At 41.8% G+C, this 72,089-nt stretch overlaps 1 protein-coding gene across 1 annotated transcript; it reads left to right on the top strand.

The window, feature by feature from the left end:
* The first annotated feature begins 35,332 nt into the window (after positions 1–35,332).
* c24h20orf27 (chromosome 24 C20orf27 homolog) lies at positions 35,333–63,389 on the top strand. The gene is made up of 6 exons (XM_048236826.1): positions 35,333–35,890; positions 41,351–41,451; positions 51,911–52,041; positions 55,757–55,895; positions 57,007–57,132; positions 59,921–63,389. Exons 2-6 carry the CDS (start codon positions 41,433–41,435, stop codon positions 60,019–60,021), a joined length of 516 nt encoding a protein of 171 aa, XP_048092783.1. The 5' UTR covers positions 35,333–35,890; positions 41,351–41,432; the 3' UTR covers positions 60,022–63,389.
* Positions 63,390–72,089: the final 8,700 nt, after the last annotated feature.

The following is a 72,089-nucleotide window of genomic DNA, read 5'->3' as shown; positions in this document are numbered from 1 at the left end:
CTATATTTGATTGACAGATTGTGTGAACAAATAATGAGTGCGTGCGATACATTTTTATCCAATCGCACGTCTTCTCTTGTTAAGGCCCGCATCAGGCCTTCATAAGGAATCACTGCGTTTTCGGTACCTAAGCAACCATTAGAAATCATATGTTTGGATTCGGCTTGATTGATGGCTACATCTGACTGATTAGCCAATCAAATCGACCTGTTATGGCAAGGTAGGCAGGTCTGACTGCAGTTGGGCCTGCAATGTTCCAAAAGAATACCCGGAACCGTTCATCACGAATTTTGACGCTGTCTGTTTTACGTGATGAACTCCGTTAAACTCCTGTCAGTCAGACAGACAAACATTCACTGGAAAAGTACATGTCACACTGACATGACTATGGTTATAGTTATGAACAGTAAATTGACCGTTTTTGTTTAAAAAATATATATTGATACGCCTTCATTAAGCAAAATAATTAGAGATGCACCGATATGGAATTTTAGGGCCGATAACGATAACCGATATTTATTGGTTTGTTGTGGCCGATACCGATGCGATAACCGATAATATTACTCTTGAAAAAAAATTGTGAAAAGTGATTTGGGGAAAGCATTTAATAAGCATAATTTTATTGCAGTAATTTTACCTACCACCAAATGATAGGACAGAACTCATAATAGTCCTCAATAGCGCGGCAGTCAACAACATAACAGTAGCCTAGCCCTACAGTATGTGTGGCTCCTTTAAGTGAACCTGACGTCAGTGAATTGCGAGTGAGTGGCTAGAGAGTATGAATCGTTTTAATTTAGGACTAAACGCTCATAAACGGCTCAGCTGGAAATAAGCTACAGTATAGTGACCAAATCAGAGTTTGTGAGGGAAACTCCTCAGACTGTATCTTATGTCCGTCTACTCTGTTGCGCACAACCTGCTGCAGCAGAAATGAAAGGGGTTAGCCCCGAAGGTTTTAATAACTTATTATGATGACCTGTTTGGAACTGAAGCAGGAATGGTTAGCATATTTCTAGGTAGTAATACACAACCCAAGCTAACGTAAAGGAAATATAATACTAAAACACAACTTAGAACAAGGCCTACGTATGTACTCGTCCCACTAACGAGTTTGCTTATTTGTTTCCCCGATCAGCACGGTAAAGTGCAAACACACCAGCACAAGATGGCTTTAGATAGGGCTGAGCTCCGCTCTGGTAAGGTTAAATGGCGGATCATTCACGAGACGATTTTGAGATGCACAGATTCCCAAATGAACGCATATCCACAGATTTGGTAAGAGTGGTGAAATACATTCACACCGCTGACATTATATTGAGGAAAAAGTATAGCCAACCAAGCTCAAGTAGCTCAGTGTAGCCAGACGGACCTTACGCAGGCCTAAATTAAGACTTTAAAAAATATCGGCGCAAATTATCAGCCAGAATTCTGTTATCGGGCCGATAATAATATTTAAATTTTTTCACTTATCGGCCAATAATAAATCGGCCGCCGATATATATCGTGCATCCCTAAAAATAATATAGGCTAATGTAACGTTACAGTGTCAGCTGGACTACATGTTAGCAAGATGCACATAACGTCAGCTAGCTCTGCACGTAGCTGGTAACCTATGCAGGAATTGGTAAGTTTTGTTTCATGTTTATTTGATAACACAGACTTGTAGTACAGTAGTACTATAGATGCTTGTTATCTGGCCCTTTTCTATATAAAAACTGTTTTTGTGCTGCTTGCAGACTGCAGTGTCTGCTTGGTTACTCTACTGTATGCTAGCTTGAAGTTGTGTTGGAGTTGGTGGCTTTGGTGAAGATGTCTGGATCGGCATCTATGTGAAAACTGTCATTTGTCTTTGGTTCCTACAGAGCCCCGGATATGTCATGGGGGAAAAAAAGAATAAGTTGTGGCCACGAAATAGCAATTCGTTCCCACAAAATAATAAGTTGTGGCCACGAAATAGCTATTAGTTCCCACAAAGTACTAATTTGTGGCCACGAAATATTAATTAGTTCCCACGAAATAGTAATTTGTGGCCACGAAATAGGTAGGCCTAGGCTGTGCACTGGACAGCTGGATGAGCAAATCAAGCGCAACTCCTCAAACAGGAACAGTCGCTGTCACACAATGGACAGGGGTAGTATGGTAGAGTGCTATTTTAGGCTGGGAATGAAATACAAAGACATTTTGAAAAGCCTGGCATTGGATGGATTCATTATTAGCGAGAGGCATCTCCACAGACTATTAAGAGCCAGGTCGCTGCAATCGGCGTGAGGGTAATGAATTTGAACGCGGTCTCTCTCGCTTATGCCTCACTCTCACTTTTTCCCCATCCTCATCTCATCTCACGCCTTCTACCCACACACCCATCACTGTTCCATTTCTTTGTTATTATTTGCATACGCTGCACGCTGATGAAATCATATCTCGGCACTTCTATCTTTTGTAAAATGTCGTAAGTCGCGGAGAGGTGCTGCTGGACCCGAGGACCTGTGCCGAGATAGATGGATCGTCAGGAGCAACGCCGAGGCTGATGGAGAGCCGGACAAATGAAACACTTTTAATGAAACGTAATTTACAAAGACATTGTAAAACACTGAAAGTTAATATTTTGTCACTAGCAACCTACATCTGTCCTCTGTCAAATACAGTTGCATTTACAGCTCTGAACAAAACCGTTCAAGAGTTATTTAAGGAGAAGTCGAACGTGCGTTATGTTTCATTCATCCCTCCTGGCTGGGACAAATGAAACAGCATGGGGGACGAATGAAACATACAGCTTAAATTATGTAAACTTCCCACTTCAATATTTGACAACATACCATGAATGGTACATGCACTTTTCCAACTGCACTGATTACGTATGATGGCGTTACACTCAGAAACATCGGAAATGAATTGCCTTTTTTGTTTCGGGATGTTTTAATCGACGATTCTACCTGGCCGACTGAGATTCTCCGAGATGCATCAGGGAACCATGGAGATGCATGTCGGCGCAGAAGAAAAAAAAACACTGAGGAAAAAAAAAAAGAGCCGGGCCCGTAACAGATTGAGGAATAGAGCTCATAGGCCTCCACTGCCTAGCATTCTCCTAGCCAATGTCCAGTCTCTTGTGAACAAGATGGATGAACTAAGAGCGAGGATACAGTTTCAAAGAGACATCAGGGACTGTAACATTCTATGCTTTACTGAGACATGGCTAACTGAACTTGTACCGACTGTGCCATCACTCCGTGGAGAGTTTTTCTCTGCTGCTCGCTCTGACAGGACTGAGGAATAATGGAAAATCGAAAAGGTGGCGGTGTTTGCATCATGATGAACAGCAAGTGGTGTGATCCTAGAAATGTCACCGCTCTCTCAAAGTCCTGCTCGCCTTCATCTAGAACATCTAGCGATCGCCTGTCGCCATCCTTGTACCTGCCCCCCGAGTTTACTTCAGTAATATTCGACGCTGTCTACATTCCTTCACAAGCCAACACAGATGCTGCGGTTTCAGAATTGCAAGAAGTGTTAAATAGACAACAACACACGCACCCTGAATCTGGCGCTTTTTTTATAGTGGCCGGTGATTTCAATCAAGTACATCTGAACCGTCCATGCCTGAATTTATTCAACACATTCACTTCCCTACACGCAGACAACACACTGGATCACTGCTACACACAGTTCAAGAACAGTTACAAAGCTAAGTCTCTACCAGCTTTCGAAAATCAGATCATGCCGCTGTTTTCCTACTGCCTATGTACAAACAGAGAAGTTAGACGGACCCCCAGTGACGAAGGAGGTCAAGCTGGACTGACCAATCGAAGCCAGGCTACAGGACGCCTCTTAGCAACGCTTGACTGGGAAGACGAACTCTGCTGACATAAATGAGTTTACGAAGTATCATTGAGTTACATCAATATGCTAACGGATTCCATCATCCCAACTGTAAAGATCCTAAGCTTCCCTAACCAGAAGCCATGGGTGGATAGAGAAGTGAGAACGGCATTAAAGACACGCACCATGACTTATAATGCTGGGCTTATTTCTGGGGATATGACGGATTACAAAGCAGCATCTTACAGTTTACGAGAGCTATTAAAGATGCTAAGCGGCTTATAGAGACAAAGTTGAAGCTGATTTCTTGAGGGTGATCCAGCATGAGTGTGGAAAGGACTCAACCATCACTGGCTTTGAAAGAAAGTCCCTCCTATGATGAATGTGAGTAAAGCCCTCCCTGATGAACTTAATGCTTTTATGCTCGCTTTGACATGAAAAACACAGACTATCTTGCACTAGCTGCAGCATGTGAAGCAAATGAGGATGCACCTTTCTGTGTCTCTGAGGTCGATGTGAGCAATGCCTTTAGGAGGGTTAATTGTAGAAAAGCTGCTGGACCGATGGAATTTCTAACAGGGTTTTGAAATCCCGCGCTGCTCAGTTAGCTCCTGTGTTCACTTATATCTTTAACACATCATTGGCTCAAGAGACAGTTCCTACTTGCCTCAAGCAGTCTGTTATTGTTCCAGTACCGAAAAACAAAAGTCCATCATGTCTGAATGACTACCAGTAGCCCTGACGCCTACAGTGATGAAGTGTTTTGAGAAGCTTGTGAAAACATTATCTGCTCATCTCTCCCTGCCTCCTTCTCGACCCTCCAATTTGCTTACAGAGCCAACAGGTCTACAGAGGATGCCATCTCAAACCTCATGCACACCACCTTAACTCACCTGGAGGAGGGGAATGGGAATTATGTGAGGAAGCTGTTCATTGACTTTAGTTCAGCATTCAACACGATAGTACCTCTCACCTTGGTCACAAAAATGAAGGCCTTAGGACTGAACACCACTCTGTGTCACTGGATATTTGACTTCCTCACCAACCGTTCACAAGTGGTTAGAGTGGGGGGTCTGACATCTGACTCATTAACCATCAGCCCAAGGCTGTGCTTTGAGTCCACTGCTGTACAACATCTACACACATGATTGCAAAGCCAACAGTAGTCATACCTCCATCATCATTGCAGATGACACAGTGATCTTGGGCCTGATTAGTAACAACAATGAACAGCTCTACTTGGATCAGGTTGATGAGGTGGCACAGTGGTGTCAATCTAACATCTTGACACTGAATATCAATAAAACCAAGGAAATGGTAGTGGATTACAGAAGGAAGCAGCAGAACTACAGTTACACCCCACTAATGATCAGTGGGCAACCTGTAGAGAGAGTCACAAGTTTTAAATACCTTGGTGTCCACATTACTGAAGACTTAACATGGACTGTTAAAACTCAATATGTTCTGAAGAAGTCCAGACAATCCACTTCTACTTCCTTCGGCCAGCTAAGGAAATTCAAAGTTTCTACATCCATCATGAAGGCCTTCTACACTTAAGCGGTAGAGAGTGTTCTAACTGGTAGCATAATCACCTGGTATGGGAACTCCACAGTTAGAGATTGTAGTACTCTGCAGAGAGTAGTGCGCTCAGCTGAACGTACTATAAGAACTCAACTCCCTGCTCTACAAGACATCTATTCCAGAAGAGCGAACTCTGAACTCACACTATACTGACTTTGCACACATTCACTCCTCAGCACTCTCAAACATTTACCAGCACTCATGACCCCCCCACACACACACCTATATGACTTTCAGCACTTTTACATCCCTCTCCCTATGCTACAGACCTTTTATTTATTTTCTTATTTCATCACACGTCAAAACACACACACACACATCTGACTTTCTCCAACTTTTGCACATCTCCATAGAACTTTTTATTTATTATTTTTGATTTCTCCTCCATCTATCTACCCATGTCCTTGATTGCCTAGCCTTTCTGCCCCCCCCCCCCCCACCCATCCCCAACACACACACTTACATCATCACTGTCATCACCTCACATACTGCTAGCTACAGTAAGTCTCCTCCACATACTTGCTGCACACTGCCCCCCCTCCCTACATACACAGCACATTGTCTTCAGGATCTTCTCCAACACACATCCTCTACATACTTACAGCACACTTCCCCCACCTACCCACACACACACTACACACACACACAGTCACTGCTCCACTCCCCTCCTGCCCACACACACATCTTCACTGTCATCACTCAAATACAGCATACATACAGTACTCTGCTTGCAATAGTAAGTCCCTTCACCGTACTTGCAGTACACTTGCCCTCCCCTACCTACAGAGCACATTATTTCATCAGGAAGCTTCTCCAACACACATATTGCACACTGCCCTCTCCCCACATACACAGCACACTATCCCATCTCCCCTGTCATCCCCCTAACACACACACCAAGACCCCTGGCAGTTGGGTTAGCCCCTTGAGCCGTGGATCTGCCCAAGGTTTCTTCCTTGGTAAGGGAGTTTTTCCTTGCCCCTGTTGCTCTTGTGTGCCCTTGTTGGTGCCCCCAATCCCAATCCTCCCCCACCTTTCTTATGCAGCCCTTGCCACTTAGGGCCTGTCCACACGGAGACGCTTTTTAGGTTAAACGCAGAGGTTTTGCTTCGTCTTGGCCGAGCGTCCAAACGAATCCTGTAAACGCACTGCCCGAAACCGCACTTTTCTGAAACCTGGTCCCAGAGTGGAGAAATCTGAAACCGTAGCCCGCTTGAATTCGCCGACAGAGAAACCGCGACATCCTGCTTTATGTGTCGATGATGTCATCGCCACACCTCAGCTGCCCTGGACTTGCACTTATAGTATTGCCTAACAATACTAGTTTCATATACATGACATTACCTACGATTACACTCCGTGAAGATAAAGATCACAACTGGTGCTGTGCAGCCCGATAGCTTATGACTTGGTGGACTGAACACTGTTTTTTCCCGGTGTTTTTAATGCATTCTAGCTACTGCCAGTGACGCCGAGAACTTAAGTTATTAGGAAAGTGCGGTGTAAGTTTAGGCTACATTAATTTGTGCGTAGTGCCAGTGTCATTAATTTATTTTACATGTCTTACAACATATATACATGCATTCACAGTCGAAAGTGAAATCAGATATAAGCATAAAAGACGCTTTTTTAGAACTCACGCGTCGATGGTAGCACACTGAATGCAAATGCGCCGATTTGATTTGATGCAGGCAAACGTATTGACTGTTACTAACGAAGGTTTTATAGCAATATTATAAATGTGGCGACAGAATAGCTTAGAACTTGGGTAAGCCTTGCGTTTAGTAGCCTAATTGCGGTGATAGCCAAAACTAATGTGAATCACGGACTATCCTACAACCAAAGAAAGTAAAGGTGATTAGTAGGCCTACCTGCTTAGCCAAATAAAGGACGGACTGCACCCTTCACAAACCGTAAAATAAAGTTTATTAGTTTTACGGTTGACTACAGTTGACAGTTCACCATCAGTCCACACAAACAATTCTGGTTTCCTTGCACTAGCCATTTTGTCATTGCCTATTCTGTCTGTTTGTAAAGCACAAACTTTGGTCAATTTCTGTAAAGAAACAGTGCCACCTATAGGCCTGGGGTATGAAGTAACGTGTTGAGATGGATCCGTTTGGACGCAAATATTCTTGATGCGGTTTTAGGGAAGACGGAGGAAAAAAAGATCGGTTTCGTACGTGTGGAACAAATAAATGCACAAATAGGCTGACACCAGACATAATTTCACTGCATTTCTTACTTCGAGTAACTATATGCATGTGACAATAAACTTCCTTGTATCCTTGTATTAATATAGCTAGAATAATGCATGTTTCGAATTATATAATGTTTCTATAGTACAAAATGTTATTTCACTCTGTTTTTATGTGGTTAAAGCCACCACACATCCAAATAAGTGCCCTTCATGACCCACAGGCCGTCAGTCTCCATAGGGTCACATGGCAAAACTCGACCCCCTGCCTGATAGCCCCAAATATATTTGCATCTTTCTAAAACTGCTTTTCCATGTCTCACCTGCATAAAATATAGTATTAAACACAGATACGTGTGCATTGACTTAAAAATGGGGTTTACTGCCTGGTCGGGACAAATGAAATAGGTGTTTCAATCGTCCCCCCATGGACATTTAGCATTATAGGCTGTTTTGCATCCATTACAAACAAACATGCAATGTGAACGTCTGGGATTGGGGAGATCACTAAATGCTCTACTGAATAAGCATGAAGTCAAACCTTTAAATGAAAAACACTCTTCACTCTTTAATAATCAAATAAAAATAAACCGCTAATGAAGTAAACTTGTGACCATCAGAAATCGTTTATAGCCTATAACTCCGATAACAGGGGCGTAACAGGATGGCATTTGGCTGAGCAACGGAGGTTAATATGCTCTATGTTTTGTCCAAATGATGTCTGTCTATCATCGTTGCACTCGGAGAAAACCGGAATGATTCATTCGTCCCCCGTTTCAATCGTCCCGGTTGTACCCTACTGCAAACCAGAGAATTGAGAGCTGGTGGGGAGTGATGAGAAAAGACACGACAGGCTTCTACTGGCGCTCGATTTGCTCACCTATCTGTCCAGTGCACGTTAGACTATACATATTTTGTGGCCACAAATTACTATTTCGTGGGAACAAATTAATATTTCGTGGCCACAAATTACCTATTTCGTGGGAACGAATTAATATTTCGTGGAATGAATTAATATTTTAAGTGGCCACAAATTAGTACTTTGTGGGGAACGAATTGCTATTTTGTGGCCACAACTTATTATTTTGTGGGAACGAATTGCTATTTCGTGGCCACAACTTATTATTTTTTTTCCCCATGACATATCCGGGGCTCCGTAGGTTCCCTGAGCCACAGAGAGCCACAGTCTGAAGCAAGTTTGCTGATGTCCGATTAAACTACTAAATGGTTTGGACACATCATTGTAGACCGGTGGCAGTGCTATATGTGCGTGCGAGTCATGAACATAAATTAGTCAACCGATAGCCTAAATATTTCAAAGTAGTCTGCACAAACCCATACTTGAGTACACTTGGTGTTCTCTTTCAATATGACATGGACGAAATTGCACGTCTTTACTGGACAGCAGCAGGCAGCAGTTTATAATGTACTTGTGAATATGGGTGGTAAATAAATAGCCTAGCAGCCTATTTTGCTGCTGAGGGTGATCTGTTAACCAATAAGCAATCGGAGCATTAATTGTTTGTGTAACGAAGATTCTAGTGCTACAGACTCGCGTAAGAGAGAGAAAACTATTCCCCCCACCATGAAATGCTGGGAAATTGCACACATTAAACGCTGAAATGTAAAAAAAACATCTCCGCCGTAACGCCCCCCTATTATTATTTTTGTCAAAAAATGGTCATCATTGAAGGCCTAACCACTGAACGCACGGTCCGCCACTGCCGTAACCTTTCATCATGAATTTTGACGCTATCTATTTGACTTGAGGAACTTCGTGAGCATCTTCTGTCAGTCAGACTGACATTCACTGGAAAAGTACATGTCACACTGACATAGCTATGGCTATAGCTATGGACAGTGTATTGACCATTTTTGTTTAAAAATATATATATATTGATAAGCCTTCATTAAGCAAAATTATATCATGTAACGTTACAGTGTCAACTGGACTATGTTAGCAAGATGCATAATGTCAGCTAGCTCTGCACGTGAGCTGGTCAGTAGCCTATGCAGGAATTGGTAAGTTTTGTTTCATGTTTATTTGATAACATAGACAGTAGACTTGTAATACATGCTTGTAATCTGGCCCTTTTCTATATAAAAAAGTGTTTTTGTGCTGCTTGCAAACCGCAGTGCTTGGTTACTAGATTGTATGCTGGCTTGAAGTTGTGTGTGAGTTGATGTGGCATTGGTGAAGCTGTCTGGATCAGCATCTATGTGAAAATTGTCATTTGCCCTGGTTTCCTGCCCCTTTCCTTCCTGACTTTTTATATATCTGTGTTTTGTGGACATTATTGGTGAAATCCATGGCGTGGCCATCAGACATTATGAAATAGGCAACAAGCAGTAGTAGCAGCATAGGGCAATACATTTTCTGACTTTTATGTTTAATATCATGGTGGTGTACTGAGACACTTTCTCATAAATACTGTAGAATTCTGGGGTATTCTAACTGTATTCTGATGTGTTCATATGTTACTTCTGTGTGTAGTATACAACGGGGAGAGGTTCATATTATTGTACATAACTGTGCCTTAGCCTGTGTACCAGCAGGAAGGTCATACAGGCCGATGTTTAGGAACATCCGAGGAACATCAGTGATAACATGGGCCGAGGGAGACAGCATGTCTGCCTATTCGGGCTAGTATCTCCATCTGGCCAGGGCCGGGTTTTGTACACTGGTTGTCACCTACCACGTTGGCATGATTGACGTTTGTATGTTTTAGTATAACAGGCTTTGTCTTAGGTTTTGACTCGGAGACGGATCGAGGAAGCGACCCGAGGAGCATCTTCTGTCGGAAGGCTCAGCAGCCGCTTCTAATAACAACCACAACTGTTAGACTCTGCACAGTTTTACTGTTTGAGACTTAGCCAGTGTGCTGTTATTCATAATCGCCGATCATGATCCTGCCGTCAAGCTTTATTGACCATCTTCAATACAGAAATTAAAACTAAAACACAACGCAACAACCAGGGAATCCAACATTTGGTGCCATGACCCTTCTCGCAAAAGGAGAAGAAAGACAACAACATTTGGTTATCGTGACCCGACCGCAAGAGGAGAGGGAAGACGAGAACATCCAACGGGTTCAAAGAGACTTCGGGGGCAGATTTTGGATTTTGAACATCTGTAAGAAGAGTCCATCTTGGCACCCTGATTGACGTGACTGAATCCCAGCTGGAAGCCTGCCAAGAGGGGAAACACTGCTGCACTGCGCACCCTGCATGCAGTGAAGACATTCTGACCAGGTGAAAGCAAAAAGTCTTTACTCCTTTATGCGGGAAAAAGAACCAAAGTAAAGCTAATTTATTAGATAAATTAGAAACTAGATGTACCGCATAGCGGTACAAAATATGACCGCCGCTCAGTCCTGTACATCCGTTCCGCGAAAATAAATCACACTTCAATTTGTCTCCATATTTTACTCCATCCCCCACTCTTGAAACTTTTGTGTATGCTTGTTTGGCATGCCTGAGTGTGTGTGTGCGGCTGCACAGAAAGTAGCCTAATGGTGCTGAAAAGGTGAATAAATTGTAGAATAGCCAAAGAAGATGTAGCATTGTTATAAAACCTTTAAAATCTCTAAACAATCACAAGTAGGGCAGTTCATCACAGTTCATCCATTGCAACTGGATTGATGAAAGGTCACTTACACCTGTAGGCTACATTGTATTTGGGAAAAGCAAAAGGTATCAGCATAATGTTATTTATTTATTTATTTTTATGTTTTATAAACAAAAACATCTCTGTCAGTTCCATGCCGTTTTCAACAGCTATCAAAACAAAGGTCATTTTGGATGGATGGATTTTTGTGAATATTTCTTCTTCTACATAAGATTTTAGTCATCTTTAGTTCATGTAATACTTTATTGTCAATGCACAAATTAAGTAACAGTAGTCTGAAAACGTTATTGTTAATGCACAAATTAAGTAACAGTAGCCTAGTCTGAAACAAAATGCTGTTTTACATCTAACCAGTGGTGCAAATAACTGACATGTCCAAATGGGCCTTGATGAAATGTGTCGCTAGACTGTTCATACACATTTTAACGGGCCAAAGTTGAAGAGCTTTTGTCCGTTATTGTTAAGGTGCAAATATAGGCTGATTCATGTTCCCTTGCATTGTTTAACTGAGGTCCATGGCTAGTCTGGCTTTCATCAGACCAAGCTCAATCTTTTAAGAAATCAAAAATAAATAGCGGGCAGATCAGGCTGGGTTCACCCAGCCTAGTCCATAGGCACCCGATATTGTTTAATTTTCAGATTGAGATATACACGCTCTGGCTATTCTAAATGCAAAAATGCATCAGGGAGTTATGACAAAACGGTAACTAACAAACTAGATCCTAATAGAAAGCTGTTAGCTTCCCTAAGCTTCAGGTAGGATTATAAGGTAGGCCTATTTACAACATAAATTGTCAATAGGCTATGCTGGCGACACAAATAAAATCTCCTTTGGAAACCAATGGCTTACGCCTTACAGTATCAAGTGGACTTAAACTGTCATATCGTGGCGAAAAGTTGTAATAACATTCACGCAGCTCCATGAGTCAAGAAAAGCGCGAATGAAGTAGCCACTTCTAAATGGGACCCACTACACAGTAGCTTAAGGTGTTTTGCTAAAGCAGCCATAATGAAATGAAGGTGTCATTGTTTGGATACTTCACACACACGTGCTTTTTAATTTCACAGACTACAACTACCAAGCTGTAATCAAAGCACATCGATTCCCCTCTCACACCCTGCACGCACTTAAAACAAAATAAACAGGCGTCTCAGTCTCACGCATGTATAGGCAAAACTGTATCAGACCGGTTAGTGTGTAGCGTTGGTAAATCTTCCATTGCACAGAATGATTTTGTAGCACGTTCAATAAATGACAGTCGAAGATACAAACAGTGCTGCTATACATTTGCTTGGTATAACCGCATTTATAGTTTTCTACAAATGCAATCAATCAAATGCCTCCATCACTCAACCAACGCTAACGGTAACATTACCTAGGTCCTTATTGATATTACAAGATTAACGTACCTGCAGCACTTGTGGTGTTCCCCGGGGACGAAATTAAATTTTTCCGTAAAAGTCTAGTGGGGCTACATACCCACCAAATTTCATGTACCCCGGTGGTTCGGTGTCCCGGGTATCAATGACCAAAAATTCAGAGAGTAGATGACGGGAAAAATTCTTGAATTGTGTGCGTGTACAAATTTGTGTTTATGTGTGTGGGTGTGTGTGTGTATGTGCGTGCTTGTGTGTTTGCCTGCGTATGTGTGTTTGTGCATGTGCATGCATGCGTACATATGTCTACTGTGTGAGTATGTGTCATACGTATGATTACTGTAAATGTATGTGTGTGCGTGTGTATCTGTTTATGCACATGTGTGCACATGGAATGGGTTAACATGACCCCTGGAGGCAAACATACGGAAAAAATTGGTCATCCTAGGCCCTCCAGTTCTCAAGATATTCACAGAGAACTGTGTCTGCCCTACCCTCCTTTCGGGGGGTCCAGTCCAGCGGGGGAGGGCTACAGATCAAAATGAAGAATGACGGTTCCATGCTATCCATGTGGGGGTACATGCCCACCAAGTTTTGTGTACCCCGGTCTTTCAGTGTCCCGAATCCTTGTTGGTGTACGCGTCACTAAATGTACACATAAATTATTTTATTGTAAGGCCCCCATGAACGAAAGTACACAAAACTTGGCATGCATTCGGAGGGTGTCATAATGATCCTACACTTTTAATTTCGTGCAGTTTTGACCTTGTCAGCCAGAGATATTGTGATGAAAACACCTAATTTTTTTGCTTTTTAATTTTTAACTAGGTGGCGCTATACATGAAATAAGTGGTAATGGGATGGGTTGACATGCCCCCTTAAGACCAACATACATAAAAAGGTGGACCTCCTAGGCCCTACGGTTCTCGAGATATTCACAGAAAACTGTCTCCGCCACCTACAGGCCAGTTGGTGTATAGTAACATAAATTAATTTATTGTGTGGCCCCCATGAACGGACTTCCACAAAACTTGGCGTGCATACAGAGGGTGTCATAATGATCCTACACTTCCAATTTCGTGCAGTTTTGACTATGTTAGGTCACAGATACCTTCAATTACAACACCTCATTTTTACTTTTTTTTTTTTAACTAGGTGGCGCTATACATGAAATGAGTGGTTATGGAATGGGTTGACATGGCCCCTTGAGATCAACATACAAAAAAAAATGGTCCTCCCAAACCCTACGGTTTTCGAGATATTCACAGAAAACTGTGTCTGCCCTACCCTCCTTTCGGGGGGTCCAGTCCAGCGGGGGGGCTACAGATCAAAACGAAAAACGATGGTTCCATGCTATCCATGTTGGGTTACATGCCCACCAAGTTTCGTGTACCCGGTCTTTCAGTGTCCCGGAATCATTGATGGAAATTTGGGCATGCGAAAAAAAAATTGACTAAACCTATATGCCTCTTGGTCATCATAATTAAAAGTTGCACATTAATGAGAGTATATAAGTTTGTGTCATTAAGTGTTTTGACAAGTAACATACCTATATACCTATATCAATAATTGATGAGCTCTAGATGTCATTTGATATAAGAAGTTTTCTGATAAAAAAGTAAAAGGTCAAAGTGTACACATATTTTGGGTAATTGGATAGATTCGTGAACGAATTAAAAGAAGTAATCGATTAACTACGGACAAGCTTGGGGGATTAAATCTTTTCTTTTTCTGTACTGCCATTACATGTTAAGCTGTGTGAGTTTTATGAGATAAATGCTGTGTGTGTGCCAATGAGAAAACAGGAGGAGTTGCTACAGTCATTATTTTGCTGAGTGAACTGTGTGGTTGTTTCTCAACGGTCTTTGTTTAGTTTAATGGCCTAGGACTAAACTTAGTGCTACAGTGATACGGAAAGGAGACGAAATCACCAGAGTGGGGTGTTTTGGTTGTGCAGTAATTGAAAAGTGGGATAGGGTTTCCACCTATGTTTTTTTGTTGACTAGGTCAACTGTGAATTTAACGAAAGATCGTTAAAGGTGTGAGTGAGACATTAATTTGTATCATTGTCCAGCCGTTTTGGGAGAAAAGAAACTGAGTCTGAGTTGCATACGCGTAGATTACGGTGGGGACGGGTGGGATATGTCCCCACCACTATTTATAATTAGAATTTTGTCCCTACCACTTCTAAAAATGTGCAAACCAATTGCGACCGAAAAAATCCCCACATACTGAAATCATCGAGTCTAAACCATGCGATAGGCGTGCACAATGACATCCTCACAGCATGCACAGCTGCCTAGATATGTGTGGATCGAGCGTTGCGTGGTTAAGGTTTTTTAACATCCGCACCCACCCGACCCTCCAGTCATGTAATGCCTGCTAGAGTTGACTGTAGCTTGGAATGCAATCGGTTGCCATAGTAGGCTATCCTAAAATCCAGCGATAAAACAAAGCATGAACTCATGAGCGTCGGTCTGCCCTAGGCTATATGTATCCTCTGATTGTAATGTTTACAGATAGGCTATCTAGGCTTATATTTGTAACATTTATTTTGTATTTGGCCTGTTATAAAATCATATAGGCCTATTGAACAATTTAAACACATTGTGAACCCCAAAGTTGGAGACATGCATATAGACATTGCTGCAAATTTAAAACCGGATTACTCTGGAATGGCTAACTGTACAGGGGAGTGCTTTAAACTTTAATTAAAACTTTAAACTTTAATTACACCTCTGCTGTTTATTCTGATATATGGTTTGTCATGTGTTGAGGGAAAGTTCGGAAGCCAAGATGAATGGTTAGGGAGAAAGATTTCCGATAGGCCTAGGCCTAGAGAAAAGACAGCTATTGGTAACCTAACAAGTAGGATTTGCTTTGCCTACTCTGCTGTTTGGTTGTCCCAAACTTTGAGACGACCCATACTCGCATTAACTGAATCTTATCAACCCGAACTGCGATGTTCCAAACAGAGTGACAGGATGCAATGCCTAATAATCTCACTGCCTACGGCATAACTGATACAGTGCGCCTAGGCCTACTGTTAAACACCTGAAAAATATTAAGCTGCTGTTTTCTTTTCATGACAAGCACTAGGCCTACGTTTGAATGATTTATGACTGAATGGAACGTTGCGTTTTTAAGCGCCAGAACTGCTTATCACGTCGTGTGACAAAGTTTACACCAACCATCATCTTCTAATGTAGGCCTATCCTTATGTTGAGATGTCCATTCTCTTTGCCCTAGGCTATCATTTGTGTGTGAAGCATGTTTCAATTAAGACAATACACAAGCTATTTTTATTGTTGTATTGAATGATTTCATGAATGAATTGTACGAAAAGTGCGTAGGCTACAGGATTAAGGCTGGCGGCGCCACTGACCAAGGCCACAGTAGCCTGTGAACCTCTGATTTTCAAAGGGGAATCACGGCCAACGCAGGGGGCAACTCTTCTCTTCAATTTCCCTTCCAAATTACTTTTTATTGTCTGAAGACATCTATCGCAAGAATCTAACATTCAGCAACAGCAAAGCAAATGCAAGCTAACCAAAGTGCAGTTGGTTCTCCCGCCATGGTTTTGGAAATCACACACCTGCTGCATCTGAAGGCCCACGCATAATAAGGCCTACGCCTATCACTCTACACGCCCATGTTGCACGTAACATTAATAGCTGATGCTGCCTCCCCAAAATTCCACATCATGTGAACAGATCAGCAGGCCTGCAAATTTTCACCTCGTTTTCAGACACACGTTGCGGCAAAAAGACGTGTCATTGTTTTTTTTTTTTTTGTCGGGTCGGGTCAGGTTCGGGTAGTTAATCAGTGCATATTGAGGGTCGAGTGGGTGCAGATTGACTCTCCTGACGGGTCGGGTGGGTGCGGATGTTAAAAAACCTTAACCGGCGCAACACTAGCCTATACTGTTGAGCATATTGTAATGCAGCGTTGAATGGATGAATAGCTTACATAAGGGTACCCCGCACTTTTCAAAACACACTCAAGCTTATGGTTATTGTCCCCACCACTTCTAAAAACAAACTGACTTCCTTGCTGAGTTGGAACTGACACTGGTGAAATTTATTGTTGTGGCTTCATGCTGTGAGTAAAATAACTTACCAAGTGTCAGGTTACGGAGCGAGAGAGATAGAGAGAGTGTTTCCTTTTCCCTGGCGGGAGCAGCTAGCGTGTGTGTGTGTGAGTGTGGAAAAAATAAAAATAAGAGAGAGACAACTTGTGAACAATTGAGAGGCAAAAAAATTACTAACCAAATTTTCAAAGTGCAACGTTGTCACTATATCACTACCACATCACGGAATATTTAAGAATATATTGAAAAGGATCACGTCACTGCACGAAACACATAGTACAATTTAATATTTAATGATTTGATATTAGCACAATCCAGATATAGTTCTTGGTAGGAAAACTAAGTTGCAGGCCTTAGCTGAGATAAAAGACTATGTGTCAGATTGGATGGCAGTGAAATTACAATTGGGCAAATTTGAGAAAAAATTACAAAGGAAAATAGAGAAATTGGAATTAGAGATCCGAGACAGGATTTGGAGAACAGAGACGGACAGACGTGATTTGGAGGAACAACTCATGGAAGCGGATGTGTTGCCAGAACAGAGTGAAATGAGGCGAAGAGGAGTAGTCTCAGAGGCCCACTCAACGGGGAGGAGCCAACTCCTCCCATACACACCGGCACCAAGCACCTGCCTCAATCCGACTCTGCCTGACTTGGACTCAACAGCACCATATGCCATGGTGGAGACATCTAGAAGTGCAGTGGACATTGATAAAGACAGCTTCATTGGACAGAATGCTGCTGTTATGGGAACCCCACATGGGCCAAGAAACAGCACCCCACCTGACCAACAGCCAGCAGGTGACACAAAACAAATCATTCTGGCCCCATCAGCAGCCACTGCTTTCTACAATCCACAAAGACAAGGAATAACGTCTGCAACCAACCATCATCAAACTGCTCCACTCCAGTATGGCTATCCACAGCCACTAGCCACAGCTTCAGTACCCCCCCTCCTCCATTGTTGTTACCAATGCCACTGGCTACAAGCCCTTACCCACCTCACCCACCTGTCAACTCTTTCCCTACCCCACCACCACCCCCACCCCCACCTGTCAACTCTTTACTTCATTACTTTTGAGTAATCAGAGCAGCATCACAACCTAAAACAGTTGCACTGTAACGTTAATGTTAAAGCTACAGCTAAGTAGGAGAGCACAAACAGTATAAAGCAAGTTTGCTGATGTCAGATTAAACTATTAAATGATTTGGACACATCATTGTAGACCTGTGGCAGTGCCATATGTGCGTGCAAGTCATGAACATAAGTTAGGCAAACGATAGCCTAAATATTTCAAAATAGTCTGCACAAACCCATACTTGAGCGATAAATAAGTAGCCTAGCCTAGCAGCCTATTCACTTTGCTGCTGATAAGGATGATGGCCGGGTGCTATTCGCCTAATAAAAATACGGAATTCAGCTCGTCTAACGAAAATTCTAGAGTGCTACACAGATTTGCGTGAGAAAGAGAAAACGTTTTCCCCCCACCGTGAAATGCTGGGAAATTGCACATTTTAACGCTGAAATGCAAAAAAAATCTTCGGGGGGTATCCCCCCGGAACGCCCCCGTTATTATTTTTTGTCAAAAAATAGTCATCATTGAAGGCCTAACCACTGAACCACTAGGAATGGATCCTGTTAGTGCAAAAACAGCAAAAGTGAAAGCTGATCCTGCAATTGGCAGCATTCCATGGCTAACAATGCTTAACGTCTGTAAGTTCAGCAGTCAACCTCTTCTGCTCACAGGCAGGTTGGCTTCTTCTAAACCATGTGATTTACCTGAAATACTGATGAAATACTGATGCAAATAAAGAAACGCCTACCAGTATAATATCACAAATCAAATGTGGATATGACATACAAATTACGCATCCATTGCATTGGACCCAATGTATGTCAAGAGACTGCACTTATACAGTACCTTGAACCACTGACACTTGTTAAAAAAGAATATGTGTATGAATAATCACAAATAACGCACCAGTGTTATGCTATGTGCCTACACACGGATACATGGAAGCAAAAGAGAGTACATTGAGGACACTTTTAAAGGGGATCTGTTATAGATTAAATGAATGTGACCAGGGAATGCACAGTCACATCAATAAGCTGACATCCAATGTGTCAGGGTGGGTTCTGGCTGTATTTAACAGCCAGAATGTAAAAAAAAATCCTGGGGAACAGAACCCCCGACCCCTGCTTCTATGAACCGCATCCCCTCTCACAAAATACTTCCAACATCCCTGCTGAGTCTAAGAAACACAGGGGGTTTCTGGGGAAATCCAGTGGGTGGAACTGAATTAACTGAAAGTGAAACTATTAACTAGAAAAGCAGCAAGATCTCACAGAGAACATACAGATAGCTGCTTTCACTTGAATAGACCAGACAAACACAAGGAAATGGGAGCTCTGTATAGCTATGTCTACCCTGAGGTAAGCAATTCTTTATTTTGATATTTTCTGCAGCTATAACTACATTAATATTATCTAATGTAATGCACATCTAGCTTGCCCTCATGTAAATGTGATGTCTATGTGCAATACGTATCTGTTTGCAAGCTGCAGGTTTCAAGGGTTCCTTTTAAGCAAACAATTCCTTCGACCCTATTTAATGCCAATATCCACTATGATCAAGTCTGTATTTGATTGAAATGAATGTTATAGAGACTATTTTAATGCTATGACAGAACCATAAGCTTAAAGAAAGTCCACAAACTGCATATCTGAAACATATATCTGACCTGCAGTAGGCTACATCTGGCTGTAAACGAGTCAGGACAATAAGGCTAGGGAAGAGACTGTAGTGTCATTGGCAAGATATGGGGAATTCAATCTCAAATCTGATATCCTCTTTCAGCAGGGGTTGGTGATGATAAGACATGAGATTGTCCTATCTATTCCCCCCCGAACGAATGACAGACCTTGGCACTATTTTCTATAATTTACTATCCTATTTTAACTTGCCAAATTTGTCATTACAGGCTTCCTCAGAAAACACCCCAGCTCTGACACAACGTGTGGCCATGAGTGGATCTGAAATCACAGGGACAACAGGTGATGAATATTCCATGACTGAGTATTGAAGAGTTTCAGCAAACTCCTTTCAGCCTAAAACACTACAGACCACACACACACACATACAGAAAATGTGTAATCATTTGTTATTTACTAAATGCCAGAACTCTCTCCCTATGTCAACTGTGCTACAGTCCACTCTTATGCAGATTATTCTCCTGAAGTTGATGAAGTGGACAAAAGGAATATCAACGTGAGGTGTAATGGCAAGAACATGCAGGTGGATATGTTTCCTGATGAGAAGATAATATTGCTCCTGAGAGAAGCCTGCCAGTTCTACCAGAAGAAGGAAGCATGTATGAAGATGGTTTACAACGGTATATGCTACAAATCAATCATCATGGTTACAAACATCATGTTCAGCCATAATGAGCCAGCCTGAAGTCTTTTAACTTTGTTTTTCTAACAACCAACAGCTCTCATCTCTCATGACTAGAGTAGCAACTTTTTTAACCAAACTAAGATTGCATGTTTGGTCATTTTGACCTACCAACACCCTCACAACAAACTGGAGAACTAGTGTCCATTATTGTCAGTCAAGGTTTTACTGTAATTGCCATTGTTACACAAAAATATGTAGAATAAGGTCTTGAAACTGCCAACCCCATCAATTCAATATCAAAGCCTGCATGTGGTAAACTCTAAACGTCAACTCTAAAGACTAACTTGATGTCATCTTTTTGATTGCAGGAGACGTACTGAATGTTAACAAAACCATCAGAGAAGCGCAGCTCAGAACAGGAAGTTCTGTCAACCTCATCAGAGCTTGCTGAACACTGAATAATGAAATAAAGTAGGCAGCAAAGATTGATATTCTTTTTACGCCAACATAAAAAGAATAAAATAAGTCTTGTTCTCCTATTTTTATTTTTGGTTAATTGAGTATGCAGCTCGGCATTTCGATTGAAGTTTTAGATAATGACGGTAGCTGCACCACTCTCAGTTTTGCCTTGAGTTGTGTCATGTGCAGGAGTTAAAATAACAAAATACTGTATATTCCCACCTTATGTTAAGTTAACAAAATACTGTATATTCCAACCTTATGTTAAGCTAACAAAATACTGTATATGCCCACCTTATGCTAAGTTGTCATTACTGTGTATACTGTGTACAACTGTACGGATATATTGTTACCATAACGTCATTGTTAACTTACAGCTATGCAAAACTAGATATGTAATTGTCAAGTTTACCCCTTAAAATGCTGCTACTATTTCTGTTTTGTTACATTTGTTTTTCATTTCTGTTATGTTACATTGTATCATACTGTTCAGTGATGTAAGCTCAAACTAAAATGAAATACCCCTCAAAAGACCTCGTTCATAATTCATTTCAAATACAGTCTACTATAGCAGTTGCCTGCCACCTACTAACCTGACCCTAGCCAGATGAATGTCGTTCCGCTTAGCTCCGCCTAGCTTCACTCACATCCATCTGGGACCTCTTCCATTGAGAGTGATTTCTCCAACCAACTTTATGGTTTAGCCAATCAGGACGCAGGGCGGGAGTTTCATAGATGTGACATAGCGTAGAAGCGACTGTGAGTCTGTTATTAGCGTCAAGGGTTGGCTTCGATGTGAGTGGTTGAAGTAGCACGTCAATAGATGACGGACAAGTGGCTTATTCAATCATATGCAAGCATTTTTTGATTAGGCCCAGCCATCTGAAGCAACACTTCAATGGATCGGTTCCAGATGGATGAGTGGAGCTAGGCGGAGCGAAATTCATCTGGCTATTGCCAGGTTAGCCACCTACAGGCCTTCTGAGGTAATAACCGCTGACTTTTACAAAACTAATTGTGTTACTGTACATTCATATAAGAATGTGTTTCAGGTCCAAATCCAGGTTTGAACCTCACATTGCCAAAATGCATAAATTCTCAAACAGCCGGCCTTTCACAGTGCCAACTACAGTGTTAGTAAATCAGGTCTGTTAACTTTCAGCTAGGTAGATTATAGGCTAGTTTTTAGATGAAAAACCCTTATAGCTGCTTTAAGCATTAGGATCTGTCATTGGCCGACCGTGGTTTCAGATGACCTTCACCACACAAAAATCTAGCCTGCTTGCTTTCTCCTCGCCACTGCCACTGGGGAATGATCATTGTAAAAATGGAGTATATAACTGCTATAAAAGCTGTGGACTTTGAACCCCGACGGAAGCTGTGATCTATTAAACAAGACTGAATCTAAACTTTTGAGTGTTTTCTTTTACATGAGTGAGCTAGTGATGCATGTTATCCTTTACTGTCTATTATTTTTGTAAATGTTGGACATCAACATCAAACAATAGGACAGGACAAAGATCAAGGAGTGACACAGAGTTGTCAACAGCCATAGCAGTGTAATATGGTCTTATCTGCAGTGACCTGCCTATGGTGTGAAACTGAAAGCAAGGAAGAGCAGTAGCCTACACTCTTACTACGCATGAGACTGAAGGTGGTCAGTGTTATATACAAGGGCAGCGGGAGCAGGAGTCACACACAAGAGGATGGGGGTTCTGTACAGTGTTCTGGATGTGGCATACAACATCTTCTATCCGCAGGTGAGGTGATTCTTGTGCATGGTGGACAGGTTTAGGGATTTGGTTCTTCAGAATCAGCTTTATTGGCCAGGTTTGTGTATACAAATGAGGAATTTGACAACATAACTTCATATTTGACAAAGACAGATCAAGGAATGGCAGGTGATTCTGTGTGCATGGTGGACAAACTTTGGTTTAGGTTAGATTTGTTTCTTCAGAATCAGTCTTTATTTTATGACAGACACACAGGGTTTTCTTTTCCATCCAGATGTATTTAATCAAATGTTTAGGAATCTGCCAGCCCACTGATTTGAGAGCCATCATGCCTCTTTTTTTATATCATGCTAAACTCCTTTAAATGCATACAACAGAAAGCCTAACTTATGATGGGGTCTGTTGTCGATAGGAAATTATAGATTTTTGGTTAATTTTCATGTATTCAAAATTGTCAAATATTATAGGCTAAATTATAGGTCAAATACTGAACATTGTCTGTGGAATGAGGTAGGCTACATAGAGTTTGTTCCTTTCCCCCCTAAAACTTCCTGTTACTAGCTAGATGCATTAGAATTTAACATGGTTTAAATCTATGTTGCAGTCGAAGTGACATGTCACTGTGAAAGGAAACTAGCCTGTTTGGAATTACGTAGGCCTATGGTCCTTTTAAACCACGACTGACAATGTTCACATTTCAACAGTCGACTGATCAAGCTGTCTTTAGGCTGTTAAAATATTTTAACTGTGCATGCTATATGCAGAATTCAACATTATCTAGGTTTGTGTGTACACACAGTTGTCTTCCAAATGCAATGTTTTGTAGGCTACTCCAAGCATTTTACGCTCATTAATCTCAGTTGAAAGAAAAGTTCTGCCACTATTAATATAATAATAATACGTTTATTTTATATAGCGCCTTTCTCAAACCCAAGGTCGCTTTACATTGTAGGAAGGCAGGGAAACACAATAACAAACAAACAAACAATACAACAGAGACAAAGGCAGGGAAATACAATAACAAACAAACAAAACAATACAACAAAGACAAGTTATCTGTAGGAACTATGTGTTGGGTGTGGAGAAGTGGTGATCATTAAACAGAAAGGTCTTGAGATGTGCTTTGAAGAAAGGAAGAGAAGGACAGGCACGAAGGGGTTGGGGGAGGGAGTTCCAGAGTTTGGGGGCCAAGGCACTGAAGGACCTGCCACCCAGGGTGGAGAGTCTGGAGCGGGGGATAGCCAAGAGGTTTTGGTCAGAGGATCTGAGTGAGCGCGAAGGAGTGTAAGGGGTCAGGAGGTCGCAGATGTAGGGGGGGGCAAGGTTGTGGAGGGCTTTGAAGGTGGTGGAGGGCTATTCTGACTGCGGCAAGAAGTCGAGGCAGATGTGTGAACGCTCAAACGTAAGGTGTACTACAACAAGCCTGCATGCCGCCATCTACAGTCCAAATTTCATGTGAAGAAAATGTTGGAAAAATAAACATGCAAAATAAACATGCATCCGAACCTCAGTGAATGTCACATCTATCTAAAGTAGCCTATCTTTTGATGTCACCTAGAGCCATATAGCCTACTGCCATTTTGGAGGCAAAGAGGTAACCTACTTCAATTTAAAAAGAAAAATATCTAAGGCAAAGACTTATTTTTAAATGTCAATGACTATTGGCATACTGGACCCAGTAGGCTAGCCAAACCTAACGTTCCTGACTAGATCGGGATGTAAAGGTTCCATTTTAGTGACAAACAACGAGTGTTTGGGCAGTGTTACCTGGTTGTCGTCGATAAAGGCAGCACATTGATCCGATGGCGCATTCAAAGTTTTGGTGGCATGGAGTCAACAGAGGTGCTCAGGGCTTGTGAAGTGCTGTCTCGCAGATAGAACTCAATGCAGCTGTCAGCCAAAAAACAAAACGCTTGTAATTTAAAGTGGTTGAATATTAAATCATAAACTACATCTTACGAACACAACAAGTCTGTGCTACATCCCTCGTAACCAGCAATGGCGGGGTAACATCACTTCTGTTGATGTTCAAACAAAACAGAGCTAGTTCGCTACTCCCTCCCCCTCCCTCCCGTGCAACTGAAACTCTCCTAAACGCGCATATCGTTAAATAATTTATTTTGCCTTTGAGTGGTTGCCATCACTTGGTAGCAATTGTTTTTGTGTACAGATCTCGGAGCCTAGGCTGCCTACCGAGAGACACGTTTTTTGACGGCCTGCTTATGGGGCAGCCAGCGAATAGTTAGGAAAGATTAGAGATGAATGTGATCATTTATGTTTGGGCCTTTTTTCAGCCTGAAATCGCTGATACAACCTGCATAATAATAGGTTGCCATTGTAGTCCTAACCTAGGCCTACTAGATTAGAGCAGGAGTCGGGCAGGCTACCTGCCCAACATCACAAGTAGACTCATTTAAAAAAAAAACAACAAAAAAAAAAACATACATAGCCTACACATCTGGCTCTGCCAGTCCCACAGACAGTATCAAATAATGTTAGGTCCCAATTAAAGGCATCCCGACTCAAAATGCTACAAGAGCTCCTTTGCCCTTTTAAGGTGATGATAGCCACACGGGGCAATAGGCCTCCAGAAACAGGATTAGACCTCAGCAGGCCTGCTAACGTTACCCCAGCCTAACGAACCTCGGTAAGCACATTTAGCCTACATTTTAGAAGCCTACTGAAAACCCTATATGGTCATTGGATGAAAGCATTTTTCATAGTTTAATAAGAGTTAGTGGACCTACTGACCTGCACCATGCACTTTGGCGGCAAATGGCTTTTCCACGATGCGTGACAGGAAGTAGGCTAGTTGATGCACGCGCCTGTACTGTGTTTCAGAGCTGATCAAGAATGATGCATGAAGTAGTTTTCATCTCTGCATGTTTTTATAAAGTATTTTTCCGTTGCAGAATATTCCCAAGGCCGTCAACAACACACGTGGTGAAAAGATCCATTCCGATGGAAACCTTGATGTTGTAGAGGCTGCAGGCCCTCACCGCGTGACCAAATCACCGTTAGGTTGGTAGTCTATAGCCTAGGCCTAAAGTGGAGGAAAAAGTGGAGCGGAAGGTTACAAGTCAAGAAAAGTAGGCCTAGCGGATAAACTATTCAAGCCTCAAATCAGCCTATGACAAATGTCTGTATAGCCGAGTTTAATTGCGTAGCCTGGTCTGGCTTTGGGCCCCAGAATTTCCCACAATTTCCTGTTCATTAAGTCGCATTAAGAATTAAGTCACCCATAAAAAAATTTAGCGATCAAGCCAACAGATACGGTGAGCTAGCCATGGTAAGATGCGCAAAGTGCCTGTAGGCCTACTTGTTTGGAACATTCTGATGTTTAGTATTACATTTGTGAAGTCTTGGGGCTGTATTTTGGGTCACCAGCGCATGGCGTAATACTCGTTATTCACCCGCGCAAAGTTGAATTCGGTATTTTGCACGTTTATTTTTTAAGCATTGCACCCAGGGGTGTGGCAATTAACAACCTAGGGAGAGGCCTAGCGCGTTGTCTAAAAATCGCTATCATACACCACTTAAACCTGGTCAGAAGTCAATGGCGAGTTGTTCATAAGCTATTTTAAGAGCGCATGTCACCAGTCATATTGGCAGGTGCACGCACCATCCTTCTATCATTCATGAACGCACACCAGCGCACGTCCATGCAAAGCATTACAAATTGCACGATTACAATGGGAAACATAATTAGAACAAAGATATTACGAAATACTGTACATCTCATAATGAGTAGTTATTCACCATCATTTGCAAAATGGGTAATGACGGTTAAAATTGATTAGGGGAGAGGCGAGAGACACGTATGGAGCACAGCTGAAGACGCACTGTCACGAGATATAAGCAACTCCTCTGCAGGATAAATGTTGTTTTATTCAGTCATTTGAGCAATATTAGGGTAAGTTTAGCTTTTTCCAGCCAATGTTTTCGGTGGTAACCCATTGTCAGTCAATAGTGAAAGTAACTGCATATAACTGTCTCGTCGTTGACTGACTCCTTGGTGAAGTTAGTTTCACTTTGCCAATGAGTTGAAATAGACAAGTGCAAATCCGTGAAGGCTATGCTAGGTTTTAGTAAAGCATGGTTTAAGAATGACTATTCTATACGGTCTCGCAAGCAGCCTCCTTCAAATGCGCCTTTGAATGCCAAAATACCGATGCATTTATTTGAGATATCGCGCGTTGCGCCGTTAAAGGGAATGACAGATGTCATTCTCATTGGTTTAAAATGATGTTACGCCCCAAACACACCCATATGACTGATTAAAAGACCTAGGAACACCTTGTTACGCCATGCGCTCCACTTTTGATAGCGAAACCCCTCCCAATGTGAACTGGACATCCTACTAAATTTGAATAGACTTTTGACGAGTGACGATGCACTTTAGAATGTCATGATAGGGGCCTTCATGTCACCTTTCAAAGTGCTGACAGGTTTGCCTTTGACAGGGGTGCTTTATGTGCCTTTTTGTGCAATTATGAACATCGCACACTGGGTTTCTGTTAGCCTGGCTAGCGCCACCACTTCGCGCGCAAGGCAGCATGGGAACACCCAGGCTAGGTTTCTGTCCCATTCCGTCTCAAATTAAGTGAATCCATATCCATGTATGTTCACGGCAAAGACTGACATACAAATAAAGTCTATAAAAATAAAGATCCATATCTGATAAGGTAGGCCTAACATTTAAAATGAGTGATTTAAAAAAACAAAAAAACATTATATTTTTAACTTACAGTGTGACTCTAATATACGAGATACCCTCATTGAATGAAATTAGACCAGTGGAAATGGTAGAAATGTAATGACAAGCCATACATGAATAAGAAAAAAAAGTACAAATCTTGAAGTTAGATTGTGTTGTCAACAATGACAACAACCCAATTTACCTTTTTTTACTTTATGCAGGGCGAGCAGAGATAGGGGATGTGGATAAAAGGAACATCATAGTGAAATGCACTGGGAAAAATGTGGAAGTGGACATTTTCCCAGATGAGAAGGTTGTAGTCTTACTGCAGGAAGCTTGTGAAATGTTGGGGAAGAAGCCCAATGTAATGTGCATAGTTTTAGAAGGTAAGTATTGTGGCCATGTTGTGGCTCCCAGCCTCTCACACTTACAGACAATATTTTCAAGTTATAGCTCATTAAGACTTAATAAGAATAATTTACTGGCAAAATATAAGATACATTTTGTTGTCATCTTTGAAAGATGATAAGATGACAACATGATGATAAGAAACAACATAATTGTACACATTTCATCCCCTTAGAATAATTACGGTATAATCTGACATTTTTGTCAAAATTGAGTTATTGACATATTTATTATTCTGTGACACCTTAAGAAGGTGAGACTTTGAAGCTCAATATCACAGAACTACTCAGAACGTAAATAGAACCTCATGATTCTAAGGGGACGATTTGTACAAGTTTTTTTTGTATTCTTTTTTTTCTCCTCCTCCTTAAGTGAGTAGGACATATTTCACACTGCTCCTGCTTGATCTATCCTCTCTAGTAATTTCCACTCTTTTTTATTCTTTTATTTCATCTACAAGCTAGATTAGAAAGACAGTGAAACCAGTACAGTTAAATCTTAGTTAGTGGTTAGTTTTTACTTTACTTGAGCCAGCCAAGTCACTGGGATAAACTGAACGGCAAGTCACCATGAAGTTGGATTAAAACAAAATGCGCTCCTTCGGCCTGAGACCCAGGAGAATGCGGAAAATGTTTTGAGCTAGAACAGAGGATTTCTACTTTGAAATCAAAGATGGATGCCCTTCAATGATGAACTACGAGAGACATCTCATGAAGTGAGTACAGCAACAACTGAAAATGCAGAGAATGTGACCCAGCAGTCTAATATCACTGTTAATAGAGCAGATGAATGCATTGACCTCACAAAGGGAAATGTGAGTACAGAGCCTTGACACAGGCAAGGTGCCAGAACAAAAAACATAATATAAGAACTGTAATTACTTCAACACCAGTAAACTCAGATGTTAACTCCTGTTGATGATGTTAAGGCCTTGTATCAGAAATACAGACAGATCAGCAAACTACTACAGGGCTTGTAGTCCTAAGGGAAACCCCCAGCCCCTAAAACTATGGAACAGATTTGAATGCTTCCGCGACGTAAGAGAGGAATTTCCCAGGCAATCTAACCACAACAATAGAAAGATGGGCACAGACAAGAAGCAACACTCGGCACCTATCCCACAACATTTGTTCTAGGCGATTCTGCTGTGAGACATTTATATGGGGAAAGGGTGATTGTATTCTGTCTCCAAAATGCTTCGGTGTCTGACACAAAAAAACAAACTTGTAGAAATGGTGTCAAAATATGCAACTATCAAACGCATCGTTGTGCATGTTGGAGCAAATTACATTTACAAAGAAAAGCTGTATGTCCAAGGAGATTTCAAGGAACTTTTCTCTGCCCTATATGAGCTTGGAATACAAATTTTCATCAGTGGCCCACTCCCAGCAGAGGGAACCTGTGGTGCTGCGTGGGGCCCTCTGGTAATCACCCGTAGCCTTCACTGAAATGCAAACCTTGGAGAAATATAAACAACCCGCTCAATAATGCCCAGCCATGTCGACTGGGCACGATAAGGAGGATGCTGCTGAAATGACTCAAAGTCAATCAAACATCAAACTCCCTAGAATCTCAGCAAACAAATGGATGTAATGAGCATGAGGAGATATCAAAGCTGCTGAGAGGCTATCAGAATGGAAGGGTCATGTTGAAACACCAGTACCAATACCCCTCCACACCTCCGTTGACTCCTTGCCAACACAAAGACAAGACAACATGGAATATACTGGAATACCTGCTGAAAGCGAATTGTCTGCAACAATCTCCCCAGAACCTCAGCAGGCAGGTGGAGACTCTGGATCAATATTCAACCCTAACCTCCATCACCATCCACACCCAAGCACCTCCCCACCCAATCAAACTCCCCAGGCCACCCAAACCCCCTAATCTTCACCATCCCCACTCCATTATTCCACCACCCAATCAAACTCCACAGCATCCCCTAAATACCCATCACCCAATAGTGCTACTACCCTCACGAATTAGCTCCCCCAAATTTCAGTTTTTTGAATGGAGCAAATAAAAGAGGCGGAGGGATAGCAACAATTTTCAAAACGGCTTTTCAGTCATCATTCGGTGCCTTTACGTCATTTGAATAGCTGTGTGAATGCATTAAGTCTTCTCCTCAGATTTTATTAGTGACTATTTACAGGCCTCCAAAGCATTCAGGTGAACTGCTGTCAGTCATTTGCATAGAGTTTGACTGTCTTATTATATCAGGGGATCTAAATTTACAAATGGATAATCCTGAAAACAATTATGCCAAGGAATTAATTGCACTAATCCAGTGGTCCCCAAACTTTTTCTTCCGAGGGCCAGCTCACTATGCCTGGCTCCAAGAGAGGGCCAGAGACTTGGAGTAGTTCTATATCAGTAACCATAAATAGCTTAGTGCTGTGAACAACAGCAGTCTACCTTAGTTGAATATTCTATTACATTTAATCATAGGCTATTGCAAGTTAATACCATTGTTAGCTGTGTTTATATTGTCATCATGCCATATCAGTGTAAAATTAAATAATACTAATAAAAAAACGTTTGCATTCCCAAAAGTATTAGCAGGGAGTCCCAAAAGTATATTTTATTAAACATTTGTGAACTCTGAATTCTGTGTCTTTGCATACACAGCTCAAGTTGTGAATATCCTACAAATAATTTAAAGTTCTCAAACTATGAGAATTTTATGAAGTGCTGAAGTGGTCTGAAATGACCACCATTCTAACTTTCCGTCACCTGATGAGAACTTTGTGAACTCTTTGTATGAACATTTGAACGAGTGAATGAAAAATAGAAATAATTATCCCAGAAAGTCCCAGAAATATGACTTGAATAGAAGTTAGTTAGTTATTAACAATTAATTGATAAACTTTTAAAATACTTTGAGCACTGATGCAGTCAGCATAGGCCTCTCACATTGTTTGCAGGTAGCCTACATTTCATTCCGTTTTCGATGGCAAACGCAAAACAGCGCCAAAACAACCACCGGTGGACAAAAAGAGTATTACATGTGTACTGTTTGACTCGCCATAGAGAATAAATGGGGGAAATTGCGGAGGTTTTAGTTTGACGATGTTGTACTCCCGTGCGGGCCGGATGCTATATACTACGGACATGTCTTGGGGGGCCACCCAAAATGAGGTGGCGGGCCGTAGTTTGGGGACCACTGCACTAATCGATACTTTCTTCCTAACACAGCATGTAAAGGGGCCAACACACTCTCTTGGCCATACCCTCGACCTTGTTATCACAAAGGGTCTCAATGTCTCTACAGCTGTTAAAGACCTGGCCTTATCCGATCATTTCTGCGTGTTCTTTGACCCCACACACTCTATAATGGTAGAAAGGAGAATCATAAATGATTAGACAAGTGCTCTCTTTGAGCAAGCACTTTCATAGACCTCAAGTCTATTGTCAGACTCAGGAGAAGACTTATTGGATCATTTTAATTCAGAAATGGCAAATATTATGGATGACATTGCTCCATTACAATTCAAGACGGTTAAGGACAAACAGAAAGCACCATGGAAGCAAAATTCAGCCGTTAAACTACTAAAAAGAGAATGTAGGAAGACCAAAAGAAAATGGCGTAAATACAAACTTCAGATCCACTATGAAAGGAGCTTCTTTGTTGCCATCGGCAACATACCTCAACGCCAACGTCCTTGACCTGTGGTGTTCCCCAGGGGTTGATCTTGGGGCTACTATTATTCAACCTCTATATGTTCCCACTTAGACAAATAGCATGCAGATGATACACAAATGTACTTAGCTCTGTACTACACAAATGTACTTAGTCATCTCCAAATGACTATGGTCCCCTAGAATCTCTTTGTCAGTGTATTGAACAAATCAACGACTGGATATCTCAAATTTTTCTTCAGATTTTCTTCAGTTGAACAAAGACAAAACTGAAATAATTCTATTTGGTAAAAAGGAGGAAAGACTTAGGGTTGCCACTCTCCTTGACAAAATCAGGTTGAAAGCAAAGGATACTATTAAAAAATCTTGGTGTATTAATTGATTAAATCAGCTTTTTACCACCTCAAAAAATATTGCCAAACTTAGAGAGCTTATGTCTAAACATGATTTAGAAAATTTTATTCATGACTTTATCTCCTGCATGGTTAATTACTGCAATGGGCCTTTCACAGGTCTTCCTAAAAAGACATCAAACAGCTTCAGGTGATACAAAATGCAGCAGTAGGGTTCTCAAAAAAATAAAAGAACTGACCACATTACTCCAGTAAGTCCCTGCACTGGCTTCCAGTAAGTCACAGAATTGACTTTAAAGCACTACTTGTTTATAAATCAGTAAATGGAGCAGGATCTATTAGACATGCTTCAGCAGTACACACCTTCTCGACCTCCCATGTATCAGGAGAAAAACCTGTTAGTAAAACCTGCTGTTAGAACTAAAAATGGTGAAGCAGCTTTTAGCTGCTATGCGGTTCAGCTCTGGAACCAACTTTCGGAAGACATCAAAAAGGCCCCAAGTGTAGCCAGTTTTAAATCTAGACTTAAGAAAGATCTCAGATGCCTTATTTTAACCCTCCTGTTGTGTTCATTTTATGTTAACTATAGTTTTGTCTTCCCAGTCAAAAATGACTGCTGCTTATAACTTATAAATCCATAACACATTATTATCTAATGTTGTTATAGACATTTGTATCGACGTATGTTTAATTGGATATTACCAGTTTCGAACTCATGCAAGTCGGGAAGATTCTATGAAAGGTTCCAGTGGGAACTGGTGTAGAAGCAAAGGGGGAGTGAAGGGGGGAGTGAGGGGGGATGAAGGGTGTGTGTGTGAATGTACAGAAGCACAGATACAGTTCATCTAATCAACAGGTATGTTCCTGGACTCAATTTGATACACTGACCATTTTCTCCTCCATGAATTTCTAATGGCCGGTCATTTTTGGGTGTATGGGTGTTCTAAAGTTAAATAAAACACCCGAATTGTTATGGAAATTATAAAAATTTGCCTTGTGTGTTCAGATGTTAACAAAGTCATGGAGCGTCATGATAGTCAGAACAAAATAACAACTTTTTTAAGAGAAAAGAATTGTCAATCGGACTAATTTGACCGCAAACACAACAGGAGGGTTAACTGCACTGAGTTACAAATTTTTAATCTTCCTTTAAATTATTCTACCTCATGTCTTTTCTTTTTTCTTTTTAATTATTCTTTATTTTTAAATGATTTTACCTTGTGCATTTTATGTTTTCTTTTTTATTATGATCTTTACCTTTCAAACTTTTCTTTGACGTTTGCCCTTGCTTTTATTTACTGTTATTGTTTGCTTTTATTTATGTAAAGCACATTAAATGACTTCTGTGTATGTGCTATATAAATAAACTTGACTTGACTTGATTTGACATGCCAAAGTTGAAGTGTCTTTCGAATAGGCATGTGTCATGGCAATCTTTACTGTTGGTTACCTGCTGCCTCCATAGCCTAATGAAGATAGAGCACTTTTATAAGGGATTATTATGTGTTGTAGTTTTTGTTTTTTTGCCCTTTTTATAAGGAACTCATGCATCCCAAATAATTTGCCCTGGACATTTGTTAAAGTTTAATAACAAATAGCCTATTAAGCCTATAGCATACACACACCCATACTATCAAGGAAGCCTAATCATTCCGCCAGCCATATGGTCATGCTCTTTCACATTAGTCTTTTTCATTTTATTGTCTCATTAAATCTTTTCCATTTTATTTAATCAATTTTCCCATTTGTTTCAGGAAAAATTTTGGACACTGAGAAAAGAATCAGAGACTACAAACTACGTGGTGGGCAGACAGTTCATCTCATAAGAAGGTCCTCCAATACGGCACAGTCATGAGTGACTCGGGAGAAGGACACATGCACGAGAAAATGCGTCCATGGGGTGGCACACAGGTTCCGGGAAAATTCACCTAGACTATAACTATTTTTTAGATATTATGTTCTTTTTTATCCAGCTCTGGTCTCAACAGGGCTAAATGTGTATTAGACCTAAGTGTTTTTTTTTTTTTTTAACGCAGCTGTTAAATATTGTTAGTGACGTAGGCCTAATGATTTGTAGGCCGACGAAACATTGTGCTGTGCGCAACAATTGATATGCTAGGCCTACTATAGGCCTTTCTATGCACATTGCATCTGAGGCAAGGTTTGAAAAAAGGTCATTAATATTATTATGCTTGAAAATAGGACAATGCATTATGTAGGCCTAGGCAGTTTAAGACTGCTTGTGTACTAAAATTTTTACAGCTGAATCTGAATGCTGAATCAGCTGTAAAACAGAATACATTACAGCTGATTTAGAATGCTGGTGCACGCCTGGTCTTCAATCAGCCAAAGAGGACACATGTAACTCCTCTCCTAGTTACTCTCCATTGGCTCCCTAGCCAGAATTCAATTTAAATCTCTCACTTTGGCCTATGTAAGACACTGACTGGATCTGCTCCTTGTTATTTTAATTCAATAATCAAGACGTACATCCCCAACCGGCCACTGCGGTCTTCTGATGAGCGTCTGTTGTGTCGACCAGTCATAAACGCTAGGTCTAATTCAAGACTCTTTTCCTCAGTGGTTCCATGTTGGTGGAATGAGTTGCCCAGTGCTCTCTGTTCCTGTGATAGTTTTGTGTCGTTTAAGAGGGGTGTAAAGGCATATCTGTTCAACATGCACTTAGTTCTTTAAGCGCTTCTTATGCGTTATGGTTTGTATAGCCGAATATTGTTTTGTTTCCATTAGGCTGTTGATTAATTTGACATTATTGTTTATTATTGATATTCTCCTTAAAGGCCGTGTTGCAGGGTTCATTTTCCAACGAATTTGCACAATTTGCTTGTTGGTAATAAAACATTTTAAACTGTGATCCATTGTATTTGATGTTGGGTATCACAAAACGGAATATAATACGAAAAAGCAGGTACTATTTCACAGCGTTTGAAGTGATTCTCCTTTCCCCCACAATGCATTGCATTACGTCACCTTGGGGAGGCCACAGACCAAAGCCCACCTTGAAACCCTTGAGAGTAACGAGAGAGGAGTAAAGAGAGACTAGTAAGGGATTGTTCAGCAGTAGATAGCGCAGATTATAGATAAATAGATAGGCTATAGATAGCCTAGATATGTATATGGGTAGATAGATAGCTAGATAGATCATGCTGGTCACGGGGGGAGCTCCTCGACCAGCGGCCAAAATGCACTCGCTTCCCTAGTCTAGTTACTGCTGCAGCTCTCCACCACAGTTTCCATCGGGACGGCACAGCCCACACAAGCACCTGCAAAACTGCGACTTGCCCATATTATATCCCTCTTTGGTAAGCCGTACCCTGACGATGTCAATGGCAATCAATCACGAGCAGTAGTTATCGAAAATATTCATGCTGAAGACACGACCAGCCTAATCGGCGGCGGCTAGAAGCTAAGTTTGCAACAACTGGGGTGGCTCACAGGTGGGACTAAAAAGTTAGCCCATAGCTAGCCTAGCTATCATGATGCTTTATATTTTGATCTTCTGACTAAGTTTGCCCGGTAGCCTAACGACATGATCACTATCACTAGATATAAAGAAAATGTTGACTTTCACTCGGTGCTGTTCACTGACAGTAACAAAACTATAGGTGCATGTAGCCTCAACGAGGCCTCTCAAATTCAGAAAATTGCATTAAACTAAAATCGGAAGACATTGTTATCTTTGTTAGACCATAGGGTCGTTGTCATATAAATGCTGTAACGAAATTCGAAGTGTAAATATACAAACTTCATGTTGAAAGTGTAACCGCGACCGTTTCCCATAGGAATGAATGTAAAACTACCCTCTAAAACGACCTCCCAAAATCCTGCAACACAGGCTTTAATGTATATCTTACCATGTTATTGTTTTTATATTCATTGAATGGACATTATTGTTTATTAGCCTATTGATTTTCCCCCTCATTTTCATTGTTTATTTTATTAGGCTATTAATTTAATTGACATTGGTGTTTATTATTGCTACTCTCCGTATTAGTTTGATTCTATTCTATATTGTTTTTGTCGCTTTGGATATGATTTCAGCAGTAGGCTAGGCCTATCAGCAAACTACAGTCCTTAGTTGTTTATCCAGTTTCTAAGTGCGTTTGATTGATTCTTAAGTAGTGTAACAGGGCTGATTGGCTTTTGAAGTGGCGCAAAAAGTGCAAATCCACTTAAGAACCCTTCTGAATCCACGTGATCAACGCGGAAGTCAATAACACTGGCTAAGGACGCTTGACGGGCTATACTCCTGTGTGGTTCAAGCGCCTTGGCGCCGGGGCGGAGTGAATGCGATCATCCTCCTCAGTTTATGAATATATTCATTTTCCCCAGGACACCACTGCTGTATAGCTTCACAGTTCGCTGGATAGCCACTACTCGCCGCCTTACTTAAGACAGACTGTCGGACTGGTTAGCCAACTACGAAAGGGTAGCTAGCTAACTTATTTGGACGTAACATACACTGAGGAGAGCTGCCGACCACAGTAAGAACAGGTCAGTCCCACTGCGTTTTGATATTCAGTAGTTTGGCCTGCAACAGAATACTAGAAGCGATTCGTGTTAACGCCGGATTTTGTGGGTTGGGTTAAGAAATTGGAATAAAAGTTCACAGAAACAGAAAGTGTGTACTGTCTCATCAATGCTAGAATATCATTTATGTTAGAATTGCAGCCAACGATTGCTAACTCCATTACGTTAGCCAGTTGTTCAAGCATGTCTAAGACAGACAGACATGTGTTTCAGATAATGGCTATGCTCACTGCTAGACGAAGCCTATGGATTATAGTGTTGTAGTGTGGTGAAATATCGTCTTTCCGACCTCACCCTTAATGTAACAGTTGTAAGAGATTCATTGCATATGTTATTATTCTACTCTAATTGAACATCAGAGTGGATGTAGATGCGCCAGTTTTCTAACTGCCGGGGGCAGCAACATCAAGGCAATATCACCACGAACAGCACAGATGAAAACATGACATACGAGAATTATATCTAACGTTATAGGCTTTTCTTTTTTGAACCAGGAGAAGCTTAATTGTAATTATTCCCGGATTTGAAGGGTTGAGAGAAAAATTTAGTTTAGCTGCAACTCAAGTCCAATGTAAAATCTGAGATAATTAATGCCCAAAACCTTTACACACGTTTCGTTCTCTATTAGATTGAATGTTACTTGAGAACTGATTAAATGCATGCATGCATTTTAAGTGCTGGTGCAATATTTAATCCCACATGAGCAGTTGGTACAGTCACACACCAGTGCAAGATACTCATGATTTATTACACAAGCATGACATTGCAATGAAAGCAGGGTGCTTGCATGATGCTGACTGTTGTTGGATTTGTTCAAGTAGCCTAGGCCTATAGCAACAGGCAGGAGGGAAACTATAGTAATTATTTAAAAATTCAGAGTAGACATTGTCAGTTATTTGTTGAACTGCTTGATTTAAGTAGCAAAGCCATGGTCTATTTCTGCTGAAATCCCCAATACCCCTTCCAAAGCAGTTTACTTTGACACTGTTAACTGTAGACACTGGCTGATATATTTAGGAAGCCTTTTCATTTCCTCTTCCTGCAGCCTTGGAATATTGACTCGACACAGAAAATATGACAGTTAGGCAGATCATAGCGGTCTGATATGGATTGTTGTTGTTGTTGTGTGTCTAAAAGCAGAGTTTAGCACACTAACATCGTCATTTTGTTGATGTCCCCCCCCCCCCCCCCATGGACAGGTACTGAAACACACACACTCATACACACACTCTCTCAGGCACACATTCTCCCTCTTTTTCCTTAGTTTCCTCTCCCAGTTCTCTAACTCTCATCCTCCATCCTCTGTGTCTTTAAATTTTGCTCAGGTCAGGATCCCAGGGAGGTGTACCAGCTTAGACAGAGGCCTCAGAAATTGGACCCAATGGAGGGAACACATCTCATTCCTCCATCCAAAGACAGAGAGGAGATTAGAAAAGGTGTCTCTCAGGGAGCTGCTAGGCTTTTTAATGAGATGTAATTCACATCAAAAGAGTGGCTCTGGGAAAAGGAGCTGAAGATCCAGTCCAAATAGGCTAGGAGAATCAAAGAGACAAGGCTGAGTTTGGAAGAAAGAAAAGTGAGAAAAAAGCGATTCGAAGTTAGAGGGCAGTGAACACTAGCAGGAAAAGCAATTAGTGGAAACACAGAAGGAATGAGAGATGCAAAGAAAAAAAAAAGGAAAAATGGCAAACCAATATTGTGTGGATATTTCACTTTGGACAAAAGAACCATAAACATAGACAAAGAAATTCACATTTAAAGGTTGCTTTCTGCAAGAAAGGGCAGATGAGATTAAAAACTGTTATTGAATCTCTTGTTGGTCTTCAAAGCCACAGACAGATGCTATCAGTGCTTTGAGACACAGCCTCCTCTTCTGATTTGATGGTGTTTAACAGCGTGTGTGCGTGTGTGTGCATGCTCACACATTCAGTCCTGACACAGCAAGTTCTAAAAGGAAACAAATGCCCCGTGCATCATGGGAAAGGCGATTGAGTCAGAGAGGTGACCTCTGCCTGTAGGGTCATCGGCCTCACATCCTGTAAGCTTAAACACCAAAATACAACAGTGTTATACTGTTTCCAGAATGGCTTTAAAATGAAATGCAGTAAGAATATGAGCCGTAGAATTGCAAGGGAAATATTTCAGATTTACTTTACAGAAGCAGCAACAAATCATTTTTGTACCCAACCAGCAACAGATCATTATTAGTCCATACATAGGACAGCCTTTACTTGTGTAAATGCAGAAGTGATTTCTGAAGAGTCAGCTGTCCTATGATGCAAGGTCGTAATTGTAATACATGTCCCCCCAATATTCAACTATGCTCAAGATTATGGCATTATTGTATTGCCATATGTTGTGAGCTCAGTGAAACATCCTCACGAGCAAATAATATTAATTCACACATATAGACATAACAGGAAAAAACAGCTGCGAGTGCACGAAACAACCACTGGGATCCATACACTCTTGAAGATGAGATCTGCTCGCTCTCTCGAAGTACAGCTTTGCTTGCGCAAGTTGACTTTTGACACTTTGGTTAGTTGTCCAGTCCTGAACATCAACCTTTTTACTGATAATATTTCGAATGTTTTCACTCTGGTCCATTCAGAGTAGACATGGGTCTCCAACAGGTAGCTCCCAACCTGTTTCTAAGTAGCTCTCCAAAAGGTTTGAGGAAGATGTTCATAAATCTGATAATCCAGTCACTTGGGAAACATGTTAAAATTCCTATGAAATCAAATTCACAGTCTACAAAGAGAGAAGGTAAATGAGTTGAAAGGAACCTTTTAAAAAGCATACAAATCTTATTCAGGGGGTTTTGGGTGGAGTTCAGCTATGTGAATACATGGCATGCTACTACTAACATAAAAGCTCTCGGCCATGTCCATTTTGTTGTAGTAGCTCTCGGAGGAAAAAAGGCTCTCAGCTATGTCCAGTTTGTCAAAGCAGCTCAGAGGAATAAAGGTTAGAGACCTCTGGACTAGACTATAGAGGGAGCAAGGAGGAAATCAGGACATATCCAGTTAAAAAGTGTCATATCTTAGTCTAGTCTGTGATAATCTGGCCACATAGGCCAAAAGGGCAAAATTAGAAGAAAGCAATATGCAAATATTGCACAACCAAGTTTTGAAAAAAATAAAAAAACAATTTGCTAAACTTTGACCACAATATCTGGACTTATTTTCTCATGACAATCCATCGATTTTTGTTTGTAATTTATCCATCCCTAATCAATGCCATTAGATAGAATACCATGAAAAGGGGAAAAACAGGACACTATTAGACACTATTTTAAAAAGAAAACATATATAAACATATGATATTGTTTTCTAGCATATTCTTTACTTGTTTCATTGGTGAACAGGGTGGTCATTTGTAGATATTAATTTTTAAAATGATAAACCACAACATTATTATTTAAAGCAAATTACTTTGCAGACCCCTTGTTCATGGGTCTCCTCTTTGAGAACTACTGGTGTAGGCTACCCCTCTACTGCACCATGCCTTGGCTGGGTTAAGCATACTATATATGGCCACCTGTGTCATGTGTTTATGTTGCGCTTAGACATGACATGATGGCTGGTCAGTCTCTTAAGACAGTAGTTAGAGCCTGAGAGGGATCTTGGTTTTCAACTCTATTCAGCATCCAGCTAACAGCACACACACACACACACACACACACACACACACACACACACACACACACACAGCTGAATGACAAGTCAAATTGGAGGGTGATTTCGTGCTCACATCTTGAGTCTGAGTTACAGGAGGAGGAAAGGCATAAGACCAATGGCTCACATTTGAGACCACAAGGGACAGTCATCCCTTCACAAGAAGAATAAGAGTGGTCAGTAATTGCAATAGAAGATAACTCTCATCTCTCATCATGCTTCCTTTGTGTCTGTGTGTGTGTGTGTGTGTGTGTGTGTGTGTGTGTGTGTGTGTGTGTGTGTGTGTGTGTGTTCGTGCGTGCGTGTTGATGTGTCACGTAGTCACGTAACACCACGTGCCTCTAAGCTTCCCCCCGAGCCACTTTCACCTCCCTGGAGTTTGTTGTGTCCACTGTGAGACGACAGTTTCAGTGTAGTCCATCCAGGCTAGTGTCCTGCAGGTGACCCTGCAGATCAAATGTGGATGCTCTTATAAAGCATAGTGCAGACCCCATCACTTCAAACTAAAATTGGAGCCTGTTTGGTGCTGCTGTCTGTAACTTACCTTTAGATATTGTGTGTGTGAGAGAATGAGGGCACGTCTTGTGAGAATTGACTTACCAGTTTACGTGTCATGGATGCTGATCTTACTTGAGTTGTGTTCTCTCTGTGAGCTCTCTTGACTGTGTGTGTGTGTGTGTGTGTGTGTGTGTATGTGTATGTATGTGCTAAAGACAACAACTGACAACAACTGTCTTTTTGTACTCTGTGTGTGTATGTGTGGTGTGTGTGTGTGTTGTAAGAGTAAAGCTTTTCCCTAGGAAGTTGCAAGATGATCATGAATATGTGTTAATTAAGACACGCTCGCCATACCTGGCATTTTTCTCTCACATTAATTAGCCTTAATTAGCAGTGAGATGGCAAGTACATTTTTAGCTTATAGCTGTTGGGTCTGAAATGAAATGTAGCGTGGGTAGCATGGTAGTGCTTTTGTTTTGTGCTGAAATAATATATATTCCCAGCCAGTATTGTAAGTTAGTTTGGTGAAGTAAATGCAAGTAGGTTCATGGAAATTAAATTTGTAGCCCAATATCTGTCACTATAGACACGTATACACACACACACGTATACACAAACGTGTGTGCTCCTCCAGACGAGAAGATGGTTGGTTGGTCTGCATAGCAACTACTACTCCGACTCGCCCTTAGGTTGTTCAGTGTAAACTCCTTTTACACCAAATTATCCTTCTATTATTTTATCATGGCTCTACAATACTGCATTTGTAGTACGCAAGTCGCCTAGACCGAGATGTTTTATGGTTGTGTCTTTCTTTAGGAGATATGACCTAGGATCCAAGGCTAAACTCCGGAGTTCTGGGGTTCTTTGGTAGCTTGTCATTTTGTGTGTGTGTGTGTGTTTGAGATTGTTTATTCTATTCTTAGCAACAAAGAGTGCTCTGAACTTTCAGCAAAAAAGCCCTTCTCGGTTATCCAAGGATCCATTAAGGCCTGCTTTGATTTAATCCTCTTAAATTAGAAATAAATAAATAAGGGGATGAATAAAACAAACAATCTTCAACACGGCGGGACATCCTCACAGCTGGGCTGGGGAGCCTTGGGATGCCATGGCAACCCTGAGCAAATTTAGCTAAGACAAAGCCGGAGATTTTCAAAGGGCCTTTCATTTTTTCAAGTGCTGTAACTAACTCTTTCTTGCACTCTCTCTCTTTTTCTTTCTCTCTCTCTGTGTTTGTCTCTCTTTCTCTCAGGACTTGTACGTTATATGACATGGTTCTGCTGATACGCTGACTGACCTACCTAATCTGCGACAGCTGTGGACCCACAACCGTCATGTCTACTTCCAAAAAGGGTGAGCTTGTCCCTATGTACCCTTTTCAATTCCTCAATCACTACCTCTCATTCATTCTGTCATTTTCTTCCTCTTTGTCTCTCTCTCTCTCTGATGTAACTCGGTGTCTCTTTCTCTGATCTCTCTGGCTATATATTCCGTTTTCATTTTAAAACATTGTTTTAAGAATTAACTTGTGCAACTAAGGCACCTAATCCCTCACTGCTCCCCGAGCGCCGCTGTTGTTGCAGGCAGCTCACTGCACCGGGATTAGTGTGTGCTTCACCTCACTGTGTGTTCACTGTGTGCTGAGTGTGTTTCACTAATTCACGGATTGGGATAAATGCAGAGACCAAATTTCCCTCACGGGATCAAAAGAGTATATATACCTATACTTATACTGAATGCAACAGTTTTTAGCAAATTTGCGCAGCGTGGTTATGATGCTAACCAGATTTAAGCACAATTTAGTACAACCTGGAAAATCATTGTGTGGTGGTCAATGTTGATATTGTGGTGGGCCGCCACAAATAAGTCAATGTATGGGAAACACTGAAATTGAACTGCACTACTTTGCGCTGCTAAGGACAGCAAGGCTAGTAATGCTTGTACTTTGGTCTCCATGTTGCATTCACAGCTGGCAGGCTAGTAGTGGAAGTCAAAGTGAATCATGTAGAGTCAAGAAACATCAGATTGACCAGGTCCAATCAGGAAGGGAACATGGGTTCCTACATCATAGTTTTCAGATGTTAGGGTTAAAATGCAATGCCAGTGTTTTAAAATGAATATGGGGGCCAACACTGTTTTCAAATCATTCAGTTTCAGGAGTTTGAAAATGCCAGAGTAGTTTAGATGAGAGGCAAAAATTACGAGTGTTTAGGATTCAACTGAAAATGGACTAGTGTGGATGTTGCCTCTGTCTCTGCGTTTCTGCCTTTTCTCTTCCTGCAGCAGCCACCTTTGAGAGATCTTTCATCTTATTTGTAAAGTGTGTGTGTGTGTGTGTGTGTGTGTGTGTGTGTGTGTGTGTGTGTGTGTGTGTGTGTGTGTGTGTGTGTGTGTGTACACTGTATGTGTGTGTATGTGCATGCATCATGTGTGTATGTGGGTAAACAGGAGCACAAGAGTTTTACAATAAAACGGAATCTGAAGAGTTTGTTGTCTGCAAGGGGCCGCTGTCATCTGGAAGAGTGTTGTTGTGGGGTAAGACAGGGCTTTGGGTGGGGCAGGGTTTGCTGTCAGCATGCATAGTGGTGCAGTCTGCAGGCGGGGTTGCAGAACCCTCCCTCCCATTCACACACACACTGCACCCCTTGAACACACCTACTGGTTTTGTGTGTTGGACTGTTGCCATGGTTACCGGAGGGCAGTGTTAAGGAAGTAAATGTGATGGGTTGGTGCAATGAGGGCGCTGGGAAACATCAACTGGCCAGAACTATATCCCCGAGGGTGGAGCAGACACACACACACACACACCATACATTTAACACAACACACACACATGCTTGCATGCACGCAGGCACACACACACACACATAACACAATACACCCACACTCACTCAAAGACACACAATGCACACACACTCACTCAAAGACACACAATGCATCACCAATGGCAACAAATTTACAAACAGTGATTTATATTACTATTAACAGTATACACACATACACTCAAGTTCTCTTCAATATACGTTTTGCAAAATATGTGCTCATATCCATGCACTCACACTTCTCACTCACTCTGGCACACACACACTCATTAGTAGTGACTTATTACCTTGCACACACACACACACACACACACACACACTTTATGGAGAGGCTGTTTAGTAAGAATTATTGAAGACTAAATCAAGACGCTCACAATGGCAGCAGACTGCAGGAAAGGAATAAAAATAGAAAGTAATGGTGGCAGATGGTGGAGAGATGGAAGATAATGTCAATCACTGTCCGGAAACCGGGACACTGGAGAGAGAGCGAGAGGAGACATGAAACCAACAGAAACTCACAACAGTGCATCCAATAGTTCTCACAACAGAGTACGTCTAATAGTTCTCACAACAGAGTGCGTCTAATAGTTAAAAGTTTGGGGGCAGCCGTGGCCTACTGGTTAGCGCTTCGGACTTGTAAACGGAGGGTTGCCGGTTCGAACCCTGCCCAGTAGGCACGGCTGAAGTGCCCTTGAGCAAGGCACCTAACCCCTCACTGCTCCCCGAGCGCCGCTGTTGTTGCAGGTAGCTTACTGCGCTCACTGCTGCGGGATTAGTGTGTGCTTCACCTCACTGTGTGTTCACTGTGTGCTGAGTGTGTTTCACTAATTCACGGATTGGGATAAATGCAGAGACCAAATTTCCCTCACGGGATCAAAAGAGTATATATACTTATACTAATATACTTAGTTCTCACAACAGAGTCCGTCTAATAGTTCTCACAACAGAGTGCGTCTAATAGTTCTCACAACAGAGTCCGTCTAATAGTTCTCACAACAGAGTTCGTCTAATAGCTGATTCTAATAATTGTGGTTGCCCATTGAAAGGGAAGACAAACCAAGGAAGGACACACTGAAGTAGTAGAGAGAAATGTACCAAAAGCATCATGGTCACATGTGTGATTGCAAACTTTCTCTAGATACCCATTCAAACTGAAGGACTATTTTTAAATGTAAAAGCCTTATTAACAGTGTTATGACAACAACCTCAGTGAAGAGATATGACCAGGAGGATTGTGGGTCTACAGGGAGGAATGTAAGAAAATCATTCATCTGCCATTCAAAATGTGGTTACTCTTAAAAGCTGACTGATCTGATTTCTGATTGGCTGAGTAGTCATGATCATTGTCTTAATCTAAATGAATAGATTTCCTTTTCCTTGATCATGCTGATAGGTCTCCAATAACTTCAATCAATATTAGATATCTGTTAGATGTACATGAAGCATATGATCTAGGCCACAGCTTACTGGTAGTATCAGAACAAGGACCTTGCAGTTTAATCAACTATGATGACACGCATACACACACACACACACAGAAGTTCACATATACACAAAAACAAACACACCATGCACACACTCATTTATCATAAACAAACACAAGTTGCAGTAGTATGGGATGGAGTAGGAGATGGAGACAAATTGACAAGCGTGATTTATTTTTGCGGACAGAATGTGCGGGACTGACCGGCGGTCATATTTTGTGCCGCTTTACGGTAGTTATTTGTGTGGATGGGTATGGGTGTGTGTGTTTGTGTGTGTGTGTGTAGGGGAGGGGGGTGCATGCGTGTGTTATTCCACACACACCCTTGCAGACTACTGTTGGATATGGGATTACTGTCCTTGATGCAGACTAGTCAAATTCAGTAGAGGGGACAGTGCCTCAGGGAATGTTCTGGATTAAATGTGTGTGTGTGTGTGTGTGAGAGAGAGGGAGGGGGGGGTCAGAGAGAGAGAGAGTGTGTGTGTGTGTGTGTGTGTGTGTGTGTGTGTGTGTGTGTGTGTTTTTTCAACATTTATTCAACTTTTATTTTAACGGATTTGACTATTGGATTATTTTGCTTTTCACTGAATTGTATTCTGAGTTAGAACGTAAATGCACTGCTGTGTGTGTGTGTGTGTGTGTGTGTGTGTGTGTGTGTGTGTGTGTGTGTGTGTGTGTGTGTGTGTGTGTGTGTGTGTGTGTGTGTGTGTGTGTGTGTGTGTGTGTGTGTGCGTGTGCGGTTGCGTGTTTGTGTGTCAGTCTGGCACCAAAGCAGCATTATCTCTGTTTCTGATCCCCTCTTTAATCTGAGTTACTGTTGGGCTCATTAAAGGCCTCAAGCCTTCCTCTCTTTTGTGCTGACCCAGTTAAAGCACACACACACACACACACACACACACACACACACACACACACACACACACTCACAAACGTGCGATGAGAGATAGCAATCCATCTCTCAAGAGAAGGGTTTCTGAGGATGGGTTAAGAGAATGCACATTATGGAGATAAGCTACACACAAATTATCATGCATATGCTCAAATTCAGAGCTGCATGTCATCATGGCATAACCCCCCCACACACACATTCACGCATGCACACACACACATGCACATGCAATATTAATGCATAATACTTAGCCCTTACTGGTCCTCAATAAAACAAACAGAAAGATATTGCTAAACATGTTTTGAAAAGTCACAGAGATTATCCTTCCTCCTACACACACACACACACACACACACACACACACACACACACACACACACACATCTTTCTATCTATAAATTACAGGAACGTCTCTCTGTCTGTGTGTTTGTGTATGTCTATTATCCGCATATCTCTCGAACCGTTCGTCCAATTGATTTCAAACTTGGCAGGTGTCTTGCTACGGGCACGAGTAAATGCAGTGGCAAGTTTGACGTTGTTTGGATAAGAAATGCAAAAGATGTCATTACATATATCGGTAAAAGAACCACACATTGGCTTTTGCCGCTCTACTGTAGCCACTCCCCCTCTCACACAGCACTGTAGGCTACCAGAGTAGATAGAAGCGGGGCTTTAGCAGAACTGAATCAGTGTAGGCTACATAAAATGAATCCGCGGATTTTGCAACAACACGCCAACAAACACAGGTATGCAGTGGCTATTCAAAACAACGTAAAAAATGATGTAGAATACACTGCCACTATTAATATTATAATATAATTTTCACTATTGAATGCTTAGCTGGAATGATGTTTTTCCATATCATCCTATTCTTCAAGCAGGCCTACCTGCGGGCATGTAATTGGGCTACAGGGTTTCTACAGGAATAGCATGTTTGAACGGGCACTGCACTAGTGTGTATATATATATGTGTATGCTGTGTGAGTGTGCTGTGTTATATATATATGTGTGTGTGTATTGTATGTATATATATGTACAACACACAAAAGTTTTGAGCTAGATCGTTGTTTGCATTAACAATGAAATTTATAACCCGTAGCAGCAGGCATGGAGCCATGTCAAACTAAATAGCTGATTTATGTAATTTTGCTCCCAAACGAAAGTTTGAACTCGTCATCATCCATAAATAGACCCAAGTTTGTTAACTCCAGATCTTTCCTTTAATAAAACAAGTATGTAATTATGTTTACTGTATCAGCCAGTATGCCCATAACTACATAATCAATAATACACAGGTGGCCTTTGATCCCACTGACTGGGCCAGGTCAACTGCTTGGTCATCAGCCTGGGGTCATCCTTCCCTCCCTTTCCCAGGCACTCTTGGAAACTTTGCCTGTTTAACCCATTTACTCCTAATATGCCTGCTAAAAACGCCTATAGAATCCTATGGCATTCTAGACTAAATAACCTTATTTCCTGAGGGTTTTCTGAAAAAATACTAAGAATTGTCAACGTCTACCAAAACCTTAATATCTAAGCCTCTGTACACCTAGAAACATGAAATAAAAAGCATGCTGCGCTACGCAGCATCCAGCGGGAGAGTCAATGCTGCGCTATGCAGCAACAGGCGGGAGATGGAATGTTGCGTCGTGCAGCATCCAGCACAAATGGGTTAATGTGAAACCTCTGGGTGGTGGTGGGGAGTGGCCAGAGCTGAGAGCTCTAATGTCCGTTGTAGTTGACAGAAGAATCCCAGCTTTTCGGTGTCTTCATCACCAAAGCAAAAGCGTTCCTTGATGACTGTAGGCCTAGTCCCTGGAGAGGAGAATTCGCTCTATGGGCCAGTCTGCAAACCCTGGTGTGGCAAAATATGTACACGTACACTCTCACAGCTCACAGTGCTATCAGGTATCACACAACAAAGCCCATAAGCTATGTTATGTCCATTAGAAAGCCTGTGGGAACACTGCATTTAATTATGAGATTCTGATTGAAAAATCTGTGTGTGTGTATAGCAGGGGTCTCAAACTCCCGGCCCGCGACCTATGTCAAAATAATAATGTAATCCGGCCCTTGAGGGTATTTTTAATTGCGACAAACAACGATACTGATTAAAATAGACGATAGATCCAAGTATGGTGACACATCCCATTTGTACTCTCCTCCACTATTTGCTAGACATCCAAAGCTTCACAAAGTTTTCAGGAAATACTTGTATTACACGCGATAAACACAAAGACGTGCATTTGTAATGACGCGGAAGCGATGCAGGCCATAGTTTTGCACAAATTGAAGCAGAAATAAGCCTACACAAATTTTAAGATTAAGTCTTGGGTAGGCTTGGGTATTCACCTATTCTGATTCTGAAGGCGAATATCCTTTTGGAGATTATGATCGATTGTCTATTGACAGTGATAGTCATGGTGCGTCTGTGAATGGAGGTGCGTCTTTGCGTGTATACAACGGTGTCCACTAAGCATACCATGCTTATTTCGACCCTGTGCCCAACATAGCTTGGAGGTTGCAGTGGTAATCGTGATGAAAGTGTCCGTAATGGACGTGGTACAGACAGCAAGGGTAGTAGAAATAGGGCTCTGAAGAACTACAAAGTCACCCGTGATAGGAACTGATTTGACCAGGACACTTTATTGTAGGCCTTGTGGTTATAGGCTAGTAATAGTTTACTATTGTTTGTACAACTTGGGTGTTTTCCTGTTAATTTGTTATGTGGGTAATATGACAAAAAAGCTTGCCATCCAGTGGCAAATTAGATGGGTAAATTTACCCCCCTTCATAAACTTTTGTTTATACTCAAAGATTTTTACATTTACAGTAGGACTTAATCTCTGACCACTTTCAAACCATGGCCTTTTGAAATTTTGATATAAAAATCCAATGGTGTTGCTTTCTTAACCCTGATGCCTAGTTTGCCAGGTTTAAAAAAGTTATGAGAGGAAAATATTTTTATTTGGTGTGAAACACACACATAGGCCTACCTGTTTTTATGCTTTTTTTGTTTGTTTTTATAATTTGTATTAATATTTATTTTATCATTATTTTATTTATAAGCTAAGGTTGCTAGCACATGTGTCTAAAAATAGATAAAAAGACTTGCACTTTCTGTTTGTAGTTTTGTGTTTGATACAGTATTTGAAAAAAAACATTGCATTTTAGGAAATAGCAGTTCTTTTTTTGTATTATTCTTTAACACTGACGTGGCCCTCCAATCAGATGACATTGGCGGAAGTGGCCCCCAGCTCATTTGAGTTTGAGACCCTTGATGTATAGTATGTGTGGCTTGTATAGGTGTTTATATGTGTTTACACACACACACACACACACACACACACACACACACACACACACACACACAAGAAAGAGTGTGATGTTTACGTGCCTGTGTCCCCGTATATGTTTGTCAAGTATGTAACCTGCTGAACTTTAATGAACAGCACCCCCCCGGAGTCTTCTATTTGTGGAATATTTGGCAAGTTACATAATCCGTTTTTAATGACACCCATAACTCAACTTGTGTTTAAAAATAGACGGGTGGTCAGAGAAAGGAGAGGAATGCAAAGCATTCACAAAATCCGACAGTTCTATAGAGAGATTGGCTTCTATTGTTACTTATTTGTATTTGGTTGTTTCACTGCAAGTTGTGCTTTTACAGTGTTAACATGTTGTTTATTGTTATTATAATGTAAGTCACTTTGGATAAATGTCTTGTAAGTATACGGCCATATGACCATAAAGGGAGGGGAGAGAGGGAGACGGGACAGTTTCCTGTTTCAACAGCTGGATCAATACACAGGGAGCCCACATCAGTGAGGCTGCGTTTGATTGGCTGATCAACAGTGAGGCTAAGGTTGCTCGGCTGATCATCAGTAAGGTTGAGTTTGATTGGCTCATCATCAGTGAGGTTGAGTTTCGGGTGCTGATCGTCATCAGTGAGGATGAACTTTGGGAGCTGATAATCAGTGAAGTTTCGCTTTGGGAGTAGGTATAGGATTACATCTGGACAGCACTGTATACTCTTTCTGTCACCGAAGGACCTTGAATACAGCTTCTCAATGGTTAACACATGCTGTAGATTGGGCAGCTAGACTTAACATGGACTGTTAACACTCAATATGTTCTGAAGAAGTCCAGACAACGACTCTACTTCCTTCGTCAGCTAAGGAAATTCAAAGTTTCTACATCCATCATGAAGGCCTTCTACACTTCAGCGGTTGAGAGTGTTCTAACTGGTAGCATCATCACCTGGTATGGGAACTCCACAGTTAGAGATTGTAGTACTCTGCAGAGAGTAGTGTCCTCAGCTGAACGCATTACTATAAGAACTCAACTCCTGCTCCACAAGATATCTATTCCAGAAGAGTACTCCTAAGAGCCCAAAAGATTCTGAAGGACTCTTCTCATCCTAACAATGGATTATTCCTACCGCTGAAATCAAGAAGACGCATATGTAGTCACAAAGCCAGAACTGAGAGACTCAGGAGAAGTTTTTATCCCCAGGCCATCCTGAACTCTGAACTCAAACTATACTGACTTTGCACACATTCACTCCTCAGCACTCTCAAACATTTCCCAACTCTGAACTCACACTATACTGACTTTGCACTCATTCCTCCTCAGCACTCATGACCCCCACACCACACACACACACCTACATGACTTTTAGCACTTTTACATCCCTCTCCTATGCTACAGACCTTTTATTTATTTTCTTATTTCATCACACGCCAAAACACACACACATACACACACACACATATCTGACTTTCTCCAACTTTTGCACATCTCCATAGAACTTTTTTATTTCTTATTTTGATTTCTCCTCCATCTATCTACCCATGTCCTTGATTGCCTAGCCTTTCTGCCCCCCCCCCCACCCCAACACCCAACACACACAAAAACACACACACTTACATCATCACTGTCATTACATACATACAGCACACTTGCTACAGTAAGCCTCCTCTATACTTGCTGCACACTGCCCCCCCCTCCTACATACACAGCACATTGTCTTCAGGATCTTCTCCAACACACATCCTCTACATACTTACAGCACACTGCCCCCACCTACCCACACACACACTACACACACACACACACAGTCACTGCTCCACTCCCCTCGCGCCCACACACACATCTTCACCGTCATCACTCACATATATCATACATACAGCACTCTGCTTGCAATAGTAAAAGAGAGAGCCACAGGCTGGCTTGTGATTGTTGATAATTGATATCTCCTTCTTATAAGTTTTAAAAGGAAATCATGAAGGCAACAGTAGTTCCCACTACTGACCATTTAAAAACTGTGAGAGGGCCCAGCCGTAGGTACAGTACTAGCCATAGCGGAGCAGGCAGAAGATCATTGAGAAATAAACGTGAATTAAAGCGACTGTCTTAAAGCGTCAGTACACACATATATATATACATTTATACATTTGTTAAACAGCAAAAATTAGCAGTGTTTTTAAGCAATTATTATTTTAAAACGAATACTTTTCATACTAAATTATAGGCTATAAAAAATAATTTTTTTATCGCTTGTTTTTGTTGCGCCCGGCCAAAATTTTCAAAACCCAATGTGGCCCTTGAGCCAAAAAGTTTGCCCACCCCTGGGTTAGCCCCTTGAGCCGTGGATCTGCCCAAGGTTTCTTCCTTGGTAAGGGAGTTTTTCCTTGCCCCTGTTGCTCTTGGGTGCTCCTTGTTGGTGCCCCCACCCAATCCCAATCCTCCCCCACCTTTCTTATGCAGCCCTCCCCCCCATAAATGCACAAATAGGCTGACACCAGACATAATTTCACTGCATTTCTTACTTCCAGTAACTATATGCATGTGACAATAAACTTCCTTGTATGCTTTTGTATCCTTGTATCCTTGTAGTGTGAGTGTTTGAAATATTTAAACTTCAGCGTGAACCTTTGCACCATCTGTTTGGTCTGTCTGTGACTTTTAGAGTGAAGTTAATAGAGAAGCATGTTCTACTGAGTTAACAAGTAGCTGAGTTCTCAGGGATCTGTCCGCTGTCAAACTTCTTTAACAGCACCTGTTGTATGTTTAAAGAGTAGGCTAACTAACTCTCATAGTGTTGGACTTGTTCTAACCCAACCCAACCTGACCCAGCCTGACCCAACCTGACCCAGGCAGGGTTTTCAAAAGCGTGACAGGGAGGACGCGTGGGCCGGCCAGAGCTCAGGTGCCAGTGGGGATTAGACTAATGACCCCTCAAAGACGCTAACGCACATTCCTCCCGGCTTTTCAGGAAATGTTCCTAGCATTTTCTTGGCTGGTTTGGACTGGTGTGTGTGTGTGTGTGTGTGTGTATGAGAGTGTGCGTGCGTGACCGAGAGAGACTCGTGTCTCTGTGTGTGGTATGACTATATGTAGACGAATGAGACCTGTAATCATATGCACATATGTGTTTTTCTCTGTCTGTCTGTCTGTGTGAGAGACATTGCACAGGACATCTTATTAGGCTCTATGCCTAGGTGTGAATGGATCGATGCATTTGTGCATGAGATTCCATGAGATGACTGCATCTACAGTATGTCTGTATACGTTGGTGGGTTACTTACCTGTGTGTGTGTGTTTGTGTGTCTGCAGGCTCATCTAAGTCCGGTGGTGTACGGTTCTCAGAGGAGCCAGCGGCCCATTCCCACGTGCACTTTGACGAAAAACTCCACGACTCCATTGTCATGGTGATCCCTGAATCAAATGGCAACTTCTTGGTTAAAGTAAGTGTTTGTGTGTGTGTGTGTGTGTGTGTGTGTGTGTGTGTGTGTGTGGAATTTGCCCGTAGGGTCTAGTTGGTTAATCTCTCACTACATTGAACTTGTACTGCAGATGATAAGAGACTAGTTTGATTCTGCTTGCTTCAGAAAGTTCCAAAACAGAGAACAAAGAGATCTTTGTTGAAATGGGAGTGTTTGAGAGTGTGTGGACATAGGGCATGTAAAACAAGTAAAACGAGACTGAGTGGGTATTGTACTGTACCTGTCTGTTGTGATTTGTACCTGACTGTTGTGCCTGTGAGAAGGGCTGTGCCTAAAATAGAGAGAAAAATAATCTGTGTGTGTACAGTATGTGGGAGAGCAAGTTAGAGTTTATGTGTGTTAGATTGAGTGTGTGTGTGTTGCCTGCTTTGTATGCACATACATCTGTGTAGGTGTATAGGGTCTAGTGCCAGCAGCAGTGAATAAAAGATGACTGTTATGTTTGTTTACTGCTGGTCTGGTCTGTTCGTCCTGCTGAAAGACCTCTGGTCAGCTTGCCGAAAGACAAGTGCCTTCCCCTCTCCTCTCTCTCTCTCTCTGTCTTACTCTCTCTCTTACTCTCTCTCCGCTAAACTGCATCCAAACACACAAAGGCACGAGCCAAAGGCTTGACAGTAGGGCAGCCCACTCCCTTGTGAGAAACACACACACACACACACACACACACACACACACACACACACACACACACACACACACACACACACACACACACACACACACACACATCACAAGTGAATGTTCTGACCATCAAACTGCCCCTCCCTAGAGCTTCTGTTGTCATAGGAACAGCCACGGGGGCAAATTTGTCAGTGTGAGTAGGAAGTGGAGCGCATGCAAGCATCAAAGACCCCTCTAACACTTTGACACAGTGGGCATCTCTCATTTCTCTCATTCTCTCTCTCTCTCTCTCTCTCTGTCCCACTCTTCCCCTCTGTCTTTTTGTCACTGCTTCTCACTTCGTCATTCTCTCTATCTCTTACTCACTGACTCCACTTCAATTACAGTAGGTTTTTGGTGTGACAGTAAGTCCATTTATACTCCATAGTCCATATTATTCTCTCTCTCTTTCTCTCTGTCTTTCTCTTGCTTTGTCTCTCCCACTCACATACTTAGTGTGTGTGTGTGTGTGTCTCTGTGTGTTTGTGTGTGTGTCTGTGTGTTTGCCTCTATCAAAGTCTCACTCGAGGCTTGTTTTGTGAGTAAACACCACTCAGAACAACTAAGCAACTAAGAGACCACAGTGAGAAAACAGTCTGTTAAAAGTCTGTAATAGCACTGAGAGCGCAGCACCAGACCTGAGCAGGCAGCAGGCAGACTGCCATGGGCAGGCCCAGTAGACCCAGGCAGCAGGCAGACTGCCATGGGCAGGCCCAGTGGACCCAGGCTAGCAGAGTCGCTGACGTCTCTACAGGTTTCTTGTGTACAACCCCGTTTCCAAAACAGTTGGGATGCAGTGTGTGTAAACCATCCTGGGCTCCAGTATGGATACATAAAGGGGAGGCCACAGGCATATGTGAAATTGTATGTATATTTTTTCAAGAATATAATACAGAATGTAAAGAAAGTGGGTGTAGTGAAAGCTGAACCAAAATGTAGTGCAAATCAGTAGCCGTGTTTGCATGGACTTTTTGTTTTTCAATCAGATTGAAATGAATCTCAACCGAACTGTTTACATGAACGCTAAATAAACCAATTGGCGTTTAATCTGGGTTTACTGTACATGGAACAAGCATGGAATCATTTAGAAGCTCCTTGTTGTATTGCTGCCATGGAAACTAATTTGTTTACGTCACTCAGTATTATTACCACATAGGAGAACACCTGCGCAGAAAGAAGAGATGTACTTCAACAATCAGAGTACCTGTTTAACATGGGTGGATTTTTCAATCAATTGGATTATCAGGACGGAGTACACCTCTCTCGATCCAATTGGAAATTTAGTTGGATCGGGCTGAATCTGATCGTTGTTTAGAGGTGTAGAGGTGTTTACATGAGGCATTTTTATTCAGATTGAGTCATTACTCCGTTTGTAATCAGATTAAAAGTGTCCATGTAAACAGGGCTATTGTCTTCCTCTTAGGCTTCTTCTCACCATGCCAATCAGAGGACCAGTCACCTACACCTGAGCACACCTGTGCCATTCACCTGCTGCAAACAGGGAGGGAGGGAGACACAGAGGTGCACAAGGTGGCCGGGGCCCTGGGATGAACTTGCCCCCAGAGTGTAGCACTGTAGATGCCTGGTAGCTTTAGCTGTTGGCTGCATGAACTCAAGATAGGGAGAGTCGATAGAGTACTCGGCGACCTCGAGAAACAGAGGTCTATGAGAAAAATCTCTGGAATTCTCCTACAAGACAGAAGACCGCCTAAATGGGATTCTGTCACTTGAAAATGGCAGAAACAGCAACACTTGAGGGCCTGAAGGCCATTGCCATCCATTAGTGTTTTTCAGCCCTGGTTCTTGCATACAAAAAAAATCTCTGGATTCTCAGAATACCGGTATTTGAATGATATTAAACTGTTGCATTATATTCCCACACTGTTTTTCACTGAGTGGTGAATGCCATCGTCTATTTACTTCTGAGAGGCTGGGATAACAAAATAAATAAATAATGTTTTACAGGGTTTGCAGATTATTGCGTGTGTGTGTGTGTGTGTGTGTGTGTGTGTGTGGGCGGGGGGCATCCTCCAGATGTTGTGTCTTACTGCACTGCCATCCTTTGTGTCATTATGGAGTCCATCCTCTTAATAACAACTTGTTTTCCTTTTCTTTTTCATTTCTTTCTTTTCATTCCTATAACAGTTAAGTAGGGATGAACTATACTATACTAGTATGAACTATACTATACTCTATAACTATATAACTATACTGTAGACTTTAAACTTATATATTTCATGCCATTTTTATACTACAACTGCACAATGTGTTAACCATCCAGTCACTTTCTTCTTGAACACAAGTCACATAAGCTTACAGTCTTGAGAGTTTGATTGATCTAAAAAGTCCAAATGAACCGTCATCATTAATGAACTCCTTACTTGTTCTCATTCTGCTTGGGTGCCATCAACTATATTGTTAGTATCATGACATGACAAATTATTATTATCATGGGGAAGAATTGTCCTGGTATATCATACATTAAATGATATATAGGATACACTATATAAAGTCCTGTTCTTTCCTTTTTATTCCTTCAATTTAATCTAATTTCTTTTCTCCCTTTCTGTTGCTAGTTGCAATGCTAACTTACCATTTTCCCTTACTTTGTCTGATCTGAACTTCTGAAGTTTTGGGGCTCGCTCTGCCCTCTGCTGCTTTATTGCCTGCTGCTGCATCAGTGGTTGATCCCTGAGTGTGTGTGACCCAGGGAGCTGTGCTCTCTTTCTTGTGCTGGAAATCTCCTTTCTTACGTGAACAGAAGATGTATTGAGCTGAAATGCAGAGGGAAGCACCCACCATTATTTTGTGGGTGGTATGTATGACTGAATTAGCTGTGTGTGTGTGTGGGGATAGGCCACATCTTGCTAGAATGTGTGTGTGTGTGAGCTTGTGTATGTGTGAGCCAGATTAAGCATTTACCATAACTGTGTGTGTGTGTGTGTGTGTGTGTGAATGTTTTTGTTTGTTTGTGTGTGTGTGTGTTTGTAAAAGCATGTTGTGTTTCCACACTCAGGTGGGCTTTCTGAAGACACAGCACAGGTATGAGATCGACTTCACCCTGCCAGAGTTGCCATTGCTAGGCACCGACATTTGTCCCGCCCCCATTCCGAACCCTCATATCCGCATCACCAACATCACCCACCAATCAGAAGGTACAGCTGTAGCCTCTTGGCTCTCAGTTATGTGTATGTGTATCTGTCTGTACATCTGCATTTGTGTGTGTGTGAGAGAGAGAGAGAGAGAGAGAGAGAGAAAGGGCTATCTTTGTCAGTTTTGAAATCAGCAATACATTTTTGTTTGTTTAATTAGGACCAGTCAAGACAAGGTATGTGTGTGTGTGTGTGTGTGTGTGTGTGTGTGTGTGTGTGTGTGTGTGTGTTTTGCAGGGGAGGGAAGGTGATTGGATTGAATTGCATCTGTGTAGCAGAGCACAGCCGCTCTGCTGTGTAGTGTTTACAAGGCTGTGAGCTTTGAGAGGAAACAGAAGGAGCCCCTGGGTCTAATTGAGCTCATTAACGTCTCTGTGTTAATTGATCTCGTTAACGTCTTTAATCAAGCAATTAGCGGCACAGAGAAAACAATCATCACCATATTGACATGGCTTTGAACTGTACAGCTGGCAAGCTCAGTGCTTTTCCATTGCTCAGTGTGTGTCTGTGTGTGGCTAGATTTATGTCTTTGACCCTGGGGTGTTGGAAGTATTCCATCCTCTTGAGTTACATGTCTCTGGAGGTTTGTTGTGTGTGTGTCTGTGTATGTCTGTGTGTGAGCGAGCGAGTGAGAGAGTGGGGTTTGTGTGTGTGTGTGTGTCATTGTGGTTGTGACCAATCTGGTCTCCCAGGCCAACCACAGTAACCCTTATCAGTATTTATTATAAGCAACATGACTCACATGACCCACAGCCCTGCATGTCAAAAGAGCGTGCACTTATAACTGCAGCTCAGAACCCTGCAGTGTATTCAATCAGTGTTTGTTTTGACCATTTCACTATTGTTCATGGACTAAGTATTCATTGTTTGTGTTACTGGTCTCAATGATGCTCAGTTGTGGCCTTTCATAGGAATTTGTAGCAAGCCGAAGGGGATCGCCTTCATTTTCTCTCATGTGTCTCTGATACATTCTTCTTTTCAACTTCGCCCCACCTTTCTCTTACATTCCCCCCCTCCCTCCCTCCCTCCCTCTCTCTCTCTCTCTGTCATTTTCCCCTCTAACACTCCTCATTCTCTCTCCCTCCCTCTCTCTCTGTCTTTCCATCCCTATCAGGCGGTGTGCGGCTGCACTGTGAGTACATGCCCCACCAGGAGGGGGTGCTGTGTGAGGAGTTGACCCTGGTGAGCGAAAGCAAAGAGGACACGTGTGTGCGCATCAGAGTGCAGGCACGCGTTATGGGTGAGTGCCTGTCTGACTTTGTCTGTGTGTATGTATCGATTGTTTATGAGCCAGTGACTCCTAACCAAAAAGGACACGTTACCCCGCTGTTCGTTGTGTCTGCACCCACTTACTTACTGTTCCCTGTTCCCTGTTCCCTGTTCCCTGTTCCCTGTTCCCTGTTCCCTGTTCCCTGTTCCCTGTTCCCTGTTCCCTGTTCCCTGTTCCCTGTTCCCTGTTCCCTGTTCCCTGTTCCCTGTTCCCTGTTCCCTGTTCCCTGTTCCCTGTTCCCTGTTCCCTGTTCCCTGTTCCCTGTTCCCTGTTCCCTGTTCCCTGTTCCCTGTTCCCTGTTCCCTGTTCCCTGTTCCCTGTTCCCTGTTCCCTGTTCCCTGTTCCCTGTTCCCTGTTCCCTGTTCCCTGTTCCCTGTTCCCTGTTCCCTGTTCCCTGTTCCCTGTTCCCTGTTCCCTGTTCCCTGTTCCCTGTTCCCTGTTCCCTGTTCCCTGTTCCCTGTTCCCTGTTCCCTGTTCCCTGTTCCCTGTTCCCTGTTCCCTGTTCCCTGTTCCCTGTTCCCTGTTCCCTGTTCCCTGTTCCCTGTTCCCTGTTCCCTGTTCCCTGTTCCCTGTTCCCTGTTCCCTGTTCCCTGTTCCCTGTTCCCTGTTCCCTGTTCCCTGTTCCCTGTTCCCTGTTCCCTGTTCCCTGTTCCCTGTTCCCTGTTCCCTGTTCCCTGTTCCCTGTTCCCTGTTCCCTGTTCCCTGTTCCCTGTTCCCTGTTCCCTGTTCCCTGTTCCCTGTTCCCTGTTCCCTGTTCCCTGTTCCCTGTTCCCTGTTCCCTGTTCCCTGTTCCCTGTTCCCTGTTCCCTGTTCCCTGTTCCCTGTTCCCTGTTCCCTGTTCCCTGTTCCCTGTTCCCTGTTCCCTGTTCCCTGTTCCCTGTTCCCTGTTCCCTGTTCCCTGTTCCCTGTTCCCTGTTCCCTGTTCCCTGTTCCCTGTTCCCTGTTCCCTGTTCCCTGTTCCCTGTTCCCTGTTCCCTGTTCCCTGTTCCCTGTTCCCTGTTCCCTGTTCCCTGTTCCCTGTTCCCTGTTCCCTGTTCCCTGTTCCCTGTTCCCTGTTCCCTGTTCCCTGTTCCCTGTTCCCTGTTCCCTGTTCCCTGTTCCCTGTTCCCTGTTCCCTGTTCCCTGTTCCCTGTTCCCTGTTCCCTGTTCCCTGTTCCCTGTTCCCTGTTCCCTGTTCCCTGTTCCCTGTTCCCTGTTCCCTGTTCCCTGTTCCCTGTTCCCTGTTCCCTGTTCCCTGTTCCCTGTTCCCTGTTCCCTGTTCCCTGTTCCCTGTTCCCTGTTCCCTGTTCCCTGTTCCCTGTTCCCTGTTCCCTGTTCCCTGTTCCCTGTTCCCTGTTCCCTGTTCCCTGTTCCCTGTTCCCTGTTCCCTGTTCCCTGTTCCCTGTTCCCTGTTCCCTGTTCCCTGTTCCCTGTTCCCTGTTCCCTGTTCCCTGTTCCCTGTTCCCTGTTCCCTGTTCCCTGTTCCCTGTTCCCTGTTCCCTGTTCCCTGTTCCCTGTTCCCTGTTCCCTGTTCCCTGTTCCCTGTTCCCTGTTCCCTGTTCCCTGTTCCCTGTTCCCTGTTCCCTGTTCCCTGTTCCCTGTTCCCTAAGCTCTCATAAAGGCTGCGCTCCTCCAGAGGATGTCATCTGGCACTGCCGCCCTCAACTCACACAGCAATCCAGACATTTTCCATTTTTGGTCCCCCGATGGTGGAATGATGTGCCAAGCTCCATCAGAGCAGGCATCCCTCTCTATCTTGAAGACACAACTCTTCCAAGAATACCCCCTCTCCTAGCGCTTCTGACAACCTCACACTATACGCACTTACCACACTCCTCCTCCTCTTCCCTCCTCCCTCTCCACTTCCCTCTCTTTTCTTCTCTTTCTCCTCTTCTACCACTCTTCCCCCTCCATACTTTGCCTAGTACTTAATACGTAGGCACTCCTATCCTCTAGTGCTAGTATTGACAGATGCAGTGGTAAACTAAAGCTTTATTTTCCTCTGCACTGTAGTTGCTATTCTAACGCCGTAGCTGTAGCCATGTAGTTTAAAAGTTTAAATGTTAAAATGCTTAAGTATTAATAGCCTAAATGTTATTCCATTGCTGTAAGTCGCTTTGGATAAATGTGTCCGCCAAATGAATAAATGTAAATGTAAGGACTGGTTTGGTCAGTGAGAGTTTTGTTTAGTTTTGCTTCTTATATGTTTGTATAGGGGTCACATGTTTATAATAATGATTTGTGTTTGTGTTCTGGATAAGTGTGAGCATGTTGTGTAAATAGTGTGTGTGTGTGTGTGTGTGTGTGTGCACATGCTTGTGACATGGCTTTTTCTGTGAGTACATACTGTATTTGTCTGGTTTAAAAGTCTATGTGTTGTTGTATTGTGTGCTTTACCACCTTAGGCTGTTTAACATGGGGAATATTTGAATTGTCTGCGTAGAGGGAATCGTCAGTTGTGTCAAAATATTTTATTGTCTTCTTGTGCCCTCTTGTGGTCAGAATGCAATTGGCAAATATCCGGAACAGTAAATTAAAGTCCCATAGTTAAGCAGACTTCAAATGGTACAGAAAAAGGGGATCATGGCAAAATAGATGTTGTTTTCTTTTGTGTTTTTTCAGTGTAATTGAACGTAATTGTTTCTTTGTTCACTGATTTCTTTGGTGTCTGTTTTTCTTTTTCCTTTGTTTTCTCCCGCTCCCTGTTCCCTGCTCCCTGTTCCCTGCTCCCTGTTCCCTGTTCCCTGTTCCCTGTTCCCTGTTCCCTGATCTCTTCCAGATCGCCACCACGGCACTCCCATGCTGTTGGAAGGAGTGAGATGTGTAGGGGCGGAACTAGAGTACGACTCTGAGCAAAGTGACTGGCAAGGGTTTGACTAAAGCACACAGAGACACACAGACACACACACACACACACACACATGCATGAGTGACACTGTTTAATTAACATCTTCACAGCTACACATCCCCTCACATACTAACACACACAAATGCACAAACATATATACACACACACACAAATACACTCATACACAAATATAGCTTCACACACATGCTCACATGCCCTCATACACCAGTGCCATACATTCTGCTGCATCAGTAGCTAGATCTCTCTCTGTGCTTCTCATCATGGAGTAACCCCTGTCCTTGGACACTGCCCATGCAGCCCTGCAAGGGGTCGGGAGGACGGGGGACTATAGGAACACTGTGATCTCTTAGTTTAGCTAAGGAGCTCCCTCTACTTCAAGCTTAGTAATGACTGATGACTGTGTTCTGTCTTTTGCTTTTGATTATGTTGAGTAATTAAAACGTTGTGATTATCTAATGATGAAATGTTATAAATGCAACTTGATTCTGTTTCCCTTATGCTTTTGGATGCACTGCTACATTATTAGCATTTCTGCTTCTTACATTTGTTTTCTGTTTGCTAAGATGCTATTTTTGCAATTATTGGCTATTTTTGCAAACATCTACACACAAATCACATGACTTTACACCAAACCAACACAATTCTTGCTAACTAAACCCTTCAAACTCTTTGGTGTTTTTGTGTCAAAACAGTACCAAGTACACACTGAAAGTATAAATGAAATACACTTATGGCTGTTGCTTTCTCAGTGTGCAGGGCATATCAGTTTACAATATAGTTTTGTATCTTTTGTTTATGTAAAATATTGATATGAGGGAAGGGGGTCAAACAACAAGTAAGAAAACAAATAATTTCACGGGAAAGTATATTTCTGGCCCTAAGTTTTTATCCACATCACATGTAATGTCACCATAGAATTGCCTGGTCCACGTCCTTCTCCTCCTCTGTTCTTCACCTATTCATCATCCTGCCCTCTTAATTCTTACAAATTCAGTCCAATATTACTCTATAATAGAACTAAATAAATCCTACATTGTAATTCAGGCCAAATGCCACTGTGGCTTATTTGTAGTGCCCAAGATCTGATTGCTGAGGGAACTCATGATCTAAAAGTGTTTTATTTGGGACCACAATTGGCAAAATAGAGTAAATAGAAGACACTAATGTGTACAGTGCAAAAGCAATGAGTTGGGTTTACAGTTTTGCAAAGAGTGTGCTTCAGAAGCACAAACTGAGTGTACTGTCAGCAGTGAATGTGCTTTGAGTTTGGCAAACTTGGTGAATGGATTAGCTACAATTGTTAATAGTATCAGAAATTGTGCTTCAAGAATCACTGTTGGTGTTTCAGCATTAAGAAAAAAATACTCTAATATTGTAAACAACTACACACCAGGGGGCGCCAGACTCCACTTAATTAACTTGGTGCCACTCAAGCTGCAATTTCTTTTTTCACCAGTAAGAGTCAGTATTGCTTGCAAAATTATTGGTAGCAGTGCAATCCAAAGTGACATACTGACAGGTTTTTGTTTGTCTGTGAGTGAATCACATCTTTTTGTGGCGATTTGGAGCAGCTTGGTACTGGTTGTCGTTGTGATGGTGGTGTTGGTTACTGATGGCAACGCTTTGACACTCTCAACACTCTCTACTAGGATTAGTGTTCTCACTGTGTAGGAAAATATCTGACCTATGTTATTGTGAACAATCATGATTATGATAATAATTTCCATAACTGGAAATCTAAACTGATTTGCTCCCATGTTGTAACATGCATGAAATTGACAACTCACACCGGGTTAAGCCCTGTCCATGTTCAGTTGTATGCTGGATGTCTTCACCACATAGAAGATATCCAACAACACAGAATGCAACCCAGCTTAGCATCTTTTGAAGAACCTGGACGAGGTTTAGGTTCTGTTGAAGGGGCTCAGCTCGAGTTGCATTCTGTGGACTGTTGCTTTCTCTCCTCCAGTCTCTGGCCACAGAAGAAAACCTCTTGCGCCATCTCTGAGCCGGACTGATTGTCAGGTATAGACCCTTTCAACAATAAAAACAAAAACAATGCTTGAACATTCTATTTGGTTCCCAATCTACTTCCTCTGCATTAAGATAACATATGGAATGTTAAAAAGGAAGTCTTGTGGGGCCAACTATGATGCTGATAATGGAACTCTCTTGAAAGGGTCTATAATCACTTGAAACATTAGTTCTGTGGAAGCTGCTGCTGTACATGAGCAGGCTTCTTCCAGGGAGGAAAAAAAGAAAATGTTAGCCCACTGCGTGATTAAGGCCTTGGGAGACCAAGGAGTGACTCTTACCACCAGACAATCACATCCTTTAATTACAATCACCAAAAAGGGCTGGCCAATTTCCCAGGATGCATCACTCTGCTCTGCACAAAGGGAGCTCCTTGACTGGGCTGTTGAAGATTTTGTTTTTCTGTTCTCTTTTTTTTAACATGAAGGAAAATGTAAATCATCACAAGTGCCTATGTCCATCTTTATTGTTTTTATGGTCGCATTGCAATCATCTTTATACCAATCAGGCCAGGGGTGCAGTGTTTTTTTTTTTTCCCTGTGGCAATGCAGCTATGGAAACCCTGATTGACTCCGATCAAACCTGCTGAGCCCACTGATCTGATCATCTTTTACTGACCTGAGACCAGTTCCCTCTAAAGCCTATTAAATCCATTTGCCATCAGTAAAGACAGAGGAACTGATCTCAGGCTCATGGGTAACGTACCCCATGTCCTGCCCTAGTCATCTAATGACAAGCAGTACATTTTCTATTCAGTATTATTCAGACTACACAGACTTCTTGTTGTCATTGTCTCCCAAACTCTATTTGTATTTCTCTTAATCTCTATTCTCTCTCTTTTTCTTTCCCTCTCTGTCTCTTTATTAATGTCAATGTCTATTACTGTTCTATTTTTTCTTTCTCTCTTTCGCTGTACAGTCCAGTGCTTTGACCACCAGACCAGGTTGCAACCAGAGTGGTTAGTCGACCACCATATAATGTACTGTTACGAGCCTTACTTTTTAAACTGCATAGCTGTAGACATATACAAATTTTATATTGTCCCTGTGTCTGTACTGAGGTGTTTTTAGTCATTTTTGTTGTTTCCGCTGAGATCCTGTATTGAAATGGGAGAAATCAGCTGAAGATTCTTTTTTTTTTTTTTTAAATTAGAGCTTTTTTATTTTCTCAAAAGATCCAGTTGGACTTTTTTTTAATGTTTTGGCCCACCCTCTGTCTGAATGCACGTTGTGTTGTGTCCTCCTGTGTAGGCTTGTTGCCATGGTTTTTTGCCTTTATGCCCCCCCTGCCTTTCTGAGAATGTTCTCCCTCTAAATGAAATAAAGTTGATGGTCGCCCGTTCAAACTTGTGTCCTTGAGTCCAAATGTAGGTTTACATTGTGTAATTCTTACGGTTATCCCTCCAGCCAGTATAGTGATCATACGTTTTCCATCACATGATTTAAAGAAATTGCACTATTGAAAAGTCATTTCAAGATGACCTTCAGTGTGCAAACACACCTACTTGGCATACCAAACTCATGATTAGGGACATTGTGCTATGGCCCTTTTGAGTTTGTAAGGAATACAGTTCCAGAATACAGGCTGTTAAAATTCCACAGACTATAGAGTATTTATGCAGGCATTCAGTTGTGTCCTACACATTGTGTGGTTGTGCAGCAGACAAAATCAAACAATTTGAAGAATTTTGAAGGGTTTTTTTCCTGAAAGTATGGACATACTCTTCAGGAAAACGGATCAGCCTACATACATACGGAATTCAGTGGATGCCAGTCAGGCCTGCATGGGCTTTTGAAGAGACTATGAGGTGTGAATGCACAAAGACTTCCAGTAGACCAGACAGACGTTATTGCATACACTAGCTTTCAGAGGCTAATATAAATGTTTCGTCTGGTAAATCACCTTTTGCTCCAGAGAGGAGGTTAAAATGTAGATAAAAGCTTGATGACATTTTTTTTTGATCGTGCTACAAAAAGGGAACATCCCACAAGTTGTACTCCACTGCATGCGCTGTCCATGTGTAGGCTACACCACCGCACAACACTACTCTTTCAATTTAGAGACACAACACTACTCTCTCAATTTAGAGACACAACACTACTACTGGGTTAATTACGAGAGTAGGCTGCTACTTTATTTCCCGTCCTTCACATGGGCACTCTTTAATTAAAACATGAATAATCCAGGAATTTCACAATTGCTGTCATTGTAACCCTGAAGGGTGTTGACAACCACTTCAGTAGAACTTGCTAATTTCTGTTGTGAATAAAACACACTCACACAGTAGCAGCATGTCAGTGCTAAACCGATGCACTTAATTTGTCTCACTCAGTCAAAGAGAAGATTACACGCTTGGAGAATTATGGTTATTAGTCTCAACACTGATGTGTGCATGTGACACATGGTCATTCTTGTTTGTCAGCAATATGCAAACTTTTAGAGCTTTTCAAGAGAATCTCGCCGAGCAGCCCGGAGTCTCAAGAGTTCCCATGTCCATGCTGCATTCTTTATTGACGCCATGCATTTTTCTGTCCTGTACACACATTTAACATACTTCAAATCATCATTCACACTTCAAGTCCTCAAGCTCCTGTTGATCTGAAGATGTGTTAGAGCCAAAACAAGTCTGTCTTTGACATGCTTCCTATAAATCAATAAGAGGACATGATGCAAAGGTTAGAGCGTTTCACCTGGGCTAAGAAGAGACAGGACTGGACCGTTGCTCAGTGGTCCAAACTCCTCTTTTCACATAAAAACAGAATTTGCATTTCATTTTGGATATCAGGGTCCAGTCAATATCCCAAGAGTCTGGAGGAAGAGTGGCAAGACACCAAGAAGTCCAGTTTGATATTTCCACAGTCAGTGATGATTTTTGGGTGCCATGTCATTTGCTGGTGTTGGTCCACTATGTTTTATCAAGTCCAGAGTTAATGCCCCCTTCTACCAGGATACTTTAGTGCACTTCATGCTTCTATCTGCTGACAAGCTTTATGGAGATCCTGATTTCCTTTTCCAGCAGGACTCGGCACCTGCCCACAGTGCCAAAACTGCTAGTAACTTTGGTTTGCTTATCATGGTATTACTGTGCTTGATTGGCCAGAAAACTCGTCTGACCTGAACCCCATAGAGAATCTATGGTTTATGCAGAAAAATGAGAGACCAGATCCAACAAACAGATGATCTTGAGGTCGCTATCAAATCAACCTGGGCTTCCATAACAACTCAGCAGTGCCACAGGCTGATTGCCTCCATACCACGTCACATTGATGCAGTAATTTGTGCAATAGCAGCCAGAACAAGTATTGAATGTATGTGTATGTGTATAAATGAACTATTTTAGATTAGTCAAAATAGTCAGATTAGTTCATTTCTTTTCAAAAGGTCATCATTTCTGTATTATAACCTCCTTATTCTAATATTTTGAGATACTCATTTTTGGTTTGAGCTGAAAGGCGTATATCAAGATTACAACAAAAAATGGCTTGACATATTTCACTTTATATCTAATGAACCTAGAATATATATCCACTTTTTGAACTAAATTAGGGGGTAAAAATGAACTATTCCACAATATTCTAATATTTTCAGACCCACCTGTATAGATTTTGTCATATAGTGTCCCCCCACCCCCAGTAACTTTTAGTTGGCAATTCGTTGAAACTGCTGTTGTTGACACATCATTTGGCTCACTTAACAAAATGGCCACCATTGCCAATGAAGATTCAGCAGCCAAAAGAATTTTGTAGCAGTATCTTGTGATGTGCAGGACTGCAGGTTCAAAGTTAATGCAATTTGACATTCTTAAGATGCACACCACATTTCATGAAATTCCATTCAGAACATATACACAATTGACATATATCACTGTCTCAAGCATACTGTAGCTGTCAACATTGAGCTTTGAAAATAAGGAATATTTCTCACCCAAAATACTAACCTGGATGCCAGCCGAACTTAGCCCTGCCCACAGCATTTGAGGCCTGGAAGTTCGGTCTGGACTTGTTCCATTGCGGAGCAGCTGTGCCCGAACCAGAGCTGTTCGGACCAATCAAATTGGGCTTTATATGATGATGGACAGATGAGCAACAGTGCCTTATCTATCACATCATCTGAGCATGCTTTGGTTGATTTTGTTTGCAATTCAGTGCAGATGCATTTCCCCCCCTGTATCAGTTGAAACAAGCCCCATACATTCCAATGGAGCAGTATCAGACTCAAATTCTGACTAGAATTGAGTATGACGACGACGAGGCTACCAAAACACTGGGAAATTTCAACATTCGTCTTTCTGTTGCTATCCCTTTGCTAAAAGCAAATATTCAGACTACAAAACTGCTGCACTAACTAAATGAGCTGTGAAGCTAGCTCTAACGTGACTGTACTTACAGATTGCCGTCAAAATGTGCTCTCACAACAAATATGCAATTATCTTAAACAGGCTAATGTCACTCTAAGGTCGCCTTCAAGCAAGCAAAACGATGCTTTAAAAGCATATTTCGCTGGAAGGGCAATGGGGTAACTGGACAATAGTACAGAGACCGACAGGTCAAATGTTAAGGTTACCCTAACCCTTTGTTTACTGGTAGGGCTAATGTAATGAGAGTATTAAAATTCGGGATATTTTATGGGAAAATATTGAAACAGGAAGACAGCGGGGAAAAAAGTTAAAATACGTGAGAAACCCAGAAAAAACAGGAGGGTTGACAGGTGCGATGATTATGATACATATTTCAATGAGATGTAAAGGTTCAAAGTTTATGAGATTTGTGAAGATGAATCATTGCCACAGTCTCTGTATGAACGGCAAATTTCGAAAATGTTGTTCATCTGGGGTGCTGCAACTGACACATTTCAATAACTGCTTGGACCCCTATGATCAGCGATTGTGGATGTGTGTATGTGAGTCTGTACATTAAAGACATAAACACTTGCACAAAGGCAACTTTGCACACACACACAGGCACACACGTAAACATTGCAAACACACACACACATACATGCAAACACACAGGCGAAATGGCAGTGCACACAAGTTTGTACACACACACACACACACACACACACACATGCACACTCACACAGACACACACACATGCATACAGACGCACGAACACAGAACAAACAGACATTCACAAATGGACACATAAACACTGCACACACACACATATGCACTGACACAAACACACAGCATGCAGACACGCACATACAGTACACGCACACAAATGAACACACAAATACGTAGGTACACAGACACCCACTGTACAAATCTAGACATACAGCCCAGCAATGTGCATTATGACCACCACATACTATCTAAAGTGTACTTGTGCAGTGCGGATACAGACTTATGTACAGACACACACACACACATGCACACTAGAACACACACACACATGTACACAGGTGCACACATACAGCACACAGAGACACATACAGTACAACACACTGACACGCTGTGCTAAAAATATATAATAATATTTTCTGTCTATGCACAATTTCAACCCAATTTTGCTGCTCTTATTTCTTCATTGTATGTGCCTTCTTATTTACTCATTTATTGTTTACTTGAATGTTATGTTTGTCTGTGGACTTAATTGGTAAAATATGTCTTGTCTTCACCGTGGGATAGTGAGAAACGTAATTTCGATTTCTTTGTATGTCTGGGCATGTGAAGAAATTGACAATAAAGCAGACTTTGGCTTTGACTTTGACTGACTTTGACTTTGAAAATCTAATCTAGACATGCTACAAAGCAGTGTCTAATATAACCGCTGCATACTGTAATGGCAAAAGTACACTTGTGCAATGTGGAATCACACATGCATTTGCATGCCACCAAAGAACATGTTGTCCATTATTGCAGACGTGTTTTAGAGAGGTAGAGCACACACGTTTATAACCCTGTAGAGAATATGAGGATGAGTGTGGCTTTAGAACACATGCATTTGTATAGAAAAAAATTGACATTTTGTGAAATCTACATGTATACCTAAGAATTAGACTTTAAACAATCACTGAGCAACCAAGGGGAGAGCGCATGGAAGACTTCCTGTTTACAAGGAGCTGCAGGAGTAGGGAATGGAGAGAAGCTGAGGAACATGGTTAGTGCTCTGCTGTAGGCTACATCTACTTACCATTTTTGGATGAAGAAATGCAAATGTTTTGATGTAGAAATCAACAGTGCAATTAAATTCTCGTAGAAGCCTAAACTGCATGCTTTAGGAAACCCTAAAAAAACCCACAAATCATACATTCTGACATTTGTATTTTAATTGTGTCATGATGTTCAGTCCCTTTGAGCCTTTACATCTGAACTATATCACTGCTCCTCACATCTGAGGCTCAACTGTGCCTGTTCCAACAGTGACTCCAGTGATTGGATATTGTTTGGTACACTACAGTCTTCCTTTATGTATTTATTATGGTTTGAGCCTCTCTGCTTCTCTCCATCAATGCCATTTGTTCCATTTTACACCCCCCCCCCTCTCTCTTACCTATCTCTCTTCTCCTTTTCTCTCTGTATCTTAGTATCTTTTAGAATTTGAACTCTGATTGATTGTTGGATACGTCTAGTACAAAATGAATGGCTTTGCTCACAGTGTTCAATGAACGAGTTTAGTTTCTTAGTTCCCATATTATGCTATTCCGAGCCCCGTTTGACTGACACAGGCTCGTGTTGAACATTTTGTCTGAATCGCTTTTAGTTGTACTTGAAATGCTGACCTTGGGGCCAGGGGAGGAGAGTTTGCAGGTTCTGGTTCTGTCTGTGATCTGTTGTGAGATTTGCTCACGCGCGCGCACACACACACACACACACACACACACACACACATTCAAATGCACACAAGTGTAAAAGATTACATTTGAGGGCTGGATGCAATGTTTATTTACTACATTTACATATACATTACAGTACAGTACATTTATTCATTTAGCAGTAGAGACATTTTGAGCAATGTTGTTAAGTCAGAATGATGTAAATCAAAAGTGTCTGAATGACACAATCATTAGCAACGTACAAACTAAAATAACCAAACAGATTTTTAACAAGAACTTGACCATTTAAATTTGATATTTCCAAAAGACACAAATGCAGAAGATAATGGTGGGAAAATGGCTCAAACTTTTGTGCAGTGTTTCCTCCGTAGCCGATGAAAAAGGGCCTTGCTGTTGTAGGCTCAAGGTTTTTTTTTAAGTAGCTTCAAATAAATGAGTTGTTGTCAGAATTCTACAAGTTCCTCCTGCTCTGCTGACACTGATCTTTCTCACAGTGCCCTTCACAACACACAAATCAGCACTCTCTGCCCCCCCCCCCCCCCCCCCACCCACCCCACACACTGTGTGTTGGTATGAGAGAGAGAGAGAGAGAAAGAGAGAGAGAGAGAGAGAGAGAGAGAGAGAGAGAGAACCTGGACTTTTTGAGACTGGACAACATGCATAGACCTGCACATCATCCATCATCATCCTACCTGGCTTGCAAAATGACTGAAACCATTGAGTTCCCTTTTTTGTTATAAGGATTCTTGGGGGAAAATTAATGAATATTGATTGACTGTTTTTTCCAGGCCTAGCTTACCCAGTCATTAACATTAACTTTCATATTTTTTATTTTTTTTTTTAATAAATGTATAGATATATTTGAACAGTCTCTAATAATCTGACCAAACTAAAACAAACCTAACCTTATAATATAATATATTATATATATATATTTCGGTATGCTGAAATAATGACTCAAGATGCGGGTCTGATTTCAGGGTAAAACCGTGCAAAGTTTGGCTACTTGAACTTCTTCAGCTGTTTTTTTTTTTTTTTCGTTAGAGCACGGGTTCAGCTTTTAAATAAAAAGTGAGAGACAAAGTATTTTCAATAGTCAAGTTCAAAAGATTATTTAAGAGGATGTCACAAAGCTGTGCATTTTACCAATTATATTTGTCAAGAAGACAGTATACTAAATAGCCTTTGCCTGCTTCTTGTAGCAATCTTAAATATCTTTTAAATAATCACAAATGTTCGCATATAGCCTATTTTGACATGGATTAAGTCAGTTTTATGTTTTTTGCCTATGTTTTTTTTAAATGCCTATAGACTACGATTTCTCCTCTGAAACAGTTTCTAAATAATAGCCTAAAACAACACTTGCAATAAGAATAATAAATTACTTCTTAGATGATCGATATTAATGAAAAACGGGGAAACACTTTCGTCTACATTTTGAGCTTTTGAGGAAGAAATAGTCAAGAACAGTAGCCCACTCCCACGAGGGACGTCAGAGGCCACACAATATAGGCTAAGCTGCTTCAGAGTGCTGTGCTACTTGACCCTCCTCCAGCCAGCACACTCTCTTCATTCTGTGGAGCCAATAATTTGATGGGTCACAGAGAAGGTCCAGAATCTCACTGGCGAGACGTTAACGAGCTTGTAGAGACATAGAGGAAGCACCTAAATATTTCGACTCTGACTATCGATTGGTAGCTGATGAGTTTTACGGTTGACAGACACGCCGGATAGAGTTATGGGTGCTCTCTGTAATTTGATAAATATCAGCAGGGGTGAGATGTTTTGTTCCTGTAACACCAGTATCTCTCTCTCTCTCTCTCTCTCTCTTATTATTATTATTTCCCCTCACCTCACACACACACACACACACACACACACACACACACACACACATTAATTTTAATACATGTGAAACGAATAGAATTATGCCCTATGAGCTTTGCACAGCGGTGCGACTGTGAATGTTTGATCCTTACAACGCTGGTGTGAGGACAGTTCTAAACGTGTTTGACAGCCACTGCCATACACCCCAGAACGGCCTTCACCATTAGGACCCGGTCCATGTTACGCAATTTCACAGTTAGCGGTTAAAACATTGGGACAGAGTAGCGTATACTTAGCCTACTTATTAAAGGAGCTTGATGTCGACAAAAATATTAACCTCAGCAGCAGCACCAATAACAACAACGACGACGACGATGATGATGATGATGATGATAGCTTGCGTAATTCACTGGTTATCACTTAGATATCTCTGCTCTATCTTCCTCTTGTTGTTTTATATTATTTGTAAAGGTGGTATCAAATGTTACCCTCGTGTCTATCATCACCTTATGATGTATTGGATGTAAAAGTAGAAGCCTAATTGTTAGGCCTGCCGCACTGTCTCTTGATTGTTAGACCGCATTTGTAGCCTAAGTCTATCTGGATAAAGGCTTCAGTTAACTTGAATGAATGTAGGCTAACCTGCTAAATGTGTTGATGATGGTGGTGGTAACGGTTTGCTATGACATATTTTATTGTGAACCATAAAGGGAGGGGGGGTGTAACTTTGCGTAGCCTACACCTGACAGAAGATTTCGTCAAACATAGGCAACAGCTCGGAAAAAATCATTAAGAGCAAGAGGTAACCATAATTTGCGATTGAATGGCTTTACGCCGTTACCTTAAACTCCTCAAAACCAACATCCCGCGAAAAATCGCTCTCTCAAAACAAAATATTGTAGAATCGTAGGCCTACTGTTTTGCATACGCTATATTCTCGATTATTTCGATACTGATGAGTTGTCAAACACAGGTGTGAGACTGGCGCTTATAAATAAAAGCCTACAGCAAATAAATGTTACACAATATCACACGTATAGCCTTCATGCACGATGAACAGGTGTTCCTTTGACGATTCGAAGTGGCGTCTAGTTCTTTTACAGAAACCCAGCTATTTTTTACTCACTGTAAACCTCGAATGCGATATGTGAATGGAAATTATATTGAGAGAGAACTGATAAAAAAAAAACCTGCCCTCTTGCTCCAGTAGGCCTACTGCACGCTGAGTGAGGAGAGTGGTAGGGAAGCATGAGAAAGGCAGTTAGTCAGAACTACTGTGAACGTGTATGTGTGTGTGCGCGCGCGCGTGCGTGCGTGCGTGTGTGTGTGAGAGTGAGAGAGAGAGAGATACATAAACGCACCAACGCATAACAAGTAACAAAACATTAGGAAACAAATAGACATTTTTTAAAAAGGTATGTCCAGCAAACCATTTTTTCTC

This window comes from Alosa alosa, chromosome 24 (assembly GCF_017589495.1).
Source record: "Alosa alosa isolate M-15738 ecotype Scorff River chromosome 24, AALO_Geno_1.1, whole genome shotgun sequence".
NCBI lineage: Eukaryota > Metazoa > Chordata > Actinopteri > Clupeiformes > Clupeidae > Alosa > Alosa alosa.
The sequence above is the reverse complement of the archived record's forward strand: the minus strand, read 5'-3'. Positions and strand labels throughout refer to the sequence as shown.

Excerpts from the sequence above, each read along its gene's own strand:
- c24h20orf27 (XM_048236826.1), top strand. Across the intron at positions 52,042-55,756 it reads ATGGCAACTTCTTGGTTAAA|GTGGGCTTTCTGAAGACACA; the intron begins GTAAGTGTTTGT and ends TTCCACACTCAG. Across the intron at positions 57,133-59,920 it reads AGTGCAGGCACGCGTTATGG|ATCGCCACCACGGCACTCCC; the intron begins GTGAGTGCCTGT and ends GATCTCTTCCAG.